Source organism: Brachyistius frenatus, unplaced genomic scaffold (assembly GCF_029030835.1).
Source record: "Brachyistius frenatus isolate BFR_SWC_R1_liver_20210118 unplaced genomic scaffold, ASM2903083v1 Contig_266, whole genome shotgun sequence".
Taxonomy (NCBI): domain Eukaryota; kingdom Metazoa; phylum Chordata; class Actinopteri; family Embiotocidae; genus Brachyistius; species Brachyistius frenatus.
The window spans coordinates 300,718-361,665 of NW_027210865.1; the positions used below are offsets into that span (position 1 = coordinate 300,718).

At 43.7% G+C, this 60,948-nt stretch overlaps 2 protein-coding genes across 2 annotated transcripts; both read right to left on the minus strand.

Moving 5' to 3' along the window:
- Positions 1 to 12,499: 12,499 nt before the first annotated feature.
- On the minus strand, positions 12,500 to 49,931 carry trit1 (tRNA isopentenyltransferase 1). Its single transcript, XM_069721510.1, has 11 exons — positions 49,759 to 49,931; positions 35,411 to 35,551; positions 33,641 to 33,739; positions 33,145 to 33,302; positions 31,379 to 31,521; positions 31,102 to 31,213; positions 25,389 to 25,501; positions 25,186 to 25,263; positions 14,450 to 14,559; positions 13,736 to 13,853; positions 12,500 to 13,321 (listed from the first exon to the last, which is right to left on the minus strand). Exons 1-11 carry the CDS (start codon positions 49,915 to 49,917, stop codon positions 13,101 to 13,103), a joined length of 1,452 nt encoding a protein of 483 aa, XP_069577611.1. The 5' UTR covers positions 49,918 to 49,931; the 3' UTR covers positions 12,500 to 13,100.
- Positions 49,932 to 50,606: 675 nt separating this feature from the next.
- myclb (MYCL proto-oncogene, bHLH transcription factor b) lies at positions 50,607 to 57,288 on the minus strand. Its single transcript, XM_069721506.1, has 3 exons — positions 57,207 to 57,288; positions 55,649 to 56,412; positions 50,607 to 53,973 (listed from the first exon to the last, which is right to left on the minus strand). Exons 2-3 carry the CDS (start codon positions 56,355 to 56,357, stop codon positions 53,171 to 53,173), a joined length of 1,512 nt encoding a protein of 503 aa, XP_069577607.1. The 5' UTR covers positions 56,358 to 56,412; positions 57,207 to 57,288; the 3' UTR covers positions 50,607 to 53,170.
- Between the last annotated feature and the right edge of the window lie 3,660 nt (positions 57,289 to 60,948).

Genomic DNA, 60,948 nt, shown 5'->3' on the forward strand with positions numbered 1-60,948 from the left:
TGAGAACTTTGGGACTAATAAAATAGCATATTTATCAATCTACATTAAAAAAAAAAAAACAAGACATGTTGTACATTCAACTTGATTGAGCGTCTCCATCACTGACTTCATGAAATATGATTACACAATATTTTAAGGTGGGTTTAGGTTCAAAGCTTCAGTCACTTGTCCACAGATTTTGTTGGTGTCTCATGGTACAAAGTGTTCTCCTGTAGCATGGACTTCAGTCAGGCTTCCCATATCACCACAAGGGGGCAGCAAATGATCAATTTAGATAAAAGACAGAAACTCAAACCGATTTGGATAAATACATATAAACAACCTGCTCATCCTGATCAAAACACAAGAGACTTAATTCACATCAGCTCCTAATCACAGTTGGCATTATGACAAACAAGAAACAATTCATGAGGCAATTCATGTGCTGTTAACAAAAGAGCAGAAATGCTGACAATTTAAAAAAATTAGACAACCTGAAGAGCTGTAAAGATCAGTTTGGTATTTCACTGGCAGTCACAGTGTCTGTTATGAGACTGTTATGAGTAAGTTTAACTGAAGAATGAACTGCAGGAACACAGTCCACCCAGATGAAAGGTCCGTCTGACAGTATTGTACTGCAGGAATGCTGGAGGATGTAAAGTAGGGCACGGGGGGCACAGGAGAGTCTGTCACAAGTTATATATGGAAAAGAGAGCAGCAGGCAGACATTGTACCTTCTTATGGGATAAAAAAAAAACACACAACCACAGCTTGAACTGTACAGAGAGAGGAGGAGGTGTAAGGAAACACACACACACTCCTTAATTAACAATCTTAATTAATCTGGATGTAAAATGTCAAAAAAGATATTTGGCAAATTAGGGATCTTGTGGTTTGGAAGGGGAGTGTATCAGAGTGTGTGTGTGTGTGTGTGTGTGTGTGTGTGTGTGTGTGTGTGTGTGTGTGTGTGTGTGTGTGTGTGTGTGTGTGTGTGTGTGTGTGTGTGTGTGTGTGTGTGTGTGTGTGTGTGTGTGTGTGTGTGTGTGTGTGTGTGTGTGTGTGTGTGTGTGTGTGTGTGTGTGAGTGAGATATGGACCAGTATCCACGGGTCTGGCCTTGGCTGTGTGCCCTAACTGTCATGTAATAAATAAGGAAGCAGTGTTTCACTTTACTTCCCTAATGGCACGCTTTCAAAGTCAGAGGAGCATTAATCCTGACAAAGAAGGGGTATTTACTGCCTTTCAACAGACAACCAGAACTATAAAATAACAGACATTGGATACTGCACAGGTGAATAAAGGCTACATTGGATGAAGTGACCAACCACACATTTTCTAATATGGGACATACTGGGTACTTTCTATAAGGAAAACATTTACAACTAATTTGATTATGAAACGAGGATGTAGGATTGTAAATTGATGGTTTTAGACTTTTGTAATATGGCTGGAAGTCCCATCATAGCAGCAGAGGACAAATAATGACTCAATATTTGTTCAGATAAAAGATCTATCGTAAAATTTTGATTATACAATAATCCTGGAGAGCACACAAGGTCATCATGACTGTTTTTTTTTTTTTTTTTTTCAGTTAGATTCTTCCAACAGTCAAAGCTATCATAGATGATTCAGAAGTTCCCCTTGTTTGTCTTTAAAAAAAAAAAAATCCCCTCCTTTGTTTTCACTCTCTTCCCTCTTAAAGACACACCACAGCAGGGGCTCGGCCAACGGATCAAGTGTTAACCGTTAACTGTCCCCGAGGAGGGAGGGAGCAGCACCTTATCAGACAAACTGAGGGTGAAAGACAAACAGCAGCGGTTTTCCCTCCTTTTTCTTCCTCTGCCGCCTTTCACAGAACTTTGACACACACACACACACACACACACACACACACACACACACACACACACACACACACACACACACACACACACACACACACACACACACACACACACACAGTCTCCTCTTACACACCTAACTGATGGACAGACTTCATATCAGCAGACAGTCGTTGTCCTCACCAGTCGTAATGTAAATCAGCCTCAGACTGTCATTGAAGCTGGTGACCAACTGTCACGGCGCACAAATGTGCTGACCAACTGTGCCGAACAGATCTGGGTGCATTTTAACGAGCCTGAATGTACCCGAATGTGTCTGAATGTGTATTTGTGCCATGAGGACAACAGTGTTCTAGCAATTTAAAATGCAGGATTCAGCGCTAATTTAATACGTTAATACTTTACAATTTAAAAGTTTGTCAGCTTTGGTAAAAGAGAGCAAATGTAATTGATGCGATGTTTCTTTTTAATCTAAATTTAAAAGCCTGACGTCTACAGACCAAAACGTCACAGCTTGTTGACCCTGATGAAGTCACAACCCAAAACTCATTGATTTAACATTACAGTTGTTCTATATACTACATGTAGCTGCAGTTTTTACCCCTGAACATACTGTATGTTTACAGAGGAGGTCACAACTACAGCCACACTTGTAGAATAAAAAATAACTTCACTGTAAAAGCAACATGTTTCAGCTTGTGGCCTCCATCAGCATCATCTGTGTCAAATGTTGCTGCAGCTTTGATCTCTTCACAGTTTTTCCCTCCTCCAGTCACCTTGAAGGAGGTGAACTTGTGCCAGAAATCTCTGCAGTGTACAGTTCGTTTCCAGCTCAGCAGCATGCCCACATATAACATGATTAAAACACACTTCAGTCACGTACGTAACAACATGAAAAATCTAATATTGGAGAAGAAACATTAATAATACAAGGAGCATGGAGACCACATTGTATTGTCTATAAAATGAGCCCCTTATTACCTCAGCTAGCATCAGAGTGGTGATATACTCTGCTTTTTTCTCCGTGAGTGATGCACATGGGTAAAGCTTCGAATGCTATGAGCCAGAAGTCATAAATTTATCATTTCTGAATTTAATACACAGACAGAAGGTGCAACCAGGAGTCCCTGCAGAAAAAGCCCAAAGCACAACTATACAAGTTTAATAATCAATAGAGCGCATTACATAACTTCTCTGCCTTGGATCAAATATCACACATGTTGTATGTCAGCTGTCTACTGGGTACTGCATGACTCTAATGTTTCTCCAGCATCAAGCACACACACTGCAAGGCAACAGCAGCAGATATGAGATCTGCTGCAGTGTTTCATGCACAGAGAGTGCAATGAGAAATATGTGAGGGTGTATTCACGTGTGTGAATCTAGGTTGGATCCTCCTTCCTGCCGACTCCTTAGCATGTTGCAACACAGCGTCTTCATATAATAGGGCGCTTTGTTAGAAATGAGGTGAAGAGGATGTGTGTGTGTGCACGTGTGCGCATAACAGCTGCTATTGGTCTACATGTCATCTAATGTTACATGTTGCATAACGCACTTAAGACATGAGCAAGCAATGTGCTGTGTCACACACACACACACACACACACACACACACACACACACACACACACACCTGTTTTACAATACCTGTAAAAAGCTACTGGAGCCTGAACTTTTAACAACTCGTGCAGGTTTAACAGTTTTTGCTAACAAGTAGAAACAGTGAAAGTGAAGTGGTCACAGTTTAATTTAGATGAAGTTCAGGTCAGTGGAAACGTGTCGATCTTCTGTTTACGGTCTTTAAAAGCAACAGAAACTAGGCAAGTCGTGCCTGGTAGGTCACACAAATGTGTCGCAGATGGGTTAAATTTACGATGACTTATCACAAAGAGCTACTTTGGGTCCATGAAAGCATGAGATCTCACTGTTTTCACTTTACTGGTGTAATACTGTCAGTAAAACAGCAACTGTACCACAAATATTTCTGGAAAAGTTAAGTAAAAAAGTATAAAGAATCAAAATGGAGCAGCTACTCAGCCGGAAAATATTAAGTCGTGTTGTGGACGGTGGTGAGACGGCGTCTTAAAACATACATCTTTGAACAAACAAATTTGAAAGTGGCAGCAGTTTTCCAAAGCTGAAGCTCGACTGGTTTAACCCAAGGGCAAAGTGGACAACTGACCTGGCTCCCCTGAAGCTCCTGGTTCACTGCGTGTCTTCTGGTTTGTGGTATAACAACATGTGAACACCACACTGACATACCAACAAAGTCATGTTCATGTCCAAATGATGAACATCAAGAAATGTCCATGAAGACCAATATTCAATTCTCTTTTAGTACCTTTAGCTTTCCACCAACTCAACAAAAACTAAAAGTCACATTTTTTAGCTGTTAAATTCTGCAGTGTGTTCACCAGCTATTTTCTGACTGGCCAAAATAAAGAAAAATACACAAACCCCTTGAAGCTATTCAAGTGCACCAAAGAACTGGGGAAGTGGAGAGATACAGTAATAGTGTGTGTCATCCCTTTTACACTACATGTAGTCATTTGATCCGGTGTAAATCAGTCTCTCCAGGGTCACAATAATTCATGGAAATTCAACAAATCATTTGATTCCTGTAATTTTTCCGTAACAAAGGTTCTCATAAACTCCATTGAAGGTAAGTAGAACTACATTCAGTGTAGAAATAACTCATTTACCGTCAGCAAAGCTTTTCAAACTCTTCGAGCTCTCATCCCATCATCAAAGCAAACATATGCTGGAAAGAAACAGCAAAACAGTGAGGGGATTCTGGGAAGTGTGGTTTTATGATAGGAATTAGGCTACCAATGTGTTGAATTACATGTCTTACAGTTGGACAAGATAGTACTAGTTTTGTACATTAAGTATGTGTTCAATAAATATCATACAAAGCACTTATTTTACTGAGGATGTCGCTTAAGTTTTCAATATTACAGTCACAAACAGTTTTTTTTTTAAAGATATGTCACTTTTATGACTCAGGTATATTGTTTGTCTTTGAGCCCATTAAATTCAGACAAAAACAGTTACAGGCGTCCAGTAGCTTAGTTTTGCTCCCCGGTATCTAATTTGTTGAAGAAAAACTGTCAAAAAACAATGTATATTAGTTTATTCTTGTAAGATTTATAATAATTTATATTATGACATGTGATTGTGCTCCTTTAATCTTCACCTAAATTAATCCTAGTTTAAACTTCAACCTTACAACAGCCTTAAGCCTTTAAAAGTCGTATTTTACAAACTGCAGTAGTAAAGGTACACAGCCTGCCTGCGCGCCGCTGACTTCCACCCCGGCAGCGAAAGCGTTAAGCGCTGCAGAAGGAGGCGGATCCCGACTCCACCCACTCCGAGCCTATTTGCATATCGGGCGGGAAGCAGTGGCTCTTTGTTGCCGCTGAGCCCAGCCAAAACCCCTCCCACAAAACACCGCACTGGCGGGAAAAAGCCGGCTACAGCGCTTAACTCACTGACAATGGAGAAACCCAGATATATACACACACACGCGCGCGCGCGCACGCGTATACACACACACACACACACACACACACACACACACACCTCTTTGTCTCATACTGTACACTCACTGCAGAGACTACATGAAGAGGCAGTGAGGCTGCTTTGTTGCTTCTTTTACGAGCTCGCACACCCATTTCCTGCCTGAGAGCAAAGGTGAAAACAAGTGGACACTCATATGAACGAGACAGAAGATGGACAGGAGGACGGAGGCAAAAACCAAAGTGTGTGAGGAGTGAGACAAACATGTAGCCCAGCAGACATAATACATCAAGAGTAAGCAGCTTTTCTATAATAAGCACATTACATACAATGTGTGACATTAGACTACAGTGCTCTCTCTCTCTCTCTCTCTCTGTGTGTGTGTGTGTGTGTGTGTGTGTGTGTGTGTGTGTGTGTGCGTGCGTGTGTGCCCTCCGAAGTGCTGCCCTGGGAAAAGTGTTCACTGGGTTGCTGGAAAAACAGGAAGGCATGTCATGCTCTGGATTGGGGAGGGAAGAAGAAGAAGGAAAAAAATAAATAAAAAAGTAGCGAGCGGCCCCCGCATTACATAACCTGGCAGGAAATATGCAGCAGAGAGAGAGACCGAGACAGAGAGACTATAGGAAGCCATGCATCCACTGCACCTATGACACTTTCCTTAAAGGCTTTTCGCATCTAATCACATCTCTTCCTCTCCTCTTCCTTCTACCGCTTTTTCGTATACGGTGGCCGCTACAGGAGCCAGACAGCGTGACGTAAAGCGAGAGATGGAGAGAGGGAGAGAGAGAGAGGGAGGGAGGGAGAGGGAGAGAGGAAGAGAGAGAGAGGGAGAGAGGGAGAGAGAGAGAGAGAGAGAGAGAGAGAGAGAGAGAGAGAGAGAGAGGGAGAGGGAGGGAGAGAGAGAGAGAGAGAGAGAGAGAGAGAGAGAGAGAGAGGGAGAGAGAGAGAGAGAGAGAGAGAGGAGAGGGAGAGAGAGAGAGAGAGAGAGAGAGAGAGAGAGGGAGGAGAGAGAGAGAGAGAGAGAGAGAGAGAGAGGGGGAGGGAGGAGAGAGAGAGAGAGAGAGAGAGAGAGAGAGAGAGAGAGGAGAGAGAGAGAGAGAGAGAGAGAGGGAGGGAGAGAGAGAGAGAGAGAGAGAGAGGGAGAGAGAGAGAGAGAGAGAGAGAGAGAGAGAGAGAGAGAGAGAGAGAGAGAGAGAGAGAGAGAGAGAGAGAGAGAGAGAGAGAGAGGAGGCTGCATGAACTCATTGAACCCCTTTGGTCCCTACACACACACACACACACACACACACACACACACACACACACACACATCAATAAATGATGGCCTGCACTTGGCCATGGATGCATACATCACATTGAAACGTTATAAAACATCATCCCCGGATTGGGCTGCAACACACTCATTCTTCATTGTGCAGCGGTGTGTGTGTGTGTGTGTGTGTGTGTGTGTGTGTGTGTGTGTGTGTGTGTGTGTGTGTGTGTGTGTGTGTGTGTGTGTGTGTGTGTGTGTGTGTGTGTGTGTGTGTAAAATCCATAATGCATACAGGTAAAAACACACAACTATTGCACTTCTATTAAGGGAACCACACACACACACACACAAGTGCTTGAGCAGTACAAAGCAGCTGCAGTGTGTGTGTGTGTGCTTCATATTAAACTGGTAATATAAAACAATAAACCTGTCACAGCACACACACACGCACACACACACACACACACAGTACTCTTTTATCTGATTGACTCACACTTGACTGTTGTGTTTCTCACTTGGTTATGCAACACTCAAGTTTTGAATTTGTCTTTGTCCTCTTTCTTATAGATGGCAAAACACTGACCCTGAACAGAGGAAGTTGGCATGCAGGAACAAACACACAAACACACACACACACACAAAACACTCACACACACACACACAGAGATCTTTACAGAGAAAATGATGTCAAGCACAGGTATAAGCACTCAGGTACGCTCTGTATTCGGGACAAGGCTCAAACAAACTCACACTGAGCGGCTGCCACTCTGATGGTTGACCTTTTGCAGCTCTTAACCGTCTTTGCTGGCAGTGACAACAAAAGAGATACACATTCCCAACCAAGTCCTTCACGTTCTCCAACTCTTGAGATTATAAATGTGTGGTGTCTAGTATTCTGCCACCGACAAACATTCAGTATTATCTATAAAACATGACCCAGCACAAGACATATTTCCCCCAAATTGGTATTCAAGTCAACAATGTCTTGGGCTACAGCTGCGGCTCTATCTGATTAGCCGCTCGCATGTCTGTCTGTCTGTATGTGTCGGTGCGTGAGTATTTTTCGTCTCGCCAGGGCCAGATGGCAGAGAATGTTTAGTCAAATGGGATTAGAGATTAGGATTAAGTGGACTTCAAATTACCTAGACGCACAGTCACTGGATGACACATTACTACAGCTCAGAGGAGGTGAGCCCCGGCGAGTTCAAACACACACACAGGCGTATGTTTACCATCTCTGAAGCGGGTAAATACACAAACACAAACTGTGAAGACAAAGTTCTGATTGGCTCAAAATGTTGCACGACAGTAAATTTGGGAGAACTATATTGTGGTATTGAAGGAACAGTTTGACATTTTGAAAAATACACTCATTCCCTTTCTCGCATGAAAGAGTTAGACGAGAAGAATACACATATTACTAAGTGGGCTGAATGCTGAATATCAAGTTACATCCAGCAGAAGGTTACTTTATCTTAAAATGGAGACAGCGTGGCTTTGTTTTGATAACAAAAGCTGGATATTTATAGAGACCGTAGACTATATTTAAAAGTGGATGCAGATTCCAAGTCTGAAAAGTGAAACGCCATAAAGTGTAATACCACCGGAGGCCACTAAGTGTTGGCTCCAAAAAGCCTCTGGCTCCATAGACTCCCATTCAACTCCTATGAAATACCAAGTCAATTAATTTTTTCCACAAGTTCTGATGATGTCATTCACTTAAGTCACTCCTTCTTATTAGTTTCCAGTTATCCGGTCGAACTGAAAATAATCCCATCATTAATTAGATATGAGGCCTCAAAAACTGGTATGTTTTTGGGTATGTCTGTTTGATTGACAGGCCTGTGGTGCAGTCAAGTTTCCTCTATAGATAGACATAGCATAATGTCCTCGAGTTCTCAATATGATCTAGTCAGATTCACCGCTTGTTCCTCCCCAACTCGTCCAAACATGGTGACTTCTGGATTCAAAATAGCGTGATGGCAATGGACGGCTGGTTGCCTCTTGGTAGAACCATGAGAACGGCATCAATCATCAGACTCTCAGCAAGAAACTGTTGTGATATGTTCCCAAATAGTTTCTGCTAGCAGTTTTGTACAGCTGTACACTGTGGGCCTGATTCAGGTGATGTCTGATCCCGTTGAAATGAATAAATATTGATATAACAAGAACAACACGCTATGAAGGAGATTATCAGCGATGAAATCAATGCCGTGGGAAAAACAAAAAGATCAATAGATGAAATTATGACTAGATGGCAAAATATTAGGCGGAAAATATAAAAAAAACGGCATAATTAAATAAAAAAAGGAGGGACATTGGATGAGATCCTCTAATCAACATAGATCAGCAGATCCAGATTTTTCTGTGATGAGCAGGTGACTTTTCATTCAGTGGGAACCTGATGAAGCTCCCTGTGAATTCTGCGGGACACATTCAGGACCTGTGACAGCTCGCCTGAATAACTGGACTGGTGAAATATCCAAGCAGCGAAACGCTGCAATGACCCAGAGGCAGGAAAATGCTGAGTCGTAAGAAGTGTTTTTAATTGCTGGTATTTCGTGGCTCCTCCTTGTTGTTGGCTGTCAATCATCATTCAGTTCATTCAATAACTCAGAAATGTCATCGCTGAACAAACGTTGTCTGAATAATTAATACCTCTGGCATCAAAAATGTTTCCACGGGTGTAAAACCACATTTCTCTACGTATTCTTTGGTTTCTCTGCGTCTCCTTCTCACCACAATAAGAGCAGTCGTCTCTCCAGATTTGCGCACCTGATTAATGCGTTCCTTTCAGTCGTACTAAAATACACAATAATCACTTCTCCTGTTTCAACTGTCAGGTTTAGTAAATATCATTGCGGGTGCTAAATTGATCTATTTGCATGTTCCCTCCCAGTATTTTGCATGTTCAGGTAGACACGCCCAATATTAGATATGCATTCAGGCAAACATGCAAAATGGACAACGTCTGTTAAATTGCACATTTGAAAGATGTAATCCTCACTGCACGTCGTTAGTAGATCTGCTTGGACATCTTTTTGCGGGTGATGTGAAGTTTGCACGTGATTTTACACACGCTAACCTTTAGTAAATCAGGCCCTGTAAGTATACCGAATTTCCCCATCGTGGGATTAATAACTGTCATAATGCAGCCCAGTATTACCGCAAAGTGTGTAATACACCCGCCTGTCCACCAGAGGGTAGTTTGTCTTTGTGACCGTGAAAAGTAGAACATGTCACGTGAAGCAGATCATGTGACAAATGTCATGTGACGGAGTACAAAATTAGTGAAGTCCTTATACTCAGGTGATAAAGGTGGCCTGATGGCATAAATGGCAGACTTTCACCCAGGAGGCCAAAGTTCTCGTCTAGGAGAAGGTGATGTGGATTTCTTTAAAGCAATGTACATTTTTACATAATCCTAACCACGTGTTGTTGTTTTTCCTGGATCCTAACTGCATGTTTTTTTTTTTCACAATGCTAACTACATGTATTTTTTTATGAATCCTAAACCTCATGGTTTTTTATGCCGATGTGAGACAAATCTGTGAAGCTGACACACTGTCCTCTAGTGGACTGGTGAGTGTATTACATGCTTTGGCGTGATACCGGGTTGCATAATGGAAATGCTAACTTATTGATGCTTAGATACGTTTACCATGTTCCCTATCTTAGTTTAGTGCATTAGTGTACTAACCTTTGCTAGTGAGCAGCAATCCCAGCTGAGGCTGTCTTTAGTTTCGCAGAAATTTGGTCACAAACCAAAGAATTGGACAAAAGGAAACTTTAACCAGAATAAAGTTAATACAATTCTTCCTCTGGGCATTGTGAATATATGTACCAAATTTCTTGGCAGTCCATCTCATAGTTGTCAAGATATTTTGTGGTCCCTTCTCAATTAAACTGCACCCAAAATAACATCTTGTTTGTGCAACTTGCAGTCCAAAGCTCAAAGGGCACTTAATATGCAGGATAACAAAACAGAACAACAGACTGCTTCTCATTTAAAAAGAACAAACTAACTGATGTTTGCCATTTTTCTTGATAAATGACTCATTGATTTATCAAAATTGCTGTTTTCAGAACATTTTCTGTCGATTATTTCAGCACTAATTTAAACAACTGCCATCATGTATCCATCATCATTATACAAATTAGGTGCCATCTGATGTCTAGTGTAAACCGTGAATCCACAGGAAACACGGGAGCCAGTGCATGCAGTACAAAGTCCACGGCAAACGGGGCAGACAACAAGCATCTATCTATAGGCTGCAGCATGCATTACATAAGTCTGCCTGCAGTTCCCCTGCGCTGGCCTCATGTATAGGACAGTGTGCTCTGTGAACAGCTACTGATCGGCTATAGGGCAGCAGGGCTGGACTGAGGGAGGGAGGGAGGGATGGAGGGAGGCAGAGGCAGGAACGGGAGCGCGGAAACTGGGTGAATTATTGTGCGGCTCGCTGACTGATGCCGCTATACATACAGGCACACACAGACAGACACAGGAAGACACGCACGCACACACAGACAGAAGCGAGATCTATGCCTGCTACGGTAGCAGCAGTCATCAAATCAAGACTGCTGAAAACTCTTTCAGAGGACGGAGGGTGTGTTTGGTTTTATTGGTGTGTGTGTGTGTGTGTGTGTGTGTGTGTGTGTGTGTGTGTGTGTGTGTGTGGGTTCCCATTTCAAAGCTGGTTTGGTGTGTTTCATCTTTGCGCTCGCCGTCAGAAGCTAACGTATTCATTCAGTGCACGTAAAGCGTGTGTGCCCGTAGATGATCCACCGCATTACGGTGCGTAAACCACTAATTATCCTTGTGACCGTGGTCGCTGCCCTACTTCTCCTCTCCTGCGAGTGTGTATGCAAGGTTCAAGGGGCTTTGTGTCATTGGAATTGCGCAAGCTTGCTGCTTTAAATGCGGAGTGATTCAGCAGTGCCTGGAGGTGCCAAGCCAGACCCGCTGAGGCACTCTAGATAAGCACATACCACACAGAAAGTGAGGCATTTTTTTTTCCCCTCGTTCAATGATCACTCTCATTTTTGTTTTTCTGCTTTTGTAATTACAGAAGTGAATATAATGGAAGACAAAAAAAAAAAAAAATCACTGGAGGGGAAAGAAAACAGCAGTTTTAGCTTCCATAAAAATATAAATATATATATATACACAACAGAAGGAAAGAAAAACAGACCGTCCAAACACAGGAGGGGGTTATGAAAACCAGACACCAGTTGCATTGTGACCTTTGCTATCAGTATGACTCCCATACTGGATGGTAAGCCCCCAGTAAGCTTGAGGCCTGACCCAGTTTGGAGAGGGAGAATGTGGGACACACACAGACACAGACACTTTCAGCTATTATATAGCTGGAAATATTTTTAGTTACGTGGATGAGGTCAAACACTGAGAGGCTGTGAGCTGAACATGCTCTGAAAGAATACGTTTAAGACTAAGAGTGAAAACTTAAAGAAAAAGATGATGGAGTGTTGACTGAGAACAATTGACTTTTTAAGGTGAGAAAAAAAAAAAAGAAGTGTCAGGTGAGGAGCTGGAAAAGAGATGTAAAAAAAAAAACAGGTCTTTGGATCAGTGCCAGTTATTGTGTAAGTGGTTTCACAGCAGGCAGACACCTTGGTTTGAAAGAGGGTAACGCTGCTGGATAAACAAAGAAGCTGCAATCAGTTCTGTGAAAACACCCGACCAGGGATGTCATACCTCTGTCACGGCAGAAATGAGCTCTGCTGAATGACAACAGTCACCTGACGAGTCATTATCAAACAAAGAAGCAGAAAAACCGTATTTCATGACAGTAAAACGAGGTGGCATCAGGCAAACAAAGCACAGTGCCCAAGTGCTGTGTAAGCATACCAACGAGAGATCAACCTGCTGCTGAGAGATCAACCTGCTGCTGACGTCTCAAACCTAGTTTTATGGATTTCTTATTTTTTTTACTTTAGTGATAGAAACGCACCATCATCCACGAGAGGAGAAACGTCCAGGGATTGTTTTTTGGTTTATTCAAAATAAAAGTGAGTTGGGGTTGAGCTTAAGACAAAGTATAATTTTAGAGATGGAAGATTTTCAGTAAATCTTCCTTTCTTTTAAGGCACATTCTGCCTTAAAAGATAGAAAAATATAGATAGAAAAATAAAAATAAACCTCTTAAGATTTAAATAAGTTTTCTGGTATTGAAAAAAAATCATTACATTTTAATTCTTTGGTGATAAAACATCTAATTTATCCTTTCAAGTCCACATCACTACGAGAAAACAAAACTGCTTTAAGGATCTATGTTTGTGTCCATGAGCATCTATAAATCAAAGTATTTTGCAGGTTCTTAATGTGTTTTTTGTCATCTAAAGTTGAGTTTTATTACTTCAATTCAGCTTTAGGGGAAGACAGACAGTAGCCCTATGAGGACTGTAAAGAAAAAAATGTTTGTGTGTGTGTGCAAAACTGCTGGAAACATAAATGGAAATGAATGCAGTCCAGAGTCAGCGCAGCTTTTAAAACGTCACAGGTACTTCCTCGAGTGTTGTCCGTGCATCTTTGCAGGAGTCCTGAGAGGTTTGGCTGCAGCCCGGGGCAACAGCAGCACAAGAGTCCTCTGACAGAGTCTCTCCTGCAGGGACAGGAGGTGCAGGAGAGCTGTGGGGCTGGTCACAGGCGGGATCAGACTTCCTCTTCTTCCTCACATGATAGTGATGCTTCTTGGATTTCAAGTGAGCTGCAGGTACACAGGACCACAGACAGTGAACACTCCTGGATATATGAAGACCCAGACAGCACAGTTTGATCTCAATGATACTTGTAGATCATCATCCATGTGAGTCATGCACGAGGAAAAATAAGTAGTAACAGTGTGACAGGTCCCAGAGGTGATCAGGTTTGTCATGGCTCATTCTTAAGTAGGTTTTAAGCTCTTGTAATCTTACAACAAGGAGCAGAGAACTCTAAAGTGCTTTTATGTGGCCTCCATTCAGATAATAACATGTAGAGATGGTTTATAAGGGTGTTAATGCCCCGGAGATGTTTAATTTTAAAGCGTATACAAGGCTAAATAATTCACAACACCCGGGGATAAAATCAGTGGGATAAAAATGTCATCCTATCATACATATGATGTGGTCAGCAGCCTCACCTGTCCACTCCAGGTCACCAATGATCACTTTGTCACACAGATCACAGGTGTGGTGGCTCCGTTTGTTTCTAAGCTCCGCCCCCTGCACTCTGATTGGTGCAATAACTGACTCTTCATTCTGATGAGTGAAGCACAAAGAGTTGGACGCCTTAAAGGAAAAAAGTGTTTTGGACATGCTGAGTTTACTAACCATAAAGGCAACAAGAAGGCAGGTAGGAAAGGAAGCAAGGAAGGAAAAATGTAAGGAACAAAGTAAAAGGGAGAATTTCACAACAAAAGAATGAGAGATGAGAGACAAGCAAGAAACAAGAAGAAGAAAAGGCAGGAGAGGAAGGAGAGCAGCAAAGAGAAACAAGGAGAAACATTATGAGCAAAGTTTGAGACGGTAACATGGGACTAAAGACACAAGAGAACAAAAAGGAAGGAGGGAAAGCCATGAAAAGGAGTAGTGTTGAAAAAAAATAAAGAGACAAAGTTGAAAAAAATACAGGATAGAGGAGGGAAAACTGCCAACAATCAAGAAGAAAAGAAGGGGGGGGGAAATCAGAGCATACTGTGAGAAGAAGGGGAGAAATGGAGGTAAAAGACAGAAAGGAAGGAAACGTAAACAACAAAGTGATGAAAGAAGTTAGATTGATAAAGAATACTGGGACAAAAAGGGGAGTAAAAGAGGAAGACCTGTAGTCCCAGATGAAAGGTAGGAAGCTTCCCCACCTTCCTGAGACTGTCCAGTATCTGCAGTGCAGGGTTCAGCACCGTCTCCTCCCACCTTGACACGTCCGTCACGTCCAGGCCGAACACACCGGGGACGTTGTCTCCCGGTCCTGCACACACGGAAAGGTCAAGCGCACTCACTTAGCGCACATTATTCATTTTTACAAGGCCAACACAATAAAGGCTGCCAATAAAAGTAATGAGGACTCATATTTGATTCAGTGTTTCCAACATTTACTTTTATTGAGTTGGTGAAAAGCCACTGACATCAACATTTAAACGACCACCTACCACTACTATTAGTGACAGCGCTGCTTTATAATGTATTTGGATTAAGCCAGCATGCAGATCAATTTTACGCCCAAAACATCATAAATAAAAAATACTGTCAATAAATCAGATGATCAAATAATACTCTATCTGACCAGCACCTGTTTATTCTACAAGCTACAGAGGGTCTGACTGTACATCAGAAAGGCTGAGATGCACCAGCACAAATTGGGAAATGTACCAGAGCAGCAGTGATGTGCCGGAGCCACACCCTGAAGCTCCGACAACCTGCTGACTCACACTGGCTCGATAATGTCTCTGCCTCTTTCCTCCCACCAGTCTCTCTTGTGCACCATCTCTCTTCCTCCCACAATCAGTCTTGTTTCAGCTTTCACTCACTCTCTCTCTCTCTTTCCACCCCCGTGTTTCTATTTTGCATCAGTCAGCAGTCTGCGGGCCAGGCCTCAGCATTAAACAGCAGCACCAGTTCCTGCCCTGCTTGTCTGTCTGTCTGTCTGTCTGTCTGTATGTCTGTCTGCATCGAGAGACCCTGCCCTGCATCGACTGAAGACAAAGAGATGCAGTGGAAATGTACATCGGTGCAATTTGGAGAGAAATTGACTTCTAACAGGTAAAACGTTATATAAACAAAGTCATATTTTTATGTGTTCGTGCTACATTTACAGCATCTACTAAATTAAACACGTGATTCAGATACAATATGAGAGCAGAAAATACGGGAAAAAGAAATCAAGAGTGAAAAATAAAATGAATAGTTTGAAGAAAGAGACATGACTGAGTCTACAGCCATATTAGCAGCGAGCTGTAGCTCCACTTTGTGCCCAAGAATAACAGTTGATATTTGGGAAAAGGGTTAGTTATATTTTTCTTGTACATAAAAATGTATATTTTTTAGTCTTTATGGATGGGAAAATATTGTCAGATCAGCAGTTTGTGGTTTCAAAGCTATTCTATGGACTTTTATATTTATCAGCATCTGTTACCTTCAAACCTTAAACAAACGAGTTCACACAACGCTGATTACACTTATCGGCAGATACATCTCTGGGTTTTTAAATCTGGTGTCTGGTGAGACATCCCCACACTGACCGGATGACCGTTAACTGGGCATGCTCTGTGGCGGAGCATGTGCACCGGAGACTTCTGCAAGCTAACTTACAGTTTAGCCCGATGCTAACTTGAAAGGGGAAAAAAACAATTCATTCACGCTGCTCTTCTGGACTATTCAAAATGTCAAATTCTGATAGTTGGACGTGTCATTTTGTCGCAGTTGCAAACTTGTTGGCCGCGTTTTTGTAATTACTCCTACTGGCAAAAGAGGGGAAACAAAAGCTGTGCACTGCAGGTTTAAATGAGCCTCCAGGCTTTTCAAGCACTGCTTGTTGATTGTTTTAGATGAATGACATCACTTGAGGCAATATATTTTGGTGGATTTGCCCTTTAACGCCGATGTTTCCTTGTTCTCTGCTGTAGTAAGTCGAAGGAGATACACAACTGGAACCTGTTCCAGTCGGGGTGCCTTTTTTGCATTTAGTATCTGTGTGTTAATCCCAGACTCTCATGTAAGTGAATCCCATTAACCTGTAAAGAACTGTTAGCCAACTCAATTATGGCTTAATCCTTTCCACACAGACTGAACTGTGGATTTGAGGGCAGCAGACACCCGATAGACTGAAGTTAGTATCTCCACTGGGAACCGCCTCCATTAATAGAGAGGAGCACAGCGTGTTAACTGTATGACTGGTCATCTTTATTACTAACAGCGCTGACTTTGTGTGCGTGGGGACACTGAGGTTGCACACATCCACACACAGAGCCAACAACTTTCTTTTTAGCAAGCAATTGACACGAGCTACATTTCAGCTGCTTCTGGTTTAAACTTTGCATACTGTTAGTTTAATCTACAGACAACCACTTTAACATGGGACGTGTTGTATTCTTCTCACATGAAGACCAGCTGTGCCGATAAATAGCTGTGAAACGGTGTCAAAGCAAAATAAACACAAAGATCTTTAAAGTTCACCTGCATCATTTGGCTTCACTGGAGTTTTTTTTTTCTGTTTTATGTGTGTACACCCCCAATTACTAAAACTCTGTCCTCTGTGTTTACACATGTCGTCCGTCAGTGTGTGTGTGTGTGTGTGTGTGTGCGCGTGCGCTTTTTAACAGCAGTTACTGTTAATCAAAGCTTCAGATTTCACTTGCGTGGTTACTGTGTGTTTCTCTGAGTCTTTTGTGTTTGCGTCTCCATAGCAGGCAGGCGGCAGCAGCAAGTGTCACCTGGCATATCTGCACAAGAGGCAGAGGTGCAGAGAGGTGTCTCCTTTAGGGTGCTCTAATATAAATACCTCACCCCTCCAGGCCACCACCGCCCTCCTGTTGCCGTGATCTCCCTCCTTACTTTGTTCTTTTGTCACTCTCAACACCAACCTCCCCCAATTCCCTTTTGCATCCACCAGCCTCCCACTGGGCAGAGGGGCGGGGTTGTGGTAAATAAAAGGCAGATACTGTATGGTGGGTTGCCAGATGCTGGGTGGAACCCCCCATCCCCCTTTTACCAGTCCCATTAGGGATCTGGTGAAATTTAACTCTGCTAATCCAATGACTTGAATGAGGGTTGATAAGAAACGCTGAAGAGACAAAGAACAGGGTGGGCACACACGCAGTGAGCGTTGCCTTTCAACACACTGGAGAGATCACTTTGCCAACAAGGAGGAGCAGAATCTGTCATGGGCCAGCTGCTTGCCAGCACTAAGTCACTAAGTGTGTGTGTGTGTGTGTGTGTGTGTGTGTGTGTGTGTGTGTGTGTGTGTGTGTGTGTGTGTGTGTGTGTGTGTGTGTGTGTGTGCCTGCGTGTTGAAACAGTAGCCCACCTGTTGCAACAAGCGGGCCAGGAGTCATTTGCTGTGTTGTCCTTGTGTTTGCTGAGTGAGGATGTGCGCCTGTGTGTTCTTTGCTACAAAAACTCCACCACCAGCCCTCAGAGCGGCTTCCTCCTCCCCCACCCATACCTCCACCCCCCCCCTTCTCCTCCCACCACCTCCACCCCCCTCGGCCCCAGCTGTGCTTCTTTGGCTGTCGTCCACACTGGAGCAGCAGCTGCCTCCATTCACTGAACAGCCTCCTTCCTCTTTCCTATAGTTCCTCTTCCACTTGTTGTCTCCCTCACCTCCTTTTGTGTCCTTTTGTTTATCTGTTGTTTATGACCAGGTCAAGTATCCCAGTTCAAAAGTTTATCTATGTGGGCCAGGAGATGCTCAAAAAGATGCAGTATTGCAGAAGTTGGTTAAGGTATATTTGGATTTTTGTGGGCTGAAGGAATGTAAGAATTTAACCTCTAAACAAGTAATAAACAAAACTCCCGTCAGGACAGACTTCAGCATTCCCACTGAGGTGCTGCAGTTTTCTTGTGACCTGTTTTCCATCAAACCTGAGGCACAAGTCTGTGCAAAGGCTAAAGAGGTAACGTCTGGCAGTGTAAGTTCTCTCACTCAAACAGGCTGAAGATGACTTAAGACAGTTCTTTAGATGCCTTTCAGCTGACTGATGCATGTGATTGTCTTAGTGAAACTGAAAACACCAAAGATTTGTGTTATGATGATTCAAACAGGCCAACTTACTGTTAGCCTGGATACTGTTTCACTTTTTTCACCTTTAAAAAATATGGACATTAACCTGCTAAAAGCATCTTATGTTTGCTTAGATTTGTTTCACAAACAGACCCATTTATTGCTAGTTTGATGGAGACCGTTTTACTCTGCACTTGTGGATATGGAGCTGTCAATAAAATATCCCATATCTCCTCTGTGTTTTAGATGTTATGTTTTGCACTTGTCTCAAGCCTTGTAACCACAGCTATCCCATTTTTTTGTTCAGACCAAATGGCAACCAACGGTGACATCACCTGTTGGTTTGTGAACTGCTGTTCTGAAGCCTCGGGTTCCAAAAATACCGCTTTTGAGACCTAATATGTAGCCAATCCCTAGCGGCCCTCGGTGGTATTACAGTTTAAGGCACTTCCTCATCGGCCTAATTTTGGAAATGTGGAAGCAACAAAGCAAAGATATGCACGTGAGTAGATTATTCTTTGTGACTAGATTATTCTTTGAAGTAATATATCTGTTCAAATTACACTGTATATATGTGTAACAGTTATTTGTAGCCATTAATTGACAAAATATTCTGAGCACAGTGATTTTCATATTTAAAATTGGCCCCTACCCTACATACAGTGTACTTCTCCTCCTCCTTCACTTACAGTAGTTTATTCTCCTTCACTCTATTACAGCAGCTACAATCACTAACTCTGTACAAACAAGGGATCATATGACTTCTTACAAGAGAAAAAAGTCACTGTCAGTGATGAGCGGACAAATCACCCGACACTGCAGTGCCACTCATTTATACAGAGCACTTTAGCATCTTCTGTTTTGTTTTTATGGCCCTGATTTGATTGTTTATGTTCATTCTCACTGCTCTCAAAGTGCTTACTGCTGCAGGCAGCTGTTTCAGATAAAAAGCACTCAAAATATAATTTATTGTATCTGGCAGCTAAAGAGACAAATATTTGCCTGAAAAGTTGGTGGGGACCAACAAATAGTTAAAAGGAAAATTAATGTTGGACTTTTGTTGGGACAAAAAATGAATCCAAATGATAACGTTGCTCTGAAACTGTAGGACGTGATGATAAAGATGATAAAACCTCCCCATTATGTTTACATCTCGTTTCTGCTGCCTCCGCGTGGCCATCAATTTTTTTAGGGCTAAGTTTTGAATAAACCTCAGACAGTTTTCAAAGTACCTCAACATATCGAAGAGAAAGTGACTGTATCATTACAGTAACTGTAATCATGCTTCTTTACACAATAGCAGCTGTGTTTTGTAATGAATGACGTCGTCTCCTGATTCACATGCACCCTGTGGTGTTTTCGTGGTGATAGAGAGCGGGTGACATGCAACTGGGGCCGCTGTCTGGACTTCAACCAAGGACGTTGCGGTTGCATGCCCCCATGACACCCCTGCTATTTTTATTCTGTAATAATGGAGGGTGGATGTGGTGTTCTCTTTCTCAATACACCAACATTTCTGCCTCAGCCTAAAGGAAAGCGATATTTTAGATACGATGTTTGACACAGATGGAAACAGACCTACTTCTGACCCTCTGTCCCTTTTCCTCCAGCCCTACCTGGTCTCTGTCCACCTAGAGGAGGTCACTGAGAGGTCTCTATGGCGACATGGGCTTGGCTTCATCTCCACGGGAGGAGGTTGCATTTGTGTGTGTGCATTCATGAAAGCTTCACACTTGCTCGAAGACAAGGGTGTAAACTCACTGCGCACCTGTTGCCCCAGCTGGATCAGATTACCTTCACTCTCCATCCGCCCAGCCAGCCTTGTGCCTTTCCTCTCTCTCCCTCCTCCCTCCCTCCCTCCCTCATTCACTCACTCCTGGGACTAAAAAGACACCTACACCCCTACCCCTGTTACTTAACACTCACGGGGCCTCAGTCAAACTACACCTGCGTATCCTGGTTACTGGCCGGGTGCGTGTGTCTTTAGGGAGTTTAAACAAACACTTGGAGGGAATCTGGTGTTCCTGGCATAAAATGCAAATTTAAATGACTATAATCTCAGATTAGCATTTTCTTTAAGGGTAATTAAATCCACTAATTAAACATTCCCCTATAACCACACACACACAGTGTCCATATGTGTACACCCAGACACAGACGCACTTACAGGCAAGTCCAATTAAGCTTGATTTAGTTTGAGATGGCCGATCAAAATCCCACAGCAACCAAAGTTGAGTCCATCAAGAAACCATGGATCCAGCTGAAAAGTATTTCCGTCACTGACCACCCACCCGCTCTCTCTCACTCTGTCTGACAAACGATGCGAAACCCTTCGACTGTGAACTGTAAAACTGGGTTAAACTTGCGCCTCCGAGGCATGTTATTCTGCCTCTTTCTGTATATTTCCATGTAAAGTCAACATTCAGGTCACTCTCCAGCTTCTCTAACCTACTTCATTGTGTTCTCTCTCTCTCTCGCTTTCTCTCTCTGTCTGTCGTTTCCAATTCATCTTTCTCTTTGATTCTCTTTGACCTGCTCGTCTCTGTATGCTCTGGTTGGTCCTCGTGGACCCCGGCGACCCTGTTGCCCGAGTTTTGTGTGGTAGGGCCAAATTCCCAGCAACTCTGCAATGCTTCAAGAGATTAGCCTGCTCAGCTGAGGCCTGCCTGCATCTGTGTGAGCTTGTGTGTGTGGCTCAGACGAGAAAGGGAGAAAAAAAAAAAAGAAAAAAAAAGCTCAGCTGTCGCAGCGAAACAAAGGTAAACAGAGACGACACAGGACGGAGAGGTGGGGTGAGTGAGGTTAAACGGCAGAACCCATCAGTTAGGACAACCCCACGCAGGAGGGGACACGAGAACAAGGCTATCCCTCAGTAAATAGTTAGAGACCTGAGACACTGAGAATACATCTTCAACAGAAATCACAGTAATGTGAAGGACTATAATCCAGCTGTAACCTTTAAAAAGGGAAATCCTGTGTGTATCACCCGCGATGGTACGCACCGAGCTGTGTTCCAACTCCCATACTTCACTTGTACACCAAGACTAATTACACTGACACACTAATTTGTTGTCTCAAATTGCACTCTTGTTCTGTACTTACTGGAAATAACCACTGCATTTGAATACATCACCTGCAAACATATCTGCCAGCTTTAATTATTTTACCCAGAAATGAACGTGTTTCCGTACCCTCTGTTTAATGCACTCAAACACACTAATGACTTTTGTCCTACAGCAGTATGGTGATACTTCGTCGGTGTTCCCTCCTTTTCAGCTTCAATGCCAAAATGGCGACCGTTAAGTGTGGGAAGTGTCCAGCGTTTCATACCTAATTTTTGGACAGTTTTGATTGCATCATCTGGGTACTTATATACTTGTCAGGATAACGCTATTATGCACTCGAAACAGTTGCTGTGTTCCAAATGGCGTCCTTGTGTATTAACACTCACTACTTGAAGTGCGTAGGAGCTTTCACAGTGTCAAGTACAGAAACATGACGCACTCAAAACAGTCCAAAAAAATAAAAGAAGTGTGTCCCCTTCTTGGCTACGCAGAGGAAGGGAAGGGACGGGACCACCAACGTAAAGAATTTTCAATTTAAGGCTTCTGAGGAAGCTGCAGCTGTTCCTGAACACCACACAAAAGTGTTTCTTTTTCACTACTGCTTCTGGACAAATGCCGAGGTTATTTCCGGTCAGTGCAGAACAGCAGAGCGCGATTTAAAACAACACTACTCTGTCTCAATTCCTGCACTACATGAGTCCTGACATGCAAGAGCACTATTTGTTAGTGCACTAAGGGCAGTATATAATTTAAAAACACAACACAGACTCCAAATAGACATGACTGGGAGCAAAGAGGGTGAACGTACGACAGATTTCCCAAACATGCAGTGTCATTAAGCAATAAAGTTGCTCCTGGCTCAACATTTGCAGCAAAGTCGTCCTGGAAGGCCGTACATGGGCTAATTAAATATGCACAAGTCTACATTCCTTGTCTTGTAACATGAAGGCCTTCTTCGTGCTATTTATTTAGCAATTGTTGAAAGAGCAGTCCATCAAAATCCTTTCCTCATATCGTTACCTACTGTGCAGTTCTCTGTATCTACAGTAAAAATCCTTCATATCAGGAACCTGTGACTTAACCTGGACCTCCTGGATCGTTTTTCTTTGTCTTATTGATACCTACAGCAACAAACAAACACCAAATCCTGGTATTATTGGTTAGAAACGCAGGGCTGTGTTTGGTCTGAACGCCCACTAACATCCAGGTTGACGCAGACCTCAGAGACTTGTGCAGATTCTACACAACACAACACAACCGACACGCGCTCTGTGCTTTTCCTTTAAAAACTTCTGGATAAAGAAAGTTTCAAATTTTTATTTCAGAACTTTAGAGTTCATCTCGTCTGCTGCCACCTGTACTGCCAGGCTTGAATTTCTGGATAGCTGTCAATCATCTTTAAAAATAAAGAAATAAAAGTAAACAGAGAAAGCAGTTCCATGGAAATAAATGCAGTGAACTAAAAGCAGCGACTACAATAGCTACACATATTTCTGAAGGACTACTTTTTCTGTTTACATTTGGTCTGAATCAAAGACAACTTTAAAATGCTGCAGGAGGCTCATGGTCTTTGTCCTGATTAACGCTGTCCTTGCTGGAGTGTGTATTTGTAAAATCTGGAGAGAAAGATATATAATTATAACTACTGGTCAAACTCTGAGTTTAAGATCCAGGTTGACACATACAAACAAACAAACAGAACAAGCCTACATTTACACACTGCAGATAATTTATGGTATAGAAAGTTTCAGTTGATCTCCTCTGCTGCCACCTGCACTTTCAGGCCTGATGCTGCAGACAACCGTCCTGAACATCGATCAGAACAACAAAAACACATGCATGCAAAACAACAGACAACTTCAGACAGATTACCGCATATGTAAAACGGCACAGACAGACACACACACATGTGATGAAGACCATATGGTGTGTGTGTGTGTGTGCAGCGGATAGGCAGGCAGTCAGAAAGAGGGGTATTGAGGTTTAGGGCCTGGCGTGGCCTTAAGCCACTTGGGCCTAACAGGATTAGGAGGCCGGGTTACTGCAGGGCATGCTGCCGGTGGGACGGAGAGGCCAGGTTTCCGTTTTGGGAAAAGAGAAACACACTCGGCCTTTCTATAGATCTGTAAAAACCAGTCTGACTTCCAGGGGTTGTGACCGTGGTGGGAAATTCCCTCCTACCAAACGCAGGTTGACTTTGGCTGCTGGTGGCCACATTTCTCAACCTGCAATGCCAGCCACTCTGGCTGGTAACCAAAACACCAAAATTAATTTCTATTCATTTGGTAGCACAGGGAACTCGTACTGGAACAAAAGCTGTGTGCGGTCCAAGCTGCAGGTGTGTGCTGGGGATATAACTTGAAACATGATCCTCTGTGCTACATCAGAACAGCTCACACATGACGTCAGCTCACATCCTACTGTGGGCCAGTGAACACATTAACCTGGTGATTTTCACTAGTGAAATACATCAGATGTAATCAAACATGATACAGTTTTACATAAATAAATTATTGTTGCAAAAAAATTAACTATTACAGAAATGAGTTAAATGTGAAACTGCAGCCAGCAGATTAGAATTAAGAGCCCTAAACCACAATTTGTTCCTTGACACTTTTGTTTTTGTAAGAAATAAACAAAGAAGACGTCATGCGTTGATTAATGAGCTTTAGACGTGATTTACTTTCTGCTTCCTTTCTTTATGTAACCGGTGGGCTTCTGCATTGTGTTGTTGTGGAAGGAGGGGCTTTAAACTTTGTCCACAGAAAGAGGTTTTAGAGGTTGAACCAAGCCACAACCAACAGTAATGTCACCCACTGGTTTGTGAACTAACTAAAGCCTCCAATTCAGATTTTGGCCATTGCCATCTTGCTAGTTTGGAGCAGGAAGTGACCATATTTGGATGAGCTGGGGAGGAGCAAGAGGTGGATCTGACTTGATCTGATTGGTAACCCGAGGACACTACATCCACCCATCGAAAGCAAAAACCTGACTGCACCACAGGCCTGTCAATCAAGCAGACACGCCCCCAAAAAACATCTTTGGAGCCAACCCCTACTGACCCTCGGAGGTATTGCAGTTTAAGGCACTTTCGTATCGGCCTCATTTTTCAGACCTGGAAGCTACGTCCACTTTTATATCTACGGTCTACGGGTGGAACAGATTTAGTGTAATTATATACAAAAGGTAATGTATGAGACATTTATGCTATTGCAAATTAGAAGTTCCCTCACTGTAGCTTTGTATTGAACTTACAGACAAGAGAGTGGTAACAATTTTGTCATCTATTTGTCAGAATGAAGTGAAAAAAAAGGTATTTCATGTTGAACTAATCCTTTAAAAGATATACAAAAAAGTGTCTCCTTTAGATATAAATCAATTTTCAAATAAACATGTCAGATTAGTGTAACCAAAATAGCTAAACTAAGAAGGGACACATGAATACAAAACACACACTCACACACACACACACACACACACACACACACTCAGTACCCTAGAACACAATACGGTGGCTGAGAGGCTTATTGTGAGTTTAATGGAGTGCATGAATCTCATCTTGTTAAGGAGAGTGCTGATTGCTAAGGAACTGGACTGCGGAAGACAAACACACACACACACACACACACACACACACACACACACACACACACACACACACACACACACACACACACACACACACACACACACACACACACACACACACACACAAACTCTCTCACTCACACACAAACAAATCATCTTACTCACACAGACTCACTCACTCACGCGCACACACACACACACGAAGTGGGTGACGGGTACTCACGTTTGAGGAAGCGGTTACGGACCCATTTATTCTGTTTGCGGGCGTAGCGCCTTGTAGCGATCTTCAAAGCCTCTATACCTGGAGAGAGGTTATAGATGAAGAAGAGACAGAAGAAAAAACAATCCTTTAATAGTTTCTTGTGGTTGATCAGTCAGCCAGTCCACCAATCCACCTCACTGACTTTGATCGGGTATTTCTCTGACCTTTGTTTCGCAGTGTGTCTTTCTCCTTCTGTGTGCTGCTTTCAGGGACAGTCAGGTAGTCATGAAACTCCTTAAAACCGATCGACTGGAAAATCCCATGTTGATAGTCCTGACTGGGAGGAGGAAGAGGAAGAGGAAGAGGAAGAGGAGAGGAGAGGAGAGGAGAGGAGAGGAGAGGAGAGGAGAGAGGAGAGGAGAGGAGAGGAGAGGAGAGGAGAGGAGAGGAGAGGAGAGGAGAGGAGAGGAGAGGAGAGGAGAGGAGAGGAGAGGAGAGGAGAGGAGATCCATCAATGTAAAAAGTTTTGGTCTCCAACTTGACATTTATAGACACCCAGTGGTGACTCATTTCACCTTTTCCTCCTCCTCCATCTCTCCTGCCCTCCCCGAACAAAGAATATCGGAGTAGATGTGAGGACCTTCGGGGGACAAAGTGACAAAATGACATTAAAAAATAAAACTCAATGGATCAGACAAGGGGACCCACAGGTGCTTAGACTCAGTAGAGTGACACAAGGTTGGGTCAGAATCCCACTGGTTACCTCGGAGGACAGCAGAACCAGGACATTTTAGTCAATGTCAGACCCCATCACCCCAATTTGAGCAGTTACAGCCTGTTCAGGCCCAAGCTGTAACTGCTCCACAGTTGGTATGCGTTATGTTCAATGACCTAGACCTTCTCCAAAATTGGCAGGATTGCAAAGACAGTACACGAAAGCGGTGGTGCAATTTGTCGCTCTACCACTAAAAGGAAATATTTTTCCTGTCATACTAATTTTACTCTTATTGGAAAAGAGCAGCGCTGAGGACAACAGGTTGACAATAGTCCAATAGCTTCAATGCATGATCAGGAGGGTAAAAACAATATCAGTAAAATACTAGTCCGGCTTTAACCTGAGCTGCAGAACAAATCCTGAGGAAAAGTTATAAAAATAACACCCTCATTAGCAGATTCTGGCAAATGTGCACAATTAACTGTCATTTTGGGAATAAACAGCTCCTGTGCATGCAGACAAAAAACACCTTAAAAGGTCCTATGATGAAGATATTCAAATTATTTTTGTTGTTTTGATCATAAAGCAGGTTAAGATCGTGTATAAATACTGTGAAAGTGTCAAAACCCCTATTCAGCAACTGTGCCGTTTGGACTTCCTTAAATTGTGTGATGTCACAAACACGTGTCATAACTCGTATGCCTTCAGCACAGCCCACTGTTGAAACTTTTATGTGGAAGAAACAACGAGTGGTCACTCCATCTAGGAGCTAGCGAGCTACAAGACCGAAGAAAACCTGGACGCGTGTCAACCAGGAAAGAGTCAGAGAGGTAGAGCCAGTCAGAAGAGAGTCATTGATCTCAATGCGTCTTAAAGACTCAAGACACAAAACAGCCTCTTCTTGGTAGAGCTCTAGAGAGAAGCCTGAGAGAGGAGATGCAAAACAATGCCGAGATGGTTTTTGGTACACACAAAAAAAAAATTAGATAAAATAGAGAAGCTCTGAGACTATAAAGAGGGACTCGTTTCTAATCTGATTTATGGACGAAGATCCTTCCGTACTTTCATTGCATTTTCTCAGTTCTCATAACACCGCAGAAGTCACCACACACAATAAGATGCTGATAATTCTCTGTTGTTGTGTTTTTAATTCTGTTATTGGCGGGAGAACAAATATTCAGGAAAAACAAATTGCAGCCAGCAGTAACGAGTGGAGGAGACACCGTGACCTGCTCTGATATTGTTCAGGTCATCACACCGAACATGTAGGCAAAAAATAATCTGGATCTCATAAAAAAGAAACTTTGATGATAGAATTGTTCACTTAAATAGACTGTAGCACAAACATTAAAACAATAAGGACTGTTCTGGGTTTTTAATTTATACACTCGTAAGAGAAACAAGGAGAGGAAATAACAAAAATAAATCTGGCTAGACGGACAGAGAAATCTGAGAATAGCGAAAGCACAGGAAATGTAAAGTCAATGGAGGGAGGAGAAGAAAGACAGAGGAAGAGAGGGAGGGGGGAGGGAAAGATTTGACCTTGATGTCTGGCCACAGCAGCCAGCCGGGAATGGAGACATTAGGGTAAAAGAGAGAAAGACAGACGGAGGGAGAGAGCGAGAGAGAGAGAGGCGTGGGGGGGAGTAAAGTGCAAGGATGATCAGATTGCTGAGAGGGCAATAGTGGCAGAGATGGAGGGAGGGGAGAGCATGAGGGGGAAGAGGAGAAGGCTGGGTGATGAGGTGGGATGATGAAAGAAAGGAGGGTCGAAGGAAGGGAACTGGCAGCTTCCTGGGCATCGTTCCACCAATGCATCAACTCCCCGCAGCCACACCCCATCACGCGCACACACACACACACACACACACACACACACACACACACACACACACACACACACACACACACACACACACACACACACACACACACACACACACACACACACACACACACACACACACACACACACACACACACACGGTCAATATCTGCTGCAAAGACACAAACACACTCGCTGTTAGTGAAGCTGACATACATGTCCACACTTTATCCAGAACACACTAAACTCATTTTGATAGATTCATATATTTTACATGTCATACAATATGCTTTGCACCATATAGTGAGTAGGTAGCTGCTAATCTAAAAATGTGCTGGTGGAGATGATTGAGAACTCGTCGCTGCCAAACAAAGTGCCTGTTGTTAAAAAGTAAAAATAACACTTGCTGAATCGATTGTTGGTCGTTTTTTAGTGGAAATGTCAATCATGACATCTTCCATCTGGTCTTGTCTGTGCTTCAATGTTAGAGTGGAAAAAGAAAAGCATTCAAATTGTAGAAAAAGCTAATAAATGTTTTGTTTTGACAGGTCCAACATTACAGTGAGTATCTTAATGTTTGAAGCACGGCATCTAAAGCACATCCAAATAACCTCAGTAGGACTTAAAGTGCATGGTTCAAACGGGTAGTTCGGTCTCCTGATTAATCACGAGTGTTTTTTTTGGGTGTAACATGAAATAAACCAATCAGTGTCAACTCCCATTTCCTTTTCAAAGCCTGGTGCACTTTATAAGGGAGGATCTGCCAAGTCTTTGGAAAGAACTTTTCTCTGCAGAAGAAACAGATCGGCTCAGATTGATACACCAAATAATATTCTTTCTCCGTCTTCTTTTTATTTTTCATCTTTTGTACAATTGCATGCTGCTGCATGTCCCTGTGTGTGTATAACAAGCAGCGAGCAGTGCACTCGCCTTTTGAAGGTGAACATTACCGTCTTAATAATTCACCCTTAAAATAACAGCAAAATGCTGCAACATTGACCTAAGACCAGGTTTTTGTTGGTTAATCGCTTTCCGCTGCCTCATGATAGCAATGCACCACCAACACACCGGACCGCACCTCATTGTAACACCCAACATGCACACTGGAGCAAATACGGGCACAAGTACACAGTGGTACCTAAACAAGGTGGGTGCTGGGTGTAAGAGAAGAGCCCACTGATGTCTGTGTTTCTTTTCCACCAGTCAGAAAGTAAGAAAGAAAGTAACCAGGATTATTTCTGAGAAAACAAAATGCCAGTGATTTCTTTTTAGTCATTTCCACAAAAATGAATTATTGTGCGTACACAGCTGAGTTCAATTTATTGAATTTATCTCTGTATATTTGTAAAATAACAATTGTTAGCTTTGCAGTCAATACAATCTGCCATTCATCACAAGCCACAGCCCACATATAAATTAGATGGAATTTATTTTCCTCATTTAACAATGTTTTCTTGCCTCTTTTCTTGGCAGCCGTGCCAGAAGGGCTGTTTTAATTTTGACAGATGCTTTCAGACAAATCTTAACTATCTGCAGTGATCCTGGTGAAAACAGTTATTCCTGATGTGGGATTAATGGATCAGATGATTCATGTAGAAATGACACAATCCTTATGAAGCCAATTTTGAACTTTTTAAACCGCAGAGGATTAATATCACCAGCGGTAGAACTGAAAATATGACAGCGGGCTGCCATAAAATAACAACAGGAGTTCAGTTGTTTGATTTTCAAACACATTTAGGAAGAAGATCCCTCTGAATCGTGGTGAGCCAACATTGCTAACAGGACAGGAAACAGTGGCGTCATACCACAGTGTGATGTCACTCCGGTATGATGCGCATCATGTGGTTACTGTTAGGAAATGTCAGATACAAGCCGGTAATTGTGTGAATCTTGATCATCTTTTCTTCAGATAGCATCTCAGACACACGGCAGGGCCTCCTTCAAGTCCTCTCAGCGTGGAGTTAAAACTCCTGAGTCACTGATAAGCGCAGATCACCATACTCCCCTGATGATGCTGATGTCCCACAGAGGGAAGCTTCTCTCTGCAATTATTAATAATTGCTGGACATCCTACAGAAAAATCAGTCCCGTCTGAATTGAACTCGCAGCTGTGTGGGCTGAATCTAAATGTGTCTGCAGGCCGATGAGAGACGACTGTGCACAGAGCGGAGTGACCTGTTAGCCTGGGAGAAGAAATAAATAACTGGATATTACAGATTGCTGAAGTTCACTTCACTCCTATTGGCCTGCTCACATGAAAGAGAGGAGTTAACTCTGAGTCCAGACTGACCGTCTTGATCATTCATTTAGATAAGAGGATGAGAATGTCATGTTGAACTCCTGGGACATTAAAAGCATCAAACTCTGTGTTAAAAGCAATAATAAAATAGATACATCACTTGAGGTTTTAGGCCAGATAACGGAATCCAAATCCAATCGCAATAATTCATGTAAATTAAACCAATCTCCACAGTATTTGTGTGAAATTACAATTTCCCCTAAATTTCTGCAATTTCTCTGTAATAAACCCCATCAATAGAAGCTCTACTGAAGGCACAAAGTCGGCTTTCCACAAAACTTTATCAACAAAAATAACTCCTGATTTACAGTCAGCAAGGCTTTTCAACCTCTGCTCTGATCATCAAAAAACACATGCTGGTTGACAGGAATAAAAAAAATTTAAAAAAAAATGGTAAAACCGCAAGTGACGGCATTAATGGGAAATGTGGTCTTATGAAAATTAGGCTACCAAATGTTGTATTTTCTCAGTTTAATCATACAGTGTGTGTTAGTAAGTGTGACTTTTTACCTTTGAGTGGATGGTTGAGTTCAGTCGATAAAAAAAAAATTAAAAAAAGAAGAGAAATGGTAAATGGTCTGTACTTGTATAGCGCTTTATCACCTTTCGGTCTCAAAGCGCTTTAACATGGTTTTCCCATTCACCCACTAATGAGACAGATCACCATGCAAGGTGCTGCCATCAGGAGCACATTTACACACCGATGGTCCACCATCGGGAGCAACTTAGGGTTCAGTGTCTTGCTCAAGGACACTTAGGCATGTGGACAGGAGGACCTGGGGATCGTACCACCAACCTTCTGACGAGCGTGCAACCCACTCTACCGTCTGAGCCACAGCCTCCAATCAGGCTACACTAAAATATTTCCAGCTATTTGTGAGGTGCAGTGAGCCGATTATCATATGAAGTGAATATACAAAACCCTATCTTCATTTGTAGTAAAAAAGAAAAAAAGAAAAAAATGTCCCCCTCAACTTGCTATATTTGCCAATTTTCACAATTTTGCCTCAAAGAAACAAAACAAATCCTGAAAACTAAATTGTATCAACATTTCTGAAGAAAGTCACTGCAAAATCAAGCATTTTTGATCGTTACCTGTCATCCCGAACTTTCTGCTGATTGTATCTTATATGGAAGTCTCTGAGCTCCTCTATCAGTCCTGCTGACAACATCTCATCTACACGATCATCTAACCGCTTGTCTAGAGCTGGAAGAGAAAGAAGAAGTAAAGAAGACAGAGCAGAAATATATTAAATGTAGCATGAAAATTAAGACAAGGTGTCCCTAGAAGCTTGTTTTACACTGCTTTTAAGTTCCTACATCCATATTGTCGTGTCTGTAAAGAGGGACAGAATAATTGCCATCTCCTCACCCTCCATGTCAGCGTGCAGCCAGAAGATGCAGGGGTCTGGGTACCTTAGCGGCCCCCCAAGACCATCCCCTCCCTCCTGGCCCCTCTGCTCCTCCAGCCAGCGGCTGTGAGGGACGCCCGTCTCCTCATGGATTTGAAGACTCCTGAAGATGACAAGTTGAATAAAACCCATATTTTACACTGGAACCTTCTGTATACACAACCAAGCAAAGGTTTTTGATACAAACTCGTATGATGCCCGTATATTATGAAATTACATTCCACTATATATGTGTGTGTGTGTGTGTGTATGTGTATGTATATATATATATATATATATATATATATATAAAAATATCTCCAGCAGGCCTCAGCGGGTAGAAAGGGTGGGAGATTAGATGAGCTAACCATCCATTCATCCATTAAATCCAATGAAATGAAAACCTCCTACTCCCTCTCTTCAGTCACAAAGTCAGCGTGCAGTTTGAAAGCAGTGAATGTTGAGGAGTGCTGCACTGGAAACAAACCCGGTGGACAAATAAAGACATAAAACAAGGAGAAACATAAACTACGAGCACGAAAGAACCAACGCTGTATGAAATCGCTTTCTTTTTCTCACCAGGACATCGTCTGCATTCAGACTCGGCTAAACAAGTGTTTGAGACGCTGAGATTTAAATCCAAAGCAGACTCTTTGGTCACGCCGGGCTGCACGGCAGGGTTATGAGGAAAATATGATTCCTGTCGTCTGCTGTCAACTTAAAGAGCAGGGTAACCTAACCCGCTCACACAAAGGACAGAGTGCATGCTGCGACTCATCAAGCTGCGCGTGTGCATGCGTGCGTGCGTAAGCTGACACTCGCTGGCTATATACTGGGACTGTCAGCCTGAGACAGAGCATGAGCCCTTCAGGATCTCACACAAAACATGGGAAAACTCGGCTTTGACACAAAAACAACAAACACACTACACGCCATTTTACTTTGAAGGTGAAACACACACTCGTGTTTTGTACCGCCACGTCTTTTTGGGTGCGTTTCAACGGTGGGAGAAACAACGATTTTTATAAAACGCCAAAACAAGTTTGCCAGCCGGGCACAGAACGAGAACAAACCTCTAGATAATTATTTATTTTTTTCCAGTTAGCTAGCTTAACTAGCTTGTAAACCCTTGGACCAGTCGTTGTTTGTTAAGCTATTTAGTGACAATGTATTTTAAAGGCTGCAAAAGTTCCAGCTGAATTGTTCCCTTTTGTTGCTGTAGTGTTTCTTTTGCTCTTATGTGTCTAACTGTAAACTAGGACATGCTATACAAGGGCGGATCAAAAAATTCAGAGACTGCTCCTGTTGCGTGTGAATTGTAAGATGCTCCGCCGCTCGGAAACACAAATGTCGCTCAAAACACCTCTTTAGGCCCATTGCTTCATTGATGTTGGCTTTCCGAAGCATTTCGAGGTTCTCCGTTTGATGACTTCCTAAGTTTGACACAAAATTGAATGTGTGCTCTCTGCTCTTATTGATGCATGAACCAGCGCTCACAAAAACCTCCATAACCCGGGTTCTGATTTTGATTACGAGCGATTACATTTGTAACACTTCCTCACAAAGCTCGTAGCTTCCTCCAGCTCTGCGCACCGTTCACACGCACCAGGAGCAGTCTCAGAACTATTTGATCCAACCTTGTACTGCAAATGCACTTCACAAAAGGTGATAAATCAACACCACACATTTGCGTGCCACAGATACTGAGTGTAACATATACACCTGAAGACATTACCAAGTGTTTCACCTGGCTATCTTGCGCTTGTCGTTGGGGTGCAGCATGGCGGCCATTCTGGGGTCCACCTCTGCCAGCCGTTTATGTAACTCCGCCCCTCCCAGCTTCTCCAGCTCCAGCTTCCTGTTTGGAGCCCCGTCTGCTCCGTCAACAGACTCCTCGTTCTCCTGCTGTGGGACACATTTGATTTAGGATTTGTTTCCGAAGGCTTCATATATTAACGGGTCCTTTTAAAACAGCGGTTTGGGTCAGAAATAACATGCAATGCAAATAGAGAATAAAGACCAGAAAATAAACTCGGGCAGTGTGATTAACAATATTCAGCACAAAGACAGCATTTAAAGGTTAGAGTTAAGTTTCAGTTAGTTGTGATCGCGACATGCACTTAATGTTGTCTTCTTGTATAAAAAAAAGTGCATTAAGATAATAAGAAATTAAATACATTAAATGAGACTAGCAGCATCAGAGCATCATAAAGGACAAAGCAAGGTGCACTTCTGACACTTACTGCTGCATCCAGCAGGACTCTCCACAGCAGAGACTCGATGTAATAGTTGGTTCCTCCGACAACGATCGGCAGTTTGTTTCTGCTGTGCATGTCATCTATGTTGGAGCGCGTTAAGGAAGAAGCTGAGCTTTGCACAATGAATTCAGCGGCCTTTAGCAACACATTAACATTTAGAATGTTCATTTTTAATAAAACATTTAACGTTTTAATTAAATGTAATTTCCCATAAACATTTATTTTTGTCCCACCGCCCTCCATTCAGATTCACTTTTGGCTCTTCATAGGACAGAATTTGGGCACGTGTGCCACAAATCATCTCTTTATCGCCAGGTTTAAAATTACTCTCAGTGATACTAAAAAGTCAGACTTTGGAAACTCTTTGCTTCATTTCAAAATGTAATAGACTAAACAATGAATTGATTCATTGAGAAAAATAACTGGCAGATTAATCAATAATGATTAGTTGCAGCTGTTCTTTTACTGAAGTCATTATCAGTCATTCAGTGTAGCTCAGATCCAAAATGAATAAAAAAAATTAAAAAAAAACCTTCCTGATCGCGCAGACGGAGCCGTGTGCCACACCTTATTTCCTCTCTCTCTCCTTTTCTGTCGCATCTTCTCTCATCTTGCACTTTTCCTTCTCTCCTCCTTCCTTCCTCCTCCCTCCCTCCCTCAAGTCGCCCACCTTCCCTACTCCAGGATAATTAAATAACCACTGAAACAAGATAAAGGCCCATCAGCCATCGTCACTCCTCTCTCTCTCTCACACACACACACACACACACACACACACACACACACACACACACACACACACACACACACACACACACACACACACACAGCTCTGCACTTGCAGAGGAGTCATGGAAGGGAGTGAGGACGGTCGCTGACAAGCAGCAGGGAAAATGAAGGGAGGGAAAACAGAAGGAGCCGGAAAACTGAGAGCTGAAGAGGAGTCGCAGAGGAGAGGAGGGTGTTTGTGAGAACGACATGTTGAGTGAAGGGCTAATGTCTGATGATGCATCATTAGGTCCGACGTCTTTGAACTTCTAAAGCTCGTCAGCCTTCTCCCCAAATATCACACACCCCTCATCCTCTTTTTGTTCCCCTTTTCTGCTTTACAGTTAAAATCCTCCATGCTGCCTCGATCCCCACTAATCTGTATTCATCTCTTCCCGTTTCTCCTTCTTCCCACCAGCAGGCTTGCGCTGCACCAAGCCTATTCTTGGAGCTACCGCATCCCCTCACCGCACTGGTGAGTGAGTGTGTGTGTGTGTGTGTGTGTGTGTGTGTGTGTGTGTGTGTGTGTGTGTGTGTGTGTGTGTGTGTGCGCGCGCCATCCTGATCTATTAATACCCTCTCTAGTTATCGCCTCCTCTCTCCACATCTGTGTGACGGCCAGTGTCTGCGGGAGGGTGTGACTGCCTAGAGTCTCCAAGTGTGTGTGTGTGTGTGTGTGTGTGTGTGTGTGTGTGTGCGTGGACACCACAGACAGAGACTTCTCTATAAATACCGTCTCCAGTGATCTCTCTCTTCTCATTTTCAGTGCAACATCTGCACTGACAAAACGAGGACACAGCAGGAATACACACACACACCACCCCCCCCCCCCCCCCACACACACACACCAATTAGTCAAAGTCAAACTGACTCGCAGTTACCACTTAATAATCTGGGGAGGTTAAAGACGTGATAGCAACGTGTGGAGAGGTGTTACCGGAAATTTACCACTCCCCATGCTTTCACCCTTTTCCAGGAAAAGGATATCAGCGCCAAAGCTTTGTTCCTGAAGTCCACCACCGTGTAGCTGCTCACCAGCGGGTCCACAAAGCTGATCATGTGATGTCTGCACTGGGCGCGCTCCTTGACCGTCACCTTATTAGTGATGATGTCCAGACCCTGGTACACCTGGAGGGGACGCAAAGGAGCAAAGACGGCATAAGTAGAAGTAAATCACAGAACAAAATGGGTGTAATAGGAGAATATACAACATATGTCAGAGATAGAAATAGTACATTAACACTATGACTGGATAGTGTGCCATAAAATGGGAGTTTACTGGAAGTCATATGTCCAAGGAAGAATAAAACTCCGGACAATGCTGTAAAAAATAGCCTCCATAAAATAAATATGTCAGGAGATTGAAATCTCTGCTGCTAAGAAGGTGTGTGTAGGTGTGAGTGTATTTGTCACTGTCAGAAACTGAGCGCAGAGCGATTATGGAGGAAGGAAAGAGGTGCGCTTGTCTGTCCACCGTGTGAAATGGCTCCGACCATTCCTGCAAATTATGACACCCATCTTCTGTCCACTTTACGTCCCCCAGCGAGGGGGACACCCTCATGGAATGTGACAGCCGAGTGTCATGCAGCGGTCCATCACGATTTTCAGTCGACAGTTTCACTGGGATGTCTCAGGATTCGGAGCACTTTCTAACCGGGCTTCTCTGTTCTTGAAGCACTTTACCATTCTTTAAACTTCAAAGTCATGTCTGTGATTATTATGTAAATCCATCGCTGATAAAAAAAAAAAGAAAAAAAAGAAAAGAAAAAAGGTCCTTTTGGAGTTTTAATATGTACTTCCTGATTGGATCTGCACTCTGAGAATGGTGTTTGAGATGTTCAGTTTGTTCTGGCTGACTTCACATTGGGTTTTAAGATAAGGACATCGTTGTACACCCATCACAGCCCCGAGAGCTTCATAACGACTGTTGGCTGTATTAGCTTTGAGCAAGTACATGTGTGTCTCAGAAGATTAGATGTGCTCGTGAATGTGGACTGTGATTGGAAGTCATTGTACTTAAAGATTTGCTTTTTGTCACTTTTGAACTTCATGACCATTTATTCGATTTTGGGATGTATGGCATTTAGAAGGCCAAATGGTTAAAGTTAACGAAAAGTACTTCATGGATCGACCCTGTGATTCAAATCTGTTCGAATTACAGGGGAGCTAAGTGGAGCTCAGCTCCCCTGAAAAGGACATGAGCTTCCCTAAAAAGCTTACTTTGAAAAATTTAGGGGGAGCTCTAAAACACTGTCCATTTTTGGAGTCACAGGTTATAGCTTTAGATTTTCTGTGCAGAATCACGAGGTAAAATTACAGTAAAGAAAATGTCACGTATTAATTCAAAGTGACAACCAACGTCACCCATTGGTTTGTGATTGGCTGTAATGTGGCCTCAAGTTCAGAGTTTGGCCGTTGCCATCTTGCCGGTTCCGAGCGGTTTGGAGTCGGTAGTGACCATATTTGGGCGAGCTGGGGTTGAACTGGTGGATCTGACTTGATCTGATTGGAAACCAACGTTCCGCCCACCGATAGCTGTAACCTGACTGCACCACAGACCTGTCAATTAAACAGACACGCCCCCATAAACACAGCTTTTTTAAGTTTATTTTCTAATTAATGACAGGATTATTTTCAGATGGACAGCCAGAAAACTAATAAGAAGGAATGACTTTAGTTAATAAAAACAAAATAAATCCTGGGAATTTTTTTTTTATTGACTTTATTGAATGATTTTATTAGAGAAGTTGAATGGGAGTCTGTGGAGCCGGAGGCTTTTTGGAGCCAACCTCTATCGGCACCCGGTGATATTGCCGTTAAAGGCGCTTCCACATTGGCCTAATTTTTCAGACCATTTTTATGCGTCCACTTTTATATACAGTCTGTGGTTAATTCACTTATTACATACCAATTTTCTAAAATGTGCCTCCACTAATAATCACAATGCTTTCACAAACGTTGCTTTCACAGTCTTTATTTTTCGTTTTGTAATTTTCATAATTTTTCACAGCAGGAAAAACAATCTGCTCATGTTAAAGTCAAGAGTGACTTCATTCAGTTGTTCCTTCATGCTGTGCAAATAATACTTGTGTGCTCCAGTCTGGCTGACTGCTTTGATTAAAGGCTGCATTTTCCTGTTCTGAAATACTGAAAAATAGTGCTTTGCCCAAGCTTGCTTTATTTTATTCAACTTTAATCCCATCCGAATCAAACCAGAAGTGTAAGTGTACCGGTAAGTTTGGACTCAAAGGGGTTTCATAAAGTTTTCCTGGCAACCTCAGGCTGATTCAGTCTGAGCCACACTTTGAATGGTTGATTACAGACTACACAAAGATTCTGTGCAGGAGAAAGAGCCTCAAACGTGTATTTATATGACATATGGAGGGATTGATATTTTCCACCATGTTTAACATTCGTGCACTTATTGTTATCGGTGGACATAAGCACCAACACCAATAAATATTTGAAATAAACTAGTATGCACATGTATATCAGCACAGCTAATTTATCTTGCTAGATCTACTCAAAAACACATGAAAATGTTTTTACAAGGTGCAATCAAATGCACAGTAATGCACATGCTGCAGTGGGATGCAGTACCATGCGTAAACAAGTATTCCAAGATATGTCGCTTGATCCACACCAGTTTTACGTGTGCAGTATGTGCACATTTGCCATTTCAACATTGGCAAAAGAGTCCATTGATAAACCATTGCTTCAGAGTTAAAGAACACGATTAAAACCATGAAGCATGGCGGTGGTAGTATCATGTTGTGATGGTGCTTTGCTTCAGGAGACAGTGACGCACTTCACAAAATATGTGACATCACAAGAAAGGAGAAGCAAAACATCGGCCAGGAAGTTAAAGGTCGGTTGCAAATGAATCTTCCAAATTGGAAAACTACACTAAGCATGCTTTCAAAGTTGTGCCAAACGGACATATAGACAATAAAGTCAAAGTTTTGGCGTGGCCACCACAAAGCCATAAACATAATCCAATAGAGAAATTGTGGGCAGAACTGAAAAAGTGTGCGAGAGCAAGGACGACTATTCCCGTAACCTAATGTGAGAAGCTTGAGGAAGGACACCTGAAACGTTTGACCAGAGTTACAAGGCAATGCTACCAAATACTTAAAGTATACGTAAATGTCTGACCCACTGGGAATGTGATGAAAGACACAAAAGCTAAAAATCAACCTTTCTCTCTGCTATTATTTGGAAAAAATTCATTCTTAAAATAAAGTAGTGATTCTAATCGCAGAGATTTGTATAACTTTACACAGATAAAATGTCCAGAACAACTGAAAACTGAGTTTAAATGTATTTGGTGTCTGTAAACTTCTGATTCCAAATGTAGTTTCAACTTCAGTCTTTAAACATGAGACAGCTTTTTCTACCACCTGAAAACAGCTCAACCTTGTTTTTCAGTTCAGCGTGTTACATGATGTGCTCACATCCTCTTGAATGTCTCCAAACTTTACTACCAACCATCTCCCTGTAGTCTAAGCCTTGTAGTTCAAGTCAACAACAATAGAGACAGTTTAACCCAACAGACCTAACCTCCTTAATCAATACAGCCGTGCGGGTTATTCGTTGTAACCTTGGTGACCGTGTCTGTGGGTTGCGTGTACTTCACCAAATGTTCTTCAGCTCTGTGGCAGGCCAAAAGTGGGGAGTAGGGCAGGGCAGAACAACCCAGACTGATAAATTATTCACGGCTTCTCTGCACGACACCCCCGTCAGCCAAGGGAGGGATGGAGGGATGAAGGGATGAAGGAGAGGAGAGGAGGGATGGAGGAGAGGAGAGGAAAGGAGGGATGGAGGAGAGGAGAGGAGAGGAGGGATGGAGGAGAGGAGGGATGGAGGAGAGGAGAGGAGGGATGGAGGAGAGCAAATCAAGAAGGGTGAACATTTGAAGGGGTGTTTGGAAGAACAACAGCGTTGGAAAGATAAAAGGAAATGAATAGACATAAGAGGAGACAGAAGAGCGCTGTGTACTTGTTAGAGAGAACAGGATGCTCCCTGACACATTTGCGCACATTATCCACCACAGACACACACAGAGAGAGAGAGAGAGAGAGAGAGAGAGAGAGAGAGAGAGAGAGAGAGAGAAGGATGATGGAGAAAGACACACAGATGCTCAGAGGGGACAACTACTTGGTGTGTGTGTGTGTGTGTGTGTGTGTGTGTGTGTGTGTGTGTGTGTGTGTGTGTGTGTGTGTGTGTGTGTGTGTGTGTGTGTGTGTGTGTGTGTGTGTGTGTGTGTGTGTGTGTGTAATAGAAAGAGATACGGAGAAAACCACTTAAGGCTCTTAATCTTACACCGGGGGCAAAGCAGCACCAAACGCTACTTTCAGACCAAAGCAGTTCATTTTCCCTTCAAACACCCACGTTGTTTAAAAAGCAAATGTACCTCGGCTCATATGAACACCAACGGCCGTGCTGGTCTTAAAATGAGGTGTGGTCAGGTGCACTGTTGGAGCAGAACGTGGTGGACCAACACAACCCAGGTTATTTGAAGGGCGCATAATTAAGAGAGTAATGCACGCAACATACACTCATGTCTGTTTTTGCTTTGCTGCAAACAAGCAAAGATATTTTTACGTTTACACTGCGAAATATATTTATTGTGTACATCAATGTGCTCAATATGCACACGAGCAGATCTGTGTCCTCTGCAGACAAGAGTTTTTGCCAACGACTTGACAAGTCCGCCATTACAATAGCAATCTGCCACAGTGCAAGCACACAGGCTCTTAAAGGGAGATGACACTGACTGGTTTAAAAACACAACTATGGTTGATTAAGAAACTAAGTACTAGGGATGAGGCATGAATTTCAAATAGTCGTTATAAACTATAAATCCCCTCCCCCCCTGAATATTTCATTAAAAATCAAATAGTTCCGTGCGAATTTCAAATCGTAGTTTCGCCTGAAATTCTCACCTCAAATAAGTACCACACCTCTGAACCATGTGTCGTACTTTGCCTCAGATTATCAGAAGTGGATTTGGACACACTTTACATGCATTCGGTAAGGTTATTGTTAAAATAGAGCCCTTGGAGAGTGAATCTTAAGCAGGTCTGTGTAATCTGGGTCTGGTCACTATGTCCATTTAGCACCTGTTGTGCTTTTGGCTTTTCAATCATACCATACACTCTTCATCATATGACGAGCATAAGAAACGAGCCTCCGCTGCACGTTAACGATCAGCTAAAATGTCTTTCACTCGAGAATTAATAACAATTCCTCTCCCCCGTCTAGCCTCCTTCTCCCAGTTCCTGTCACTTCGTCCACTCTTGCCTGCCATCGTGAGAGCCCACTCTCTAATAATCGTTATGCAACCACCCCTTAATGTACGTTCATGTGTTCTCGTGAGACTGTTGCGAAAACAGATTGTGCTGATTTTAATTTGGCCTTAAAGAAGACAAGGAGACCCGAGAGTAAAAGCAGGCAGAGGGGAAAAAAAAAAAAAAAACGAGTGTAAATCAGAAAAAAAAAAATAAAAAGAGCCACTTGAGCGGAAGATGCGGAGAGAAAACTGCTTTGAGGGTTAGCTGTAAATGAGAGGGAAAATGAGAACGAAATGAAGACTTCCAAGTCGAGGCGGTGGAAATGAGCTACAAATTGCAGCGATGCTCGAGCTCAGAGTCATAAAGGATTCAAAGATAAAAAAAAAACAACAGAGCTAATCGTGTTTACGAGTCTTCTGGAGGAAACTGAATGAAGATGTCACAAGAAATTGAGGAGATTGGATGACTGACTGTAAACCGCTTTTTAAGTAAAGATTTGAAATTATGGAAATAATTTTCGAACAGCTGGCTGGGAGGGGAGATACAGGAACGCAGTAATGGAGACAAAAGGCTGACAAAAAGTAAAGGAGGGATCGATTAGCGCTGAGCAAGTTATTTGGTTGCAGCTAATGCAGGTCATATTTCACACCATCTGAAGAGCAGTTAATAATGTGCAGCGTATTCAATGCCGGCATGTACGACATTTCTAGGCAGGCGGACGGATACTTTACAGCCACCTCTGAGCTGCAAGGAGATGAAGACATTCATCACCTCGTGTGTTATTATTTAAACTTGTTCCAGCCTTTTGTGTCATTGTCAAAAAAAAAAAAAAAATACACAAGGAAGTGCAAAGACAGTTTTCTGGGAAGTTGTTGAAGAAACGTTTTCAGAGAATTCGTCCCATTCAGCTTGTCTGATTCCAAAAGTCATAATTCAAATTGATACACTTCAATGGAAGCAGGGCAAATGTGGGTTCAGCTGCCTTCTCCTTCCTGTCTCGCTTTTAAATGGATGAGACCATGTGGCTTGTGTGTGTGTGTGTGTGTGTGTGTGTGTGTGGGGGGGTGGGGGGGGGGGGGGGGGGGGGACAATGAGCTCAGTGTTCGAGCTGTGCAGAGCCTGCAGCCGGCCTGCCTGGCCAACCTTACGCCCTGCACGAGACAGCTGTTCCTCTGCCACATAAATAAGGGGGGAGCATGGCCAACAAGAAAGGCGGCAGCAGAGACGGAGAGGGGTGAGGGCAGAAGAAAGAGACACAGAGAACAAACACTCTTTGAGACATGAAATAAGATTTCAGAGAGAGCAAAAGAGGATGAATGGACATTAAGAAGACCTTTCAGAACAGTGTTCGACCAACTTAATGGTTTGTCAGTGCTGGTGTTTCATTAATGGGCCGACAGAATGAGTTTTAGCTGGAAACATTTTTCTGAGAACACGTCGGACCAAATCGATTTCGGCGCCACGTATTAAACTAAAATAAGTTGATAAGCTATTAAGAGTTTGGGAACAAATGATGGGTAATTTGCCTGTTGCCACCTCCCTCACACGTGTCACAATAATTGCATTTCAACGCGAGAGCTGTGGTACTTTACTTTGAAAGGGAAGGTTCTGAAAATGATTAGCATTTTGCTAACAAAAGCTAACGTAAGGCTCACTCTGTGGAGTTTACCTGCACTTTAAAACACATCGCATAACAAATATTGATAGCAGAACCACAAAAAAACAGACTAACAAAATATTTGACTTATTGTACAAAGCAGACAGGTGAAAAACAGCTAACAGGCTACAGGCAGCTTCCTCAATTTTGAACTCTTAGTTTATAATTTATCTGCAATTTCACCAAAATTCACTGGAGTCGAAACGCACACGGACTCAAATCAGCCCCGCGAGTGAACCCACTAATTGCCTTTAGTCAGGTTGAAAGTGACGGTGTGTCTGTAATTAAGAGGTTGATGCAAAGTGACACATAATCTCATAATCCTTAGAATATAATTAAAAATTCTACAAGCCTAAATAAGATGTTGGTGCGTGGACATCCGCTTTCCGTTTCCCAAAGAGAGGTTTACAAATGTTAGACGCAAGAAAAAAAAACGAACAACTGCATCAGATCAGTCGGCTTGATACCTTTGTTTGGGTGCTGGAAACCGTCGCATCAGCACATCCCTATGATTATACCGTAAAACATTACTACAATTTTAAATTAGCCGTACAATTTGTATTTCCTAGGTTTCAGTTATGGTGATCTATATTACATAATTACATTTCCCCCCCCATCCCCACTTAAAGTGGACATTTACTGCCATGAAATGTTAAATGTTTTGATCAAATGCGTCAGTTGTGATCATTTAACACTGGTTGAAGGCGGTGCAATTCATCCTCAGTCTGACCTCTAGACAGGTCCCTACACACAAAGGTTTTTATCCTCCTCTTTGCATCCTTTCCTCCGTTACACTTAAAGCTGAATACCTATTTGCCTATAGTCCCTCTTTTTTAGCTCTTCCATCGTTCAAGGCACCATCCTTCAACAGTTTATCCCTCCATCTTCCTCTCCTCCGTCTCTCTCTGTGGGGAATGGCCCAGTAATGCCAGACTAATAAATCATTCATGACATAGCCCCACCACCCCCTCTCTCTCTCTTCCTCCGCCTCCTCTTCCATATCCTGCTATCCTCCTCTCCCTCGGTGCTTTACTGTAGCTGTGACCGCATCACCACACCCGCAGACTGCAACACACACACACACACACACACACACACACACACACACACACACACACACACACACACACACACACACACACACACACACACACACACACACACAATAACACAAACATATATATATTTTTTTGTAAGAAAGCTATTTAGCTTTCTGTTCTGGCGCTCTCCTAAAATGGCTTAGATGACTTCGAAAGATGCATCAGGAATTGTGGGAGGCAGCATTGCCTCAGTTACAACACAAACAGATACGTCAAAAAGCCCAGACAGGTCATGGCCACACCAGACAGATAGAGAGACAGTGGGAGGCGAGAGAGAGAGAGAGAGCGCGAGAGATGGACAGATATGCATGATGAGAGAGAGGAAGAGGAGGCTGGAGGAGGAAGAGGAGCACGGGATGAATGCGAGTGAATTGGAGGCACATAACACGTAGCGTAGCAGCACAGTTTTTCAGTGTGGGACGTGTTTAATACGTAGATGAGCAGCTGTGTTAGTGTGTGTATGCGTGTCACAACCTGTGGCCCGCAACGAGCGTAAGCTCCGTAAGAATAAACACCCCTCACAGCGGCCAAATCACAGCGGCACGTCCATCTACATTTACGACTTAAACAGGCCAATCAGCCCTCTGTGTTTTCAAAAGAAAGACTTCCTTCACTGGACTTTTATGGCACTACAAGGGCCGAGATGACACATGACAGCTTCCCCGCTGTTCAGGCCTATTTTTCACACATTCGAGCAGAAAGAGAATAAAGCCTGACAAATCATCCACCTTTTCACCGCTCACGTTGTCCTCCAGAGAATGACGCAGCGCCTTCTTTCAAACACGCATAAAGCAAAGGGTCAGCGGCCACCAAGGCGTCCAATAACACCCCAAACCAACGTAATGGGGGATGACCTGCTAAATTGCCCCCGAGGGCCTTTGATGGCCCTTTAGTATGATCCCCGCCCCTCCAGCCCCTCCAACCCCACCCACACATAAACGCAACACCGAGCTCTCTTTTTCCACCCTGCAGAGAAGCCCTTTATTTTGTGGTAACAAAGTGTTATCCATTGAACATGTGACATAAAAAAAAAGAGCGCGTGCATAATCCTAACAATCATACTGGCGGTATACGGTTGTATAGTTTTGACTACTAATAATCTATCTAGATTAAAGGAAGTCATTTTTTTCCATTCATTTGACTGTTTTTTTTTCCATTTTGTTTAACAGACAGGTAACAACTTCTGGAAGCAGAAATTCCATGAAAGTGAACATAAAGTTAGCTTTTTTTTTTTTTTTTTTTTTTTAAGTTAGTAAACTGTTCCTTAATGGTGCATTCAAATGTCCCTGGGAAACTAAAGTATCCAAGACGTAGATAAAGCACATGTAGAACTTCAAAGACACGCTGCCTCTCTTTTTTTAAACATCTTAAATATGTCAAGCGCCAAAAACAGAATCAGAAATAGCCTAAATATCACACGATTCACAACATTACAGAACCACAATTCATATTTAAAAAGCACTGTAAGAGTGGCATCATTACCAGCACCCTCATTAGCAGTAACTACTCATTAAATCTCTCATTAAAGCACACTAAAACAGACGGGTCTTTTCACATTCCTTAACTTTGTAATTAAGTCAACTTTAGCTCCACTGGTGATGATAGTAGCAACAAAATGCTTTAGAGGGAGAAACAACACAAAGATGACTGAAGACATGGACAGTCTACTGGGTGACGGAGGCACTGATGAATGAAGAGAGACACGGACAACTCCACAGTACATTTCACTGACTTAATGCAGTGCAGCAGGACAGGGCTGCATATGACTGATGATCACAGCATTACGGTGTACTGGTCTAATGCTCTGTCACATGAATCACTCAGTCTGTCCAAGTCAACTGGTTCTTATTACCAGTAATGACCTACAAAGTGTTGTCGGTAAGAAATGCCTTGATAAATCATTCACTCTTCTGAGGTCATGCGTGATTAACAAGTGTCAGCAATAGCCTGATTTCACCTGTTAAATCCTGCATCTTAAGAATTTTAAACAAACAATGCAACAAAAACTTGTGTTGCACTGTGACCTGGTGTTACATAAATACTTTTCTCCACTTCAGCTGTTTACTTTACCTCAAAAGGAGCAATATGTAAAATCTTTAGTTTAAAACGTTCAAAAGTGAACTCAAATTATCCACAAAATGTAGAGAACTAGCAAGCTACAGAGCAAGCCATGTCCCCGTCTCACTTTGTACCACAACATGGAATATGGACTCACTGTCGCATCCAGTCTGCTCTCAGTCTTTTTAAATCAATGCAACAGTAAACACAAGAGGCTGAAAGTCTTGGCAAAACTTTAACTGAAACCAGGCGATGCTTTCCATCACTGGAGACAGCTCTTGGTGAGTAAACGAATGATCGAGAATGGTAAGAAAACAGGTGTGGCGATAAAGATAAGTAATTGTGTGATGTCAGTGGCGTACTGGCCATCGGGAACACCGGGACGAAGCGCAGTGGGTCGCTGCATCGGTGGGCTGGTGGGCCATCAAAAAACCCACGAAGACTTCATCGGACTCTTTACCAGGTCCTCTCTGTGGGCCGGTCCTTCAGTGTGCACGAGAGAATCCGTTAACAGCTGATAAATCCAGGGCTGAATTTTTTTTCCTTGTACATTTCGGTCTAACATTACTGACCATGTCCATATGTTAAGTAAGCTGTTTGTTGTTACACCGTTCAGACAATATAGAATAATTTTGTATGCCTACCACAAAAAAAACCTATAGGCTTAACCAGTCTTCCTCTTTTTAGCCGATCCACCGCTGGGTGAATACAATCTAACTTTACAATCATCAGTCATAAAAATGAAGGCAACTACCGGTGCGAACATGGGGAAACATGCAAAGACAACTACGGCCGTCAGAAATGTCTGCGTGGAAATCCTTCAAAACATAAATAATGATGAGGTGCGGTCCAAACCATGCAGGTAAAGCTAGCATACACGCCTTCCACTGCTAAGCACACTCATAGAGGGAAGCACCGAGCAAACGGCCATCTCTTTATATTCGTGTGTGTGTGTGTGTGTGTGTGGGGGGGGGGGGGTAATCTAATAGTGCAGAGCAAATTACAAATAGTAGATTTGCTTGAAAGCCCCACCCTTACTACAGTGTGGGTCATTGAGGGTACAGAAAAGGGACATTTTAAACTGTAGGATGATCAATTTAACCAGAAACATTTAAACCTCTGAAGACTTCTTTAAGTCTACCAGTGATTGAATTAAAGGCAGGCAAATTAGAGAGAGAGAGAGAGAGAGAGAAAGCTGTCTACTCTATGCAGCGAGAGGAGAAGGAACCCCAGGAAATTCAAAGTAAAAGGGCATCGAGTTCGGTTAAATTTAGTAAAGCAGATGCTGTACTGTACTACTAACCCAGTTCTGGATTCATCTACTGAATACGCTGCACCTGAAATTCTCTGTGTGAAATAACAAGACTTTAAATAACTGGCTAATTTAAGACTGCAGTTAACTAGTGAGAGGATTTTGCAACATACAGGTGAGGTGGCTGTAAAACCTAAAAATCAGTTGCACATTTTCCCATAATTCCTTCTCCGAGTCTGGAGCACCCTTACTGGTCCCCGGACTCCACTTTGGGAACGGAGGGTTTTACACTACTCGGCAGCGCCTCATTCAGTGACAGTACAGCCAGGCACTTGTGATAGCATGTTCATTTAATGAGTGAATAATATCCCCCTGCATGTCCAATGAACTGGGGGCCGGGGGCTTGGGCCAGGGGCAGGAAGGGGGAGGGGGGTTGTTGTTTGATAACACAATAGGAGTGTTAGGGAGTGTGGGAACCAATTCTCCCCGGGACAATAGACACTTCCCAGTGGCCACAGCGTGCCCATTCACTATCAGCTGCTGGGCCGGCGTAGCACGCCGCTGAATATGCACCAGCTCAGCACAATGCTGCTTTCTCCCAAACAAGACCAGACTGTTTCCTATCCCAAAGACAACACAGGGCCGGCTCCAGCCCATACACAGCCTCATTCTCACATAAGCAGTCTCTTTCTCACTCACTCCATGTCTGCTCGTCTCTCTCGCTTTCTCTCGCTGTCACACACACCCGAAAGGCCGGGTAGCAACAAGGCCAGGGATTGTGGAGGCTGCGTGGCTGCCGCTGCTGTATCTAGGCCATCGCTTCCCTCCACCCGGGCGGCCGGTCGTCGAGATATTCTGGGCTGAAAATGTTATTAGCGTAACCCAGTTTGCCCACTACCAGGTGCTGGAAGAGGCGCTCCCCACAGGGACAGACACTCTCAAGGACAATGCACACCAAGAGCCTGGAAGGAGGAAGGAGGGGGGAGGGGGAGGAGGAGGTGGCGGTGAGGCAGGAGAAAGGTGATGAAAGATGTGATAAGTTACTGCAGCCAAAGAAAATCACCGCCGGACGCTCGCTGACGTGTGTGTGTGTGTGGAGCTGCAGACTGTGTTCATGTTTTCTGTGTGTCCACGCTGAGGTCCGCTGCAGCCCCGACACAAACCGGTACCCAACCTTTTCCTTTTGTGTGCGTGCCCTCTGGTTGCTGTGGCAACCTAGCCTGAGAACCAAAAGGCGAGGCGGGGCCGAGAGAGAGAGAGAGAGAGAGAGAGAGAGAGAGAGAGAGAGAGAGAGAGAGAGAGAGAGAGAGAGAGAGAGAGAGAGAGAGAGAGAGGAGAGCGAGGCGTGAGAGTTTTTAAATGTCGCTCACGGAGACCCGTCTCCATCACTACCGACAACATTACACTGACTGACGATGGTTTCCTGGACGCACACTGTAAACATCCCTCTATCAAACAACACATGATTAACCCAATGAGACACACACACACACACACACACACACACACACACACACACACACACACACACACACACAGGTATCATCCTATTTTCTTCTCCTAGACTCGTATGGCACCGAGATCATCAATAAAAAGCAGTAATGGATCAAGAAATATTTCCACAACAACACGTCAATGTTCCCGTTCCATCATGGACTCACTCGTGACTCATCTGCAGTCACTTACTTTGCTTTATTTAGCTCAGAGCAACACAACACAAAAGACCTTCACACAATTTAACATGTCGGCTGCAAATTAAGATATTTAAATATTTCTATCTGCAGATACACGATGTGTCACCTGCCGCCTGCGTCCACTCCTCAAAGTGCAACCGTTTCACATTTGAATAAATGATTTCCAATTAATCAACATCTCACTTTATGACTTGCTGATTTGTGTAGTCATAACTCCTCCCATAACGTATTAAGTACTTTCTAGTTTTATTTTTCATGCTTCATGTGATATAACAGATGCTCCTGATGTACTCTGGATTTAAGGGTTATTAATAGAAACATTACATCCACTCATTGAACTTCCTTTCGCTGCTTCAACACTTCAATATTCTTGAGTGGAATCAATCAAGTTGATCTCATCATATCTTAATATTTTGTGATTGAACTAAAGTCACAGTACTTTATAACAACACCACAGTCAGTACATGAACCTACGAATGTACTTATTGTACATTACTTTGTGGTATTAATATAAGTGGAGTCACACGTCAGACTGAATAATGACGTGAAAGGTCTGCGTGCTGATTCACGGAAATTTAACAATAACGTTATTATAAAACACTTCCTTCAGTGATTTATGTTTATTAAAATATAGCAGATATTGACTGTGACGTCACATCAGGCTAATTTGATGCGACAGCCATCTTTTTTTGCCATCATTCAAATGAAGCACGCTTTCCTTTGTGCGTTTTCAGAGACTTCAAAAGGCACTTTGACCTTTACTTAAACTGAGTTGGTTGTATTTGACCCGATATCGATGTTGATTAATGCATGTCTTCCTTTCTGCTGCTGCTGCCCTGTCCCCCTCCTGTCCCCCTCCTGTCCCTCCACACTGAAGCTGCAGTCCACCACACGTGACATTAAAGGCTCCGCTGCTGCTGCTGCTCATCTAATGTGAGTTTTCCAGCTTCGTTACATCATAATAGAGGCAGCGTGAGATGATGTTGAGCATCATCCCGTCGTTTTCCCGGTGTAACGTCCCGTGTCTCCTGGTGTCTCCTGGTGTCTCCTGACGTCTCCCGGTGTCTCCCGGTGTCTGGCGCAGCGACATTTAGCTCCACGAACATTGAGCAACATCAGCTGACGTGATATTTGAGCTTCTTTGCGGTCGGATCTGCGTACATTTATCTGACGAGCACGTGTTTAATTCTGCTCGACTCCGTCTGTATTTAACAAGCCGACTTATCTGAAGCGTCATGGCTGCCATGTCGAGGACTCCTCGCGCCTTTCCTCGTCTCCTACCTGCATGGAGTCGGCGCTGATTATTTCTCCCTGAAGCCGTTTTCCGATCTCGATCGCCAGGTTGGACTTGCCGGTGCCGGTAGCTCCCAAAATCACCACCAAAGACGGGACCGTCGCTCTGCGCAGAGCGCTCTGCACGCTCCGAGTGGACGCCGCCATGATGCTGCTTCCTTGGCGCCCAGCTGACGACCACGCGCATGCGCTGTTCGGCAGAACAGATGAGCGGTAGGTTCTGTTACCACGCAACGGGCAGCCGTTACTGTGGCAACGTTGATTGATAGGGCAATTATGTGGTGTGTGACGTTCTTTTATTTAGACTAATTTTATCATTTCAGCCTTCCTGACATCAATTAAATAATTTTATGAATCAATAAACCGATTTCAGTCTATTTCAGAGGAGGCAGGAAGTCGTCATCATGGATTTATCTCGCCTCAGCTCTGCATTTTCGCAGACATCAGACTGCTGGCTGCATCTACGTGTACGTCTGTGAAATGCTTTACGGAGACATTTTCAGCAGAGATGAAGTTGGTATTGTTTCTATGGAAACTGTCGGAGCTCTGCAGTAGAGAGCGAAGATGCTTGTTGCTATGGTAAAGATGCCAGGATGGGGTTACCTTGGAGACTGCTGAGGACAAATGGTGGCCGGGGACAGGGAGAAGTCTGTTCACTCATACAAGTGGTTTTAATAGAGAGACAAACGTGTGAAATAAGATCATATTCTGATGCAGCTCAAAATGAGACGAAGACGACGATGAAAAGATGCCACGTCAAATATAAGCATATTGAACATGCTAATTTACAGCGAGAAGATCATTATTCTGGAATAAAAGAGACAAATGAGTAATTTGATGATGTCAAACCATGGAATTTATTAATTTTCTGGCTTACTCTTCATACATAGAGGCTTATGAGGTACAGAAAAAAACAAAGTGCTGAGACAAGGCTCCAAAATCACCATCGTTGAACTCCCAAAGTAAGTAAGCGATGTCCGCTGCTACCACGACTGCGCCGCAGCGGACAGCGGTGACCAATACCAGTAACATAAACAAAATTAAAAATCAGTGCGAACCACTGCTGTGGGTGCACCCTGTTGGAAAATAATCTAATCAGAGCCTATTGGTGGTTTGTGCTTCATAAATCACTAAAAGATAACGGATGAAACGATGACATCCTTAAATACTCTTCAGCCAGACCATCATAAATCCTCTGACCTGGTAGTCTCATCTGAGGTGGCTTCTGAGGTTGTGTTATATATATATATATATATATACACACAGCATGTTATAACGGGTCGTTTTCCTCAAGTGCGGCTCTGCGACAAGAGCTACAGACTAAATAGGCTTTTTCCTGAGTGCTGGTAAAGCAGGGCATGCTACTCATAATGACGGAGCCGTTTACAGTACTAGATCCAGGGCTACAGTGGCTTATGGGACAATGGGAGGGGGGAAAGGGGGGGGGGGAAACGGGAAAAGCATCAACATTAAGGTCACTGAAGGCTACACACAGCCAGAAGTTTAATCAGTAGATCCTCTTAAGTCCCCACCCCCTCGCCACACCAGCTGCCCCCCACATCCAAGAGGGTGCTGCAGCTACAGAGACTGGATTGAACGCAGGAGGATTTCAGGTGCTTTCCGCTCCACAGAGAGAGAGAGAGGGAGAGAGAGAGAGAGGGAAAAGAAAGCAGACCATGCATGACAATTTTCAGCACAAAAACCACCAATTAAGCCCTGCCAAGCTACAATAACAAAAACAAAAATAAACAGTCATTAGCTCACACTAAAACACAACTCGGTAGGAAAATATAGTATAAAACTTTTGTCAACTTTTGACTTGTACAAATAAAGAAAAACCCCAGAGACAGAAAAGTAATGAACAGTAAAAGAAAACAAGTAGGCTTTGCAAAAAAACAAACAAACAAAAAAAAAAACCATTGTGACAAAGTGGCTAGTGTGATCAATGTTCAAAGTGTTTTATTTCAACTATTTTTATTTTTTTATTTTATTTTCATAATCATTTTATTAACAAAAATAGAAGCTTTGAGTTATCTTTGAAAAGCCAGCAAGCTTTGGGCCCCGCTTCAGGACGCAGGGGCCCCAACAAAAACTAGGATGAGTATAGTAGACAGCTCTGGTTTTGGTTTGGAAGGGACTGTACAGGAAAGGGTGCTATACATTATAGATTATGGATAATCTACATACATTGAAAGGCTTCTAAAGGCATCCAAAATTTAAAAAAAATTAAAAAAAAAAAAAAAAAAAAAAAGTACAAATATATCAGACAGCAAGATGAAAGAAAAGCAGTTGGGCTTCATCTCCAAGCAGCAAACACAGATTTACTTTAAGCCATTCTTCAAAAGGTTTCTTTTAGTTCACTAACCGAAGCCAACATTCACCTTTTGGCTGCTCTCCATGGCACAACAATACAAAGAGATAGAGGGAAATACTTTCCAATGAGGACTTTTTTGCAGATTGTTTGTTTGTTTGTTTTGCATGAAAATAGGATGAATGTCACGGCGACGCATATTTTTATTTTCTCGAAATAATGCGACAACAACAACAACAAAAAACAGGCTGTTTACTGTGGGCACGGCACCGCAGAAGAAAATACGGAAGATACGATTGGAACCTGCAGGCGCAGACGTTAGGACCTCATCTATTCCAGACATGCAGAATAATGTCGTGTCCTTCCAGCTGTAACATTACTGCTCCATGTCTCAGGCTGGCGTGAAGCTTCCAACTGCTGATGATGAGGGAAAAGAGCAGGAACAAACAGGTCAGATGTGGAAAAATGAGAGAGGAAAGAAAGAAAAAAAAAAAAAAAGGGGTAATGGAAGAGAGCAGAGCAGGAACTTCAAGTTTACAAGTTGTATGCAAAGCACTGAGGAGCAAGGGCTCGTAAAAAGAGATGAAATTTGTAAGGGCGGGGGTGTCCACAGAGAAACTTGAGGGGAGACATCACAGCTGTGCAAGCACAACAAGCCCTATCACAATCAAAGATGCCCGGCGCAGCAGTTGACAGCACAGTTTATCAAACAAACACTGCTGCTGTCACAGCAGGCCTTCCTGTAGCGAGCAACGGTTTTGAATAGTTTTCAAGAGGGGGAGTATAACAGTTAGACAAATCTAATATTGAGTGACCATGGACATATTAATCTGCCCGTAAGACACCCCGGAGGATCAGTCCCTAGCGTGCTGTCCTGACGGCTTGAGGCCTTGTCGATCACTCAGAAGCTAATGTGCAAACCACAAAATTAGGAAAAAAACAACAACAACAACAACAACAAGAAAAACAAATCCACCCGCACTATTCCAACGTGACCAACTCAAAGTGAACATTAGTGTCTTTTCTCCTTCATGTAGTCCCAATTCAGTTCTGTGAGTGTCTGTGTGAGGTGACGGCTGGTCCCGTCGCTCAGGACCGTTTGAGCTGCGCCAGCCTCTGCAGCAGCTGCAGCTGCCGGGCCTTCAGCTGCTTCCTCTCCTGAGCCTTATGCCGCTCGCCAGCGTGCAGCTGCTGCAGGTACTCCGTGGCTCGAGTCAGGATCGCCACCTTGGGAGTCTTGGGGCAGTCCGCCAGGCCCGGGATCTCGTCCCGCAGCGACAGGAAACGCGAGCGCAGGTCGTTCCGCCGCTTGCGCTCCAGGAAGTTGTGCGCCTTGCGTTTGTCCGTGTCCTCGCAGTCGGAGGACTGGGGGCTGGAGAGGTGGGAGAGGGAGTGGGCCTTCGACGGCGAGCTCTGGGAGTGGGAAGAGGAGGAGGAGGAGGAGGAGGAAGAAGAGGAAGGGGGGGACGAAGGCGACGTGGAGGAGGTAGGAGAGGAGGCGCTGAGGTTAGGTGACTCCGACCTGACTCCCGCCACGGTCACGTGAGACTTCCTGCTGTCTAAGTTCAGGGGGGCGTGGCCTGGCCGCGGCTGGTGGTAGTAAGAGTTGTGGTGAAGCTGGCTCGCCTGAGAAGAGGCCTCCTGCCGAACCCTCTTCCTGGGCGGCTCGGCTGGCGTCGACACAGTGTCCGGGGAGGGGGCAGCGTAGTTGTGCTGCTGTTGGTGGATGGAGATGTGGAAGCGCTTCATGCTGGGGTCCAGGGGGTCCGCCCGCACCGTGATGGTCACCGGCTTACGGGTGTTGACCAGTCGGCGAGGTTTGCGCTGCTGCTTGTGCTCCACCGTCACCACATCTATCTCCTCCTCATCCTCATCCTTGTCATCTTCATCATCTGAAAGTGAAAAAAAACATTTAACATGTGGTCAACACCGCACATGACAGCTGAGGTGAGAAAGAGAGGTCTGGACACACACCGCTCTGACCTCCCTGCCCCCGTTAGCCAAATAAAACACTTCTGTAGGAATGAGCTTCACACAGCCTCACTACAGGACACACACACACACACACACACACACACACACACACACACACACACACACACACACACACACACACACACACACACACACACATCACTGCATTAGGTCAGCTCCCCTGAGTGGAAATTCCCTTCTCCACACTCACGTGGACAGTGAGGATGATGATGGGGAGAGACGGGTCAGGTGAAGAAGCACACTGGTGCAAATTGACATGTCTTCAACTTGTTAAAACACAAGTTGGCTAATATCCAACGCTGCGCACGTTTAAAACCGTTTGCTGCTCTATTTACTGAAGGGGAAGCGGGGTATCAAACACAAGGAAAAGGTCTTATCGACTTGATTCCTGCTAACTGACGAGACCCTGGAGATTTTCAAACGCACTTTTAAAGTAATTGCCCTTCTGCAGATTTGACGGCTCAGAGCATCTCAGTATGAATATCACTGTAAAGAGGGGGTGGACGAGGACCTTTAGAGTGAGAGGTGCCGCTTTATTATTCTCTACATCACTCGTGTGACAAAGGATGACGTCTCATTATACGGCAAACCGAATCGATTCTCCCAAGTAACCCTCTTTAGTGAAGCTGAAGCATACATTTATTTCCTATGATTGCCCATTCTTCTCTTCTTTGAGCCCGGAAATGGTGCGAATAGCTCCCTTTAAACTGGTGTCAGAGAACTCTGCGGGCCCTGCCAGTCTCCTAAATGCCTAATCCCGCTCTATTCACAGCCCCGGCTGGCTCGCACCAAATCCACCCACTGACACAATTGGCGCCACAGCCTGTTGAGTGGAGGAATGCAGCAACAAGTTCCCTTTGTGACATTCCACACACCATTATGCACGGTCCAAGCTCAACATCACATGGCAGCCTACATACCGGACCCAACCATATGGGCTCAGGAAGAGGAAAGTGGGAAAAAGTAGGTGCGGAGTCAGGGAAAATATAGGGTAGACATCATTTTTTTAAAAGGAGGAGTGATTCTCCTCCTCTTCCCCTTCGCTTTACATAAAGATCCCAAAACACTTTATTGAATTCATGTCAGACCGGAGCGAGGGAGCGTGGAGAGGATATTGTTATCATAAGTCAGACTGGAGGAGCAGCGAGAGGTAGCAGCTGGTCTGCTGGAGCTCTGCCAAGCAGCAGATGTTTCAATGGGCGTGTCTCTCCGGGCTTCAAGCATGTGTTGCATGCACCAAGGTAACGCAATGCAGTCATCATGTGCTGTGCCAGCCAGTGTTAGCAGTGTAATGGATAACCAAAGCAAAATATTAACTACACGAGGGGAAAATACATCAAAGGTCAGAATCAGTCACTCTTATAATAATGAATCTAGACAGACAGATTACAAAGATTTTGGAAATGACAGAAATATGATGGAAGTACCGCGAGAAAACTACCTCGAGGCGGGATTATGGTCACTAAACTACCTGTGGTGAGACTCCAGTAAAAGATTGAAACACTCAAACTTACAGAAAGTCAGAGAACATCAGTGACATATTTCGCTGTATAGTAAATGCTGCATACTGACCTGATGAGTCGGTGTGTGACTCGGAACCGGAGGACACTTGTTTCTTGCAGCCCCCGGTTAACGGGAAAGTGAGCACGGCAGCCGGGTCCACACAGTCCGCAGCCAAGCCGTTGAGGGCGGTCGCGTCTGCGGGGCCACCCTGCTGCACCCTCCCCAGGGATGTGACACTCGACGCGGCTGCGACTTTGGCAGCCGCCGCCGTCCCGGGACAGGACCCGCAGCGCTCCCCTACGACTCTCTCCAGCTGCTGTCCGGCCGAGAAGCCGCTCCACATGCAGTCCTGGATGATGATGGAGCTCAGGTTCCCGAACGAGTCGTTGGCCGTGGCCGGCTTGCAGGGCAGGTCCTGCTGTTGCTGCTGATGTTGCTGTTGCTGCTGCTGCTGCAGCAGCAGCTGCTGCTGTTGTTGTTGTTGTTGTTGTTGTTGTTGCTCATCCTCCTGCCCCAAAAACTGGGAGACCCACTCTAGCTTGTCCCCCAGGGATGGGTACAGCAGCCCGACCCTGCCCGACCCTTCCACCGCCCGGATGGGGGACATGGGCGGGGTCGGTACCAGCTCGAATTTCTTCCATATGTCCTCGCTGGGCGCAGTGGACTTGAAGAAATCCTCGTCCGGGTCGTGGTCATCATAGAAATAATGTTGGTAATGGTCGAGGTGGTCCATGTCCCAGTTTTCATAACGAGGCGCGGTGGAGCTGATGCCCGGCATGGGGGCTGCAGGCAAGGGGAGGCTGGGGGGGTGAATCACTCCCTGTTCCCTCTGTCTGCAGAGAGACACAGAGCCAACAGTTGGATCAGAGCTGATCCTTATTCTCATCAAAATAATCACACCGCTGTCTGTGGACATGTTGCCCTCTGGGGTGGGAGGCGGAAGGCTGGATTTGTGGCCATGAATAATGCAGCTATTTAGGATGCATCATAGACGACTGGATTATTATATACTTCATGTAAATACCGCCCTGCATTTCAGGAAAAAACACCAAAGAAAAAGATGCAACAAATCATCTACAGTTTGCCAATTAAAGCGCGAGTCCTTTTAAAGACAGACTGAGGAAACCCCTCATTTTCAGGTATTCACAACGGATCCCGTCCTTACATACCGCAAGGTTAAAAAAAATAATAATAAAAAAAAACTACCCAGCGTTGCTGCTGAGAAGTTCAAGTTTCGCAACAGTGTTTCATTACATAACAGTGTTTTAGTAGTATACTGTGACTGGGAGGGAGGGAGGGGAGTGGGGGGGCGAGGGGGTTGGATGGCTGCTCAGCACAAAATAGAGTGATTAAATTAGATTGAAATAGATTAATTGGATAGACCGGTACCCGTCCTGCTTGCCAATGAGCACGTTCAGACGGAGGGGGAGTCGTGTTGAAAGTAGTTTACCGGGCTCCTCCTCTGTTCAACTCCTTATCAAGCGCAAAGAAATCAGCTGCGACTAAAAATCAGTTAATTAAGAAGCAGGCGCGCAGGAAAGCTTTACGCAAATAATATCTGTAACATCCACCTTGCGTACTGGCACGGGCACAAGAGAAGTTGCTGCTAAATAAAAGGACTTTTTACCTGGTGTTGAGCGTAAAAAACCTTCCTGCGTCGTCATAGATCCACCGTGCGCGATTGTAAGTGTCCACAAAAAAAAAAAACACACACACACATACACAAAGCGGCAGCCGCAACGATTCCTGCTTCAAAATGTTTTTCCCGCTGTTCCGTTTGGTGTCTCTTTTCAGGTGGTAAACAGTCGCGGAGGCTAACGGGTTCGTTTGGTCGCAGTCCCGCCGCTCAGAGGGCTGGCTCTGCGTTTGGCTGTGGTCACTTTCTTTGCCGACTGCTGCACTATGTGATCCGGGGGGGAGGCGAGTTGGCTATTATGCATAAAAGGCGGGTCGTAGTAGGCAGAGCCACGCCTGCTGTTTAAAGGAGCAGCACACTCAAAAAACGCGCATGCACGAAGGAAAGCCCGGCAAGAGGGAGTCGTGTGCGGGCCCAGGGGGTTATATCATGACACTGATTTCATAAGATGAGAGTGTGCTGCTTTTTGCAAAAATTATGCAAACATAATAACACTGTGTGTGTGTGTGTGTGTGTGTGTGTGTGTGTGTGTGTGTGTGTGTGTGTGTGTGTGTGTGTGTGTGTGTGTGTGTGTGTGTGTGTGTGTGTGAGTGAGTGAGTGAATACACTTGTGCAAATGCATGAGCACCTATGCGATAATCATGCTGCATAACAAAAGAGAGGAGGGCATCTTCTACAGGAGGGAGAGATAAGCAGTTACTGGTGTGTGTGTGTGTGTGTGTGTGTGTGTGTGTGTGTGTGTGTGTGTGTGTGTGTGTGTGTGTGTGATGGTCACAGTAATTTCATGTGAACATATGGCTGCAGTATCTGGTGACGCCCATGCATCTCAGTCTCTGTCATCAATATCAAGCTTATGATGTAAAGCCCTCCCTCAGAGAGTCAATATAGAAGCAGAGCTCTATTGGCGTGTTGCGTGTGTGTGTGTGTGTGTGTGTGTGTGTGTGTGTGTGTGTGTGTGTGTGTGTGTGTGTGTGTCTGTTGTCGACAGCTGCACACACACACAACTGCTGACACTTGTTTTTCTTGCCATATGAAACCCATCTCACCATTGCCTTTTTGGAGCATCCACACAAACTTCTGGCGCTCTCTCTTTCTCTCTCTCTCTCTCTCTCTCTCTCTCTCTCTCTCTCTCTCTCTCTCTCTCTCTCTCTCTTGATCTCGTGGATGATGATTGAGAAACATCCTTCCTACAGCTGAAGTTCCTCCTCCAGTTTGGTGGTGAAGCAGACAGTGTGAAATCCCTGTCTGTCCACCTCATCTTCCCATCAAACTTTACACCGCCCCTCCCTTTTCTCATCTTCTCTCTCTCGTTCTCTATTCTTCTCTCCTCCGTTATACTCTTGCCTACTTTTCTCACCCTCTCCCCCGGCCCCCCTCTCGCACTTTTATCCCCCAGTCACTCCTAATCAAAAAGATCTTGACCCTACATGAAACGGGGAGACTTTAGAGGGTTATACCCTCTGTTTCCCAGGAGGGACCCTACAAAGACAGAACTAACAGACTGGAGAAACAGAAGCGGCGATCTTTTAGGTTTTCCCCCGCCTGCATCACTTTCTCTCCCTCTCAGCTCGTCCCCGTGCTGATCTCCCCTTTCTACTGCCGCTTTCATCTCTCCCCCCCTCTCTGTGCTCTGCCTTGTTTCATACTTTGAAATGCTTAATCTGCCTCCCCACTTTGAATTAATCATCAAAAGTGAATGAGTGCAAGAACCGGCTCCTTAAAATGTACAAAGAAATTTTATTTTTTGATTAAATAAGTGAGTTTAAGGAGTCCCTGCGGTCTTAATCATTTACATGCACAAAAATTAGAATTTAATTTACATTAACATTTAATTGGTTTGTAAATGTAAATATGATTCTGGAAAATGACGATCCTGACATGCATGTGGTGCAGTGAGGCTCACAGGGAAATTAATTTCAGCTAATTTACAGTAATTCCCTTATGGATTATTGAACCTTGTTTGCATGAAAATAGGAGGAGTAACTTGTGATGTGGCTGAATCTCTGTTCTGTCTCTCTTTCTTTTATTTTTTTATTTTTTATAAAAAACCATCCATTCATGCAGTACAGACATGCAGGAAACAGTCTCATGGGATTATTGAATCGTCATCACTCATGAAGCACCGATTAAGTGGCATCTTCTCCCAGAATAGAGAAACCGATCGTGTATATGCACTTTAGCAACAGCAACATAGTGCTGGTGTGCAACAGTTTAAAGCAAAAATGTGTGCCGAGTCTAATTAAAGTCTTGGTTAGCATAGCTTAGCATGAAGACTGTGAACAGGGGAAACTACCCATCCAAAGGTTGAACAAATTATGATGGAAACAAAGGAGGAAGTGAGGCGACGTAGTTATGCTGCAACATTTGAGTCGGGAGGATGTCAGGGTGAACGATGGGGCGATAAAACATTTGGTTTTAACACAGGAGACCGTTCTTTGTCTCAAACTGATCATCATCATGTTACCTTTAACTGCATGGCAACAAAAGTTTTCCTTTTGAATATTTTTTCGATTCGATCTTTCCCGAAACATAACCAAGTTGTTTTTGGGCCTAAAGCTCACTAAGCAGGAACAAACTATTTGGGCTATGTTTCCTGTTGCTTGTGTTGGCAATAATTAAAGAAACGTGCCAAACAAGCTGGTCTCATCCTACGGTGTCAGAGCCCGCTGGCATCTCACAGGTACACAAAAGGTGTCTTATTTAGGCACCAAAAACCACGTGGCTAAGTTAAGGAAAGATCATAGTTTGGGTTAAATTGGCCACAGTCGCAGTTTGTTTAGATTTAGCCACCAAAACTACTTGGTTAGGGTTTGAAAAAGGTCATGGTCATCGCTTTTCCGTTAAAAAGTTGATCCAAATAATCCAAACTTCCTCCCTATATATGCAGACTTTGTCACTCGATCTCCTCTGTCACATGAACTCCTCAATCGTCAGCTCACTGTCCTGTTTGAACTTTCTCCAGCGATCCTCAGTTTCACTGCTGTTTTTCACACTTTTAATTCCAAGAGATCTGCAGCGAGCTGACAGGCAATTTGTCAGTGAAAAAAGATTTCACCCCACATCAAAGACACTCACATCAGGTGCTGTTCTTTCTGCACTGTCTCTGCAGCCTGATAACATATTGTTCACAGAATTGTGTATTCATTTTATGTAATTTGGTTGCCTCTAATCATTAGATTAGATTGGATTGGGTTTAGTAAAGTGTGAATGATCCCCACTGGGCTGTTGCAGCAGCAGCAAAGGATGGTGTCATCATACACAACACTGCAGATGACAAAAACGATCACACTTATTATGCAAAGAGAAAGAAAGGTAGTATTGTAGAAGGACTTGCGTGAACAGAGAACAGAGGTTTACATGAACAAACTTGTGCTAAATTTGCATGCGCGTACCGATTAGATTCATGCATTTGCAAACAAGTGTGCTGGTGTGCAATGTTTGCTGTCGCCACGTCGGTTTGGCCATCAGTTAAAAGAAAATGAAAAGGCGCATAGGTTTGTTTTGTTCATTGAATATACAAATGAAAACATCTTCTGGCAGGAATATTAATATTCACATAACAGGTGAATAAAAAAAGATGCTTTATTGTGCTGTGGGAGGAAAGGATGGAAGTAACGTTCCCCGAAGGATAAAAGGCGATGAATAAAGGAATGACGGCCGGGACATAGGTGTCCCCCCTGCACCTCCCTTTTCCGGGTCACGCTTCCTGTCATTCCTCCGACCACCCCCGCTT

What these genes read in the sequence shown, in the direction of transcription:
- trit1 (XM_069721510.1), bottom strand. Translation starts at nt 49,917, where the DNA reads ATGGCGGCGTCCACTCGGAGCGTGCAGAGCGCTCTGCGCAGAGCGACG. An exon ending in GAGTCCTGCTGGATGCAGCA is followed by an intron (nt 33,303 to 33,640) that starts GTAAGTGTCAGA and finishes TGTGTCCCACAG; the next exon opens with CAGGAGAACGAGGAGTCTGT. An exon ending in TACTGGACAGTCTCAGGAAG is followed by an intron (nt 13,854 to 14,449) that starts GTGGGGAAGCTT and finishes TTCACTCATCAG; the next exon opens with AATGAAGAGTCAGTTATTGC.
- myclb (XM_069721506.1), bottom strand. Translation starts at nt 56,357, where the DNA reads ATGCCGGGCATCAGCTCCACCGCGCCTCGTTATGAAAACTGGGACATG. An exon ending in GTCACACACCGACTCATCAG is followed by an intron (nt 53,974 to 55,648) that starts GTCAGTATGCAG and finishes TTTCACTTTCAG; the next exon opens with ATGATGAAGATGACAAGGAT.